Consider the following 71,568-nt stretch of genomic DNA (forward strand, 5'->3'; position numbering starts at 1 on the left):
GGAGGAGAGGTTGACCATAGAAGGTGCAAGGAAACTCTTTGGGGTGATGGAACTGTTCTGTGTCTTGCCTGTCTTGGTGGCCACATAACTGCGTGCATTTGTGAAAACCCTTGGAGCCATTCCCTTTTAGAAAGGGTGAGTTTTACTGTATGGAAATTCTACTTTAATTAAAAGAAATGAAAAAAAAAAATCTATGGACCTGAAACAGTGAAAAATCCAAAAGAGCCTCTCTGGCCGTTGGAAGGCTTCTGTGGTTGGCTGCGTCCTGATTTCTCTCATCATCTTTGGCTCAGAAGGCCACGGGCGGTATTGGTATTTCCTGCTGATGGGAAGATGGAGTCCAGGACACGGCTTGGCTCAGACGAATACTTCTCCGGGGAAACGACGCCAAAGTGGAAAATTCACACCTGGATACCTGAGAATTGGCTAACGAGGGCCCAATGGTTCATGTCCGGGAAATAACAAATGGTAGCGGGATCATTGGGTTACAAAAGCCTGCGTCCATTAGGGAGGGGGATGGCATGCAGCAGAGGACACTGAGCTAATGGGGAGTGTGTGTTGGGGAGGGCGGTGAGTTCCCGGCCTGATGGATGGCTTCAGTCAAGTGGCAAACCCAAGGGCATAAAATTGCCTCCTGCAGTAGGTCAGTTTCAGTTCCCGCAGGCAGCAAAGGTCCTGTTAGTGCCTCCGTCATTAAGCAATATAGACACAGGTAATTTGCTTCACTCTTCAGATGCAAAGTTAAATGACTCATCATTATCTTATTAATGAAATCAGAGGCTGAAAATGAAGCTCCACTAGCATTTCTCCACACCAGCACTTTCTGGAGGGGTCAGATGTTCACGGCCCCTGCGGTTCACTTCCTTGACACTTTCTCTGCCACTCGAAGAGCTCCTGTGTTTGCTCTTGGTCAACCTGGGCCTCTGGGCAGTGGTATTCGGAGCCTGGAGGCAGAAGCTCTGTGGCTGCTGAGCCAGTGAGGCTCCTTCTAAATCCCAACCACTGGGTGACTGCCTCAGCACCTGGGCTGCGCTCCAGAAAGAGCCCTTTTTGCCTCACAGGACTAGTTGGTTTTGGAGACATGAAGTCCAGGTTTGGACTTCATGTCTCCAAAGAGAAGAGGGGCCACGTGTTGTGGGCGTCCTTTGCATGCCGCACACTGCTGCGCAATTCACACGTGTCATGTGAACCGTCATGTGAACCTTCTCATGGCAACCTTCCAATGCTGGCACTATTCCTCTCTTGACTTGATAGCTGTGCCCATTAGGGCTTGGAAAGGGAGTGTGCTCAGTTGCAAGTAACAACATACAGCTAGAATGGACTTAAATCATTTCTTTCTTCACACAAGAATCTGGAGGCACGTGCTCTGGGGTGGCTACCGCAGTGTGGTGATGCCAGCGCTCTGGCCAGCGTCTTTGCAGTTTTCTCAGCCTTCCCTTTGCATTAAAAGATAACAGCAGGCCAGTCGTGGTGGCTCACGCCTGTAATCCCAGCACTTTGGGAGGCTGAAGCAGGTGGATCACGAGGTCAAGAGTTTGAGACCAGCCTGGCCAAGATGGTGAAACCCCGTCTCTACTAAAAATACAAAAACTAGCTGGGCGTGGTGGCGTGCGTCTGTAATCCCAGCTATTTGGGAGACTGAGGCAAAGAATTGCTTGAACCTGGGAGGCGGAGGTTGCAGTGAGCCGAGATTGTGCCACTCCAGCCTGGGCGACAGAGTGAGACTCTGTCTCAAAAAAGATGGTGGCAGCAGCCCCAAGCTTCTGTCTTCACCCATCCATGTACACAGATAGCTAAGGGCAGCAAGGGCTGCCCCTCTTACCTCCCTTCTCTCACTCTGTCCCTTGCTCTTTTAAATCAGGCAAGACAATTCATTTCTGTAGACTTCCAACAGATTCCTTGGGTCTCATGGACCAGACTGGCCACATACTCATTCCCAGCCAAAAAGGGGCAGAGATGTGAGTCTCAGTCAAGTGGCAAACCCAAGGGCATGAAATTGCCTCCTACAATAGGTCAGCTTCTTTTTCTTTTCTTTTCTTCTCTTTTTTTTATTTTTTATTTTTTTGAGACAGAGTCTCACTCTGTCACCCAGGCTGGAATGCAGTGGCGCGATCTCTGCTCACTGCAACCACCGCCTCCCAGGTTCAAGTGATTCTCCTGCCTCGACCTCCTGAGTAGCTGGATTACAGGTGTGTGCCACCATGCCCAGCTAATTTTTGTATTTTTAGTAGAGACCATGTTGGTCAGGCTGGTCTTGAACCCCTGACCTTGTGATCTGCCCATCTCAGCCTCCCAAAGTGCTGGGATTACAGGCGTAAGCCACCATGCTCAGCCTCTTTTCTTTTCTTTTTTTTTTTCTTTTTTTTTTTGTGACAGAATCTCACCTGTCACCCAGGCTGGAGTGCAGGGGTACAATCTCAGCTCACTGCAACTGCCGTCTCCCAGGTTTAAGTGATTCTCCTGCCTTAGCCCCCTGAGCAGCTGGGATTACAGATGCCCGCCACCATGCCCGGCTAAATTTTTTATTAGTAGAGAGAGTGTTTCGCCATGTTGGCCAGGCTGGTCTCGAACTTCTGACCTCAAGTCATCCTCCCACCTCGGCCTCCCAAAGTGCTGGGATTATAGGCATGAGCCACCATGCCCCGCCAATAGGTCAGTGTCAGCTCCAGCAGGAGGGTGGCCATAGGGAAGATCATGAAAAGTGCTACAAAGAGTTTCAGTACTTTGCCAGAGTCCACAAAGCTAAGGGGCTGCTGAATTAGGGGTCTATGTTTGCCCCCAGAACTCCTTCTCTGAACCCAGAGCCAAACTGCAGAGTCCCACTCTATGCAATGGGGAGCATGTGCAGAGCAAGAATCAGTTTCACTCCTCAAAGGCCAAAAGACATTGGGGGAGAAGTCCATGCTTATATTTAAAGAAAAAAAAAAAAAGTCAGCATTCTTATAAAGCAGTGTTCCCAATGAGCCCAACCTCATGGGAGCCCCCAGCAAGCATTAACATCTTCCTTATTTACTATGGTCAGGGAATAACGTGTTCTGAGTGAGAGACTGTTTTCTGTATCAGAGCCTTTCTCCTTTCAGTGGGAACATGCCTTGTGTTAACCACTTTTGAATGAGATATTTCTATAATGTGTTCTATGCCCTAATTCTCTCTGATCAGCTTCTGGCATCTGTCTATCTATCTATCTATCTATCTATCTATCTATCTATCTATCTATCTATCATCTCTCTATCTTATTATTTTTGAGACAGAATCTCACTCTCTGTTGCCCAGGCTGGAATGCAGTGGCACAATCACAGTTCATTGCAGCCTCCATCTCCCAGACTCAAGCAATCCTTCCATCTCAGCCTCTCGAGTAGCTGGGACTATAGGCATGTGCCACCATGCCTGGCTAATTTTTTGTAATTTTTGTAGAGACAGGGTTTCACTTTGGTGCCCAGGCTGGTCTCAAACTCCTGGGCTCAAGCAATCTCCTCTCCTCAGCCTCCCAAAGTGCTGGGATTACAGGCATGAGCCACCAGGCCCAAACTTCTGGCCTTTTAAATGGAGCCAATCTTCTTCCTCCTATTCTCTTCAGTTCATTGGTTTGGAAGATTAAAAACAAACAAAACAAAACAACACAACACAAAAACAAGTGGCTGGACATGGTGGCTCATGTCTGTAATCTCAGTGCTTTGGGAGGCCGAGGCAGGAGGATCACTTGAGCCCAGGAGTCCAAGTCTTCAGGGAGCTATGATTGCACCACTATACTCCAGGGTGGGCAACAGAGTGAGACCCTGTCTCTTAAAAAAAACAAAAAACAAAAGCCAAAACATGAAAGCTGAAACACTGCATTTTCATACTACACTACACCAGAAACTCTGGAATGAGGGCCTAAATAGCTTTTCTCTCCTCTCTTAATGTAATAACATTCCTAAGGATACAGTCCTGTGGGGCTTCCCTCCACATCCAGAGGGCATTTCCTCTTTTATTTTCAGGTTCTGTCCTCCCTAAGGGATGACATTGCTAAAGGCCAAGTGATGCCCCCCATTTCTGATGGAGGTGCATTAGGAACCCTAGAGCCAGCCTGCCAGCAGGCTCTGACCTCACGCACCACCCATTTGTCAATAGCTGGGGTGCTCTTTGACTTCTGATTCCTGTTGCAGGCTCTCCTTGCTTGGTCAGCCTGAAGGCTGGCCATCAGCTCTGGCATTGTGGGACCCACACCAGCCAGGCTAACCTCCCGTCCGCTGGACATCATGGGAGTACTGAGCATCAATTCCTCCTTAGTGCTGCAACAGGTATGTTCTCAGAAGCTCTTGAAGAATGCCCCTTCCCTAGAAGACCCTAGCTTCTACGCTTTTCTGGTTCATGTTTCCTTTCATTCCTCTTCGTTTCTTCTTGCTCTTGTTGGGATTGCTTTGGTTCCTGTAAGCCATGGCCGATATGTAAGGTAAAAAGCAAGAAACAAAGCTTGCAAAACCAGAAACATTAATTGTTCACGCTACACTACATCAGAAGGCTCAGGACTGGAGGCCTGAAGGCCTCTTCTCACGTCTTTCAGGGGATGAAGTCATCGGGCCTTCCTTAACACTCACAGACCATTTCCTTGCCTATATTTCCAGGCTCTGCCTCCGGGTCAGATGCAATTGCCGAGGTCCTCGCCATCAGACTCATGGGGGTATCACTGAGCACATGTGGTGCTAAAGGCTGAGCCATCTCAGAGGCAGGGGTGTTTCAGAGCTTTAAGCAGCTTTGAGGAAGGAGCGGGAAACAGATGGGACCAGTGGGAAACTCAGGAAAAAACAAACAAATAAACAAAAAAAAACAACACGGGGCCGGGCATGTTGAAGCCTGTAATCCCAGCACTTTGGGAGGCCGAGACGGGCGGATCATGAGGTCAGGAGATCGAGACCATCATGGCTAATACGGTGAAACCCCATCTCTACTAAAAATACAAGAGAATTAGCTGGGGGTGGTGGCACGTGCCTGTAATCCCAGTTACTTGGGAGGCTGAGGCAGGAGAACCACTTGAACCTGGGAGGCGGAGGTTGCAGTGAGCCAAGATCGTGCCACTGCACTCTAGCCTGGTGATAGAGTGAGACTCCATCTAAAAAAAAAAAAAAAGAAAGAAAGCAAACGTTTACTTAGTACCTGCTCTGCCAGGTCGGATTCTTGGCACACCTCTGAGGAAGGCACTTTAGCCCCATTTACAGGTGATGAAACAGAAGCAAAGAGAAACTAAGTAACTTTCCAAAGGCTGCACAGCTGGCAAGGGGTAGAGCTGGAGGACTTGAAGCCATCTACATTAACTCCAACACCCTGGCATCCAGGCAGGCAGCATGGCCCCATGGTCTGGGCCAGAACTAGACATGACAGTACTGTTGAATTCTCACTGTGCCTTAGCTCTCTGCTGAGCCAAGGCCAGCCTGTTTCCTCACCTGTGCAGAACTGGCCTGAGATTGTGCCTGATGTTTCCAGCTGTAAGTCTTGCTGGCAAGGAATTCTTCCCGGATACATGAGCAGACCACTGGGGGCTGTGGCTTCTCACTGGGAACCAGGTGGCTGGAATCTTTTGGTCACATGGTGCAGTGCTACTGGCCTTGGGAATCAGGGCTGGGTACGACTACAGGGCGGGCTGCCTGTATGTGTAGAGAGGTACTGGCCAGAGCCCCAGGGAGTGTGGTCACTCAGGGGCCTTGCAGCAGCCCATTGCTGAAGGCCAGGTGATGCCCCCCATATCTGATGGAGGTCATTGGGAACCCTAGAGCCTGCCAGCAGGCTGTGACCTCTGGGACCCTCCTGAAACCACGCATTTGTCCATGGCTGGGTGCTCTTTGACTTCTGATTCCCATCGCAGGGTCTCCTTGCTTGGTGAGCCTGGTGATTGGCCATCAGCTCTGGCATCGTGGGACCCACACCAGCCGGGCTAGCCTCCCATCCACTGGAAAACGTGGGAGTACTGAGCATCAATTCCTCTTAGTCTTGCAACAGGTGTGTCCTGCATGTGTGGTTATGAAACCTGCAGCTATTCCCTGCATGAAAGATTCTTCCTTTTCCTCCCCTGGACTTCCCCATCCTTCCTCCCTGCCTCCCCTCCCCAAGAAAAGTGCGGGCGGCATAGGGAGTGGAGGGAAGGGGTGGCTTTGCCAGACACATTCTACCCGGAGTAGGCCAGGCCTCTAAGAAGAACAGCCAGGGCTCAAACCAGTTTCTCATCCTTCTCTTTCCTCTCCCCATCTGAAAGGGAAAAGAGAGGGGACCCTAGAAGTCCCAGGGGATTCCAGTTCTGCTTAGGATGAGGAGCCAACAAGTCATATGACAGCTATGGTCATGTGACTCATCTCGGCCTGAGGTTTCTGTCCCGCTGTGCCTCCTGTGAGTCATCCCTGCGAAGCCTCCAGCTCTCCATGGAGAAGGCTTCGGGCTGCCAGCAGCTCCCTCACTGAGTCATCTCGCGCTGCAAGTGAGGCTTTTCATGACGTCCTGCTTTCCACAGACTCTTGGGGGGCCCAGAGAGGGAGCGAGTTGGGCTCATGCAGTTATTTTGGGTGGCTTGAAAGACAGGGCTGAAGAGAATAATAACGATAAATCACGTACAGTGGGCCCAGTATCATGTCAGATACTGGGATTTGGACGGATAACCTCATTTAATTGTTCTGTCTTATGAGGGAGAGTCTATTACTTAGACCATTGTACAGATGAGGACGCTGAGACTCGGGGAGGCTAAGTAACCTGCCCAAGATCCCACAATTAGCCGGGTGGAGATGGGTTTTGAGCCTTCTGCTTCTGGTAACCACTGCATGGCTTTTTCCACAATACTAGTTGCGTTTTTAAAATGTTTCCAACATTCAAAGCAAGTTCTCTGTTTTCAGGATGGAACAGTTCCCAGGGCGCTGGCACTTCCATTGGCAGCAGCAGCAGAAGAACCAAAATAGGACACACCAAATGGATCTAATTTTGCCTGAACCTCAGTCTGCAAGGTTTGGGGGTACACCCTGGGGGAGGATCAGAGCTGGTCCCAGAGGGGCCTTTGCTCTCCCTCCTTGCTCCTTCTACTTTCACCCCATTTGACGAGCTGTGCCATGTCAGGGCTTGGCTCCATCGTGCTGGTTTTAAAAAGGCGCCTCACTCATAGCTATTCAGATTTCAGAAATAAATGCTCTGCACCACTGATCAAAACGCCTGGAGTCAACAGAGCCGGTGACATCTTAAGAAATGCACCCGGTACTTAAGGCTTTCATCTTAATTATACATGTTCAAATCATAGACAGATTTTCTCCTTCTGGTCCTGAATATCAGAGCTGCCAAATCCAATTGAATCATCTTCTTTTAAATGCATTTTGCAGTATGCGTTTCGCCGTTTTCCCAATTTCCATTGTAAACGAGTACCAGAATTGTGCTGAGGGCCCTTTTCTTACAGGCTGCATTATTCAACCAGCAAATGAAGAAAGGAAAGTGCTGATTGCAAAAGAATTAAAAAGTGGTCCTGGGCGGCCTCTGGGTTTGGCTAGGGCTGGGTGCAGCCAGGCCCAGGATTATCTTTGTTAGGGGATTTGGATCCTTTTACCCCACGCAGGGACAGAGAGAAGAAGGTGTTTCTTCTACGAAGGCATGGCCACTCTGAATGAGCCGGCTCTGAGGCTGGCTTCCAGGGCTGGGCAGGAAGCAGGGCTGTGGATGTCTGCAGGCCCGCTGCCATCATATCACCACTGTCGTCAGTGTACAAGCCACACACTGTAATTTCTGCGGTGTCCTGGTTCAGGAACCTGGGGGATGTGGCTCTGGACCCCCCATGGAATGCCTTCTCATGGGCTGTACTCACCATCAGTGTCCTTGTCCACCAGCTGTGCCCACTGGTTCCGTCTTCCCTGGGGTGAGAATGGGAGGTGATGGACTCCTAGACTTAGGGTGGTGACAGTAGCTGGTGGTGGAGGGGCAAGCCGGGAACCCAATGCCTGGAATTCTGCTGAGGTTTGTCTTCCATTTCTCACTTTCCATCCTTTCTGCTCAGGTGGGATTCCATTAGCAGCACACACTATGGTTCTTTGCCTGTGTGGTGCGGTGGTGTGATCTGCATTCTCCTTTCCAATTGCTTTCCACTTACTGATTTCACTAAAGGCCAAAGTCCAGTGCAGTTATCAGAGCAGAGGTCTTTACAGAGGAGAAGAATGTGCCTTTGGGTCAGACAGGGCTGTGGATCCCAGCTGTCCCCTGAGGCAAACCAATTAATGTCTCTATTCCTCAGGCTGCTCATCTGTAAAGTAGGGGTAGAGATGATGCACAGATTAAATGGATTTGCCCTTGTAAAGCGCCCAGGGTGGTGCCCAGCAAAGAGTGAGTGCTCAATCAGTGTTAGCTCTTGTCTCAAGCTCTTGGGACATCACACAGTGTGGTGGAGGCAGAGCTGAGGGTGGAGCCCAGCTGTCCTGCACCCAGCCCAGGCTCCTCGGCCCCGCATCCATTCACCTGCTCACATGTGCGCACCATTTCTCCTTCTGTTTCACAGGATCATGATTTGCCATCTGGGCACGAGCTTAGGGAAGCTCTGGGAACAGCTCTACTCCCAGAAAGCTGCGTGAAAATCATCTAGACCCAGCAGGGAAGTCTGCGTCGGTCAGTGGGGCCTTGCTGGGCTGCCCTCCCGGTCCCCACAGCTGTTTCAAGGAGGGGCCTGAACACCAGGCCCTGGAAAACCCAATGATGATGTTGCTGGAGTTGGTCCCAGGGCTCACTCTGGGACAGGCATGGGCTCCTCTTCTCCACTGGTGAGTGCTGGCTCATGCCTGCACTGCTGCAAACTCTCGTCTGTTGCATGCAACCACTACAAGGAGGCCTGGGTCCCACCCTCTGGCCGGCTCCCTGCCACAGCTGGGCCTTGGAAGCAGACGGTTTGGTGTCCTGTGTCATATCCTCCAGCTGACTTAGAATTTCAGCTCTAGCTGTGGTGGGCAGTGTCCAGGCACACTCACAAGCTCCCACAGCAGGCACCATCCCATGCTTCCATTTATATTCTGGATTTTTCCTCCAGCTGCTGGGGTTGCCACCTGGAGTGTATGGCAGCCCAGAAATGCAGGGGAGCTGACATCCTTGGGGGTGGGAGGTGGCGGATGAATGTTTCAGCCTCCTGATCTTCTGAGGGACGATTCCGAGGCCCATGCTGCCTGGTTACCGAGCGGAACTGAGTTCAGTTGCCATAGCAGGGATGCTCGTTGATGCATTCTCTGTTGGCTTCTCCTCATCCCTCACTCTTCCTGTTTCTGCACACCCGCTAATGGGCATTCTATGTTTTTTGGGGTTTTTTGAGGCAGAATCTCCCTCTGTCGCCCAGGCTGAAGTGCAGTGGTGCGATCTCAGCTCAATGCAACCTCTACCTCCCACGTTCAAGTCATTCTCCTGCCACAGCCTCCTGAGTAGCTGGGATTACAGGCTCCCCCCACCATACCTGGCTAACTTTTGTATTTTTAGTAGAGAAGGGGTTTCACCATGTTGGCCAGGCTGGTCTTGAGCTCCTGACCTCAGGTGATCCACCCGCCTCAGCCTCCCAAAGTATTGGGATGACAGGCGTGAGCCACCATGCCCAGCCCATTCTATGTTGCTTAATCCACATTTTTTGTTTGGTAGATTCAAGAGCAGAGAAAAGTAAAAGCTGAGACTTTAATAAACTTGAAAAGTTACATAGTAAGTAGCAGAACCAGGAACTTAACCAGCTCTGATTTAGCTCTTTTATATTTAACCGCCTCAGGGCAGCACTGCTGAGATACTCTACAGTTAAGGAACAGGTTAATCCTACGGGGTCTGAACTGCTACCAAGTTGCCCCCACTGAGGTCACTCTCTCCTCACCTCCCCAGCTAAGTAAATTTCAGCCAGGGCTTAGGCTTGAAGCGTTGGCATCAGTATTTCTTTCTCTACATTTATTGTTTAAAAACACACGCACAGTTGCAGAGAATGAGCAATTGAACCCCGAGGTTGTGGTTTTTTCAGGGGTCTGTGACTCTCATCCCTCCATCCCCCATATCACCTCATCCAGAGCCTTGCACATAGCAGGGTTCAATGTGTCTATCAAAGGATTGAATGTAGTAGTCACAGCTGATCAGAGGGCTGGGGGAGCCCCGTGAATCACCCCCAAACATGCCCTGGAAGCAGCGGGCAGGCTCAGCTTCATAATTGGTAGAGCCCAGTTTAAAATGGGGCTGGAGGCAGTGGCTCACGGCTGTAATCCCAGTACTTTAGGAGGCTGAGGCGGGAGGATCACTTGAGGTCAGGAGTTTAAAACCAGCCTGGCCAACACGGTGAAACCCTGACTCTACTAAAAAAAAAAAAAAAAAAAAAAAATTAGCAGAGCATGATGGCACACACCTGTAGTCCCAGTTATCTGGGAGGCTAAGGCAGGAGAATTGCTTGAACGTGGGAATCGGAGGTTGCAGTAAGCTGAGATTGGGCCCCTGCATTCCAGCCTGGGCAACAGAGTGAGACTTGGTCTCAAAAAACCCCCCCAACAAAAACAAAACAAAACAAAACAAAACAAAACAATAAAAAATAAATAAAATGAAAATGTAGGGAATCCTTGCTCAAAAAGGAAAAAAAAAAGCTTGTTCGTTTCTCTTATCGCTTTCTTTTCTACCCATCATGATGTTTATATTTGCTGCAAGTTTCCCTCCTTCAGTATAGGGATATCTGTGGGGTGACTACAGATGCCCACAGATGCTTGGGGCCCCACTTCACAATTTGGTGCATGGGGTACACACCTCCGCAATGACCCTCTGGCACCCCAGTTTGCCACAGGGGAATGGCAGGGCAGCAGCAGTTGCTGGAGGAGGTAGAGTTAGCAGCTGAGAATCATTCCAGGGAGGTGTGGAAACAGAGGGAGGGGCCACCACCCAGGGGCCCAAGCCCCGAAGAATGCTCCACTGTCTCATCTGACTTCACTTACAAATCACAGGTTCAAAGATAGGTAGGTAGATAGATTTTTTTTTTTTTTTTTTTTTTTTTTTTTTAAGACAGAGTCTCACTCTGTTGCCCAGGCTGGAGTGCAGTGGCACGATCTTGGCTCACTGTAAGCTCTGCCTCCTGGGATCACGCCATTCTCCTGCCTCAGCCTCCTGAGTAGCTGGGACTACAGGCGCCCATCACAACACCTGGCTTTTTTGTGGTATTTTTTAGTAGAGAGGGGGTTTCACTGTGTTAGCCAGGATGGTCTCAATCTCCTGACCTCGTGATCCACTTGCCTTGCCTCCCAAAGTGCTAGGATTACAGGCATGAGCCATGGCGCTCGGTCTTTTTAAATTTTTTTTTTTTTTTTTTGAGACAGAGTTTCGCTCTTGTTGCTCAGGCTGGAGTGCAGTGGCACGATCTTAGCTCACTGCAACCCCTGCCTCCCACACTCAAGCAATTCTCCTGCCTCAGCCTCTTGAGCAGCTGGGATTACAGGCACGCGCCACTGTGCCTGGCTAATTTTTGTATTTTTAGTAGAGACAGGGTTTCGCCAAGTTGGCTCAGGCTGGTCTCAAACTCCTGACCCCAGGTGATCTGCCCACCTCAGCCTTTCAAAGTGCTGGGATTACAGGTGTGAGCCACCATGCCCGGCCTCAACGATAAAATTATCAAGTTTTAAGAAGGGGACTTCAGAGGATGAAACTCCAAGCCTGGGGCCCCTCCGACTGCAAGACCCCAGGTGACACTGCATCGGTCACATGATCAGGAAGCCGGCCTGGGCAGCAAGTCTTGGAGCGTGGATACTTTAGGAGGGGTGTGTGTGTGTCACTCTTTCTCCCTGGCTACTTGGCAGTTGGCATTTCTTTGCACACACAAGATTCCCTGGGTTACTCCCACTGGCTCAGTGCCCAGGAGATTCAGTCTTCTGGTCTGTGGAGGTGCAGCTATCTCTAGGCAACACACACACATCCTCCCTGCCCCTAGGGTGGGAACTCAGGAAGGCCCCTCCCTCCCGAGCTCTGCTCAGGCCCTGGGCTCACAGCTGCCTGATGCTTTCTGGCATTTACACTGTGTGGGGATGAGTAGATAAAGGTGCTAATAAGAGTGCTAATTAATTGCAGCAAGCTTTATAGCATTGCTGTTTTAATGCTGAAAGGAAAAGGCGTTTCTGGTTTTCTCCCTTCCACCCGCTTTTCTGTACAGTTATTTCATCTGCTGTAGAGAATATGCAGATCACTAATAATGATTGAATCTGATCATCATTCGCCTCTGAGCTCCAAGGAGCATGCACAGCACATTCTTGACTCCTGCCCTCGGTCACAGAATTCAGGGATGGTTGGGAGGCAGAGAAGGGACGATGACCTGTTTTCTCAGGGGATGAGAGAAGACTTGATGTTCCCACTCTGACCTCTTGCCTTTTACTAGAAAGAAGATCTTGCTCCTGCTTTCCTGTGCATAGCTGTATATTAAGACTTCCAGGGTCGGCCAGGTGCGGTAGCTCACGCCTATAATCCCAGCACTTTGGGAGGCTGAGGTGGGTGGATCACTTGAGGTCAGGAGTTTGAGACCAGCCTGGCCAACATGGTGAAACTCCGTCTCTATTAAAAATATACAAATTAGCTGGGTGTGGTGGCACACGCCTGTAATCCCAGCTACTGGGAAGGCTGAGGCAGGAGAATTGCTTGAACCCGGGAGGCTGAGGTTACAGTGAGCTGAGATGGTAACACTGCACTCCAGCCTGGGCGACAGAGCAAGAATCCATCTCAATCAAAAAAAAAAAAAAAAAAAAAAAAAAAAAAAAAAAAACACTTCCAGGGTCACTTTGTGTATGTATTGGAGGTGGGAAGTCGCCTATGAAAATGTTTATTAGATCTGCTTACATATCTAAAAGCTTATTCTAGAGAGACTTGAGTTCTGTTTCAGGTGTTGTTAATGACCCAGGGTCCAGGCGAAGAAAATCCAGGTACGCTCTTGGAGAGGAGAGAACAGGGTCAAAGATGAGCATAGGCTGCCTTTTGATTTAGTCAGGGCCCTGCAGAAAGCAGCTGGTACATTCAAAGGCTTAACGGAAAAGTTTATTAAGAGGATGATTTTAGAAGTCTAGGTAGGCGTATTAACCGTGTCCTAGCTTCTGTACACTTAGTGCTTTAATATCAGCCTTGCACCCATAGGCTGCACATGTTTGAGCAACTGGATGATGCTCCAGTTCTTTTTTTCTTTTTTTTTTCCTTTTGAGATGGAGTCTAGCTCTGTCTCCACGCTGGAGTGCAGTGGCATGATCTCGGCTCATTGCAACCTCTGCCTCCTGGGTTCAAGTGATTCTCTTGCCTCAGCCTCCTGAGTAGCTAGGACTACAGGCACACACCATCATGCCCAGCTAATATTTTTGTATTTTTAGTAGAGATGGGGTTTCACCATGTTGTCCAGAATGGTCTTGAACTCCTGACCTCACGATCCACCCACCTCAGCCTCCCAAAGTGCTGTGATTACAGGTGTGAGCCACCGTGCCCGGCTGTTGCCCAAATCCTCTTGCCTCAGACTCCTGCCTTCCTCTTTCCCTCCTGCACCCACTTCCTCGGGAGGAATCTTCTTGGGAGGTGGTGTAGGTGAACCCTTCAAATACAAACCAACCGATCCAGAGTCTACGCCCTCAATTCCCTCCCTTGCTGGGCTCTCACACTCTGACCACATCTGCCTGCACTAAACACCCCAGGGTTAGGTGCCAGACATCTAGGGATGGCTCCGATGCCTCAGAGTCCACTGAAATTACTCACACTCGCCAGTGCTACATCTGCCCACTGTGCCTTGCTCATTTCATCCCGATGAACCACAGGGAAGGCTCTTGCCCGTGGTTGCCGCCTTCTTGTCTCAAAACCAAGCACGTTGCCTTTCTGTGTGGCCCCTGTGGGTACCATAGACAGTCTTTTCAATGGCAGTTGTCTGCTGATCTGTTGACTTTGCAGCACCTAAATAGTAAAACCCATTAGACATCAGGGCTGAGGGAAACGAGGAGAATGAGACATCCAGGGGAGTAGCTGTTGTGCCAAATCCCTATTAACTCCAATGGGGACGGCACCAGGTTCAAGAGGCCAAAGAAGAGACCCAGATCCAGCAGATGAGACACGGGGCTTTACTGGGGGATTACCAACAGGGGAGGGTTCAGTGGCAGTGAGTCCAACAGGATGAAGCACACAGATCAGCAGCTGTGGGCTGGGCGGGAGAACCACCACTGCTTACAAAAGCATGCAGTTTACATAGTATTCTTACTTAGCACCCTCCCCTAACCATCTCCACCTGGGCGCCTTCATTTAACCCAAAACCATGGGCCTCGATCCCCTGTATAGCCTGTGTTCCACAGACTGGCTGGGGGTTCAGATGTTCCTCATAGAGAAGGAATGACTCTCGGGGTTGGCTCCTCCTGGATTCCTTAGCTCGGAATTCCGAGCGTGCATTCAGGTGCGCCTGCCATATGGGGTCATTCTTGAGATGTGCTTAAGTTATTGCCATCAGATGCATCTACTAAACAGTAGCTAGGAAGCTGCTGTAGCCCTTAGGCCTGCCCGGGCAAGAGGAGGGAGCCAGGTTAATAGAGCCTGGCATAGAGCTTAGCCTTGGAGGGCGGTGCCCAGCAGATGTGGCCTGAAGGAGAAGAGCAGAGCCATTAAAGGGGCTTCAGTTTGAAGCCCTTTAGGGAGGAGTCAGGAATACCTTCCCCAGCATTTCTCTCTTCTTCCTGCCTCCCATCTCCAGGTGGGGGCTCCCATTCGCTGGATCCAACCAGACAGAGCAGGACAGTTCCTGGAGCCCCAGAAGAGTGGCGAGTGGAGGAGTGATCTGCTGGGGAATGGAGTTGCATCAGAAGATATGGAACCATTGAGAGGACCTTTCTTGGTGAATGGCCAGGTGCTTTAGAAATGAGTGGGGTGACCCAGAAGACTCCATGGCCTAAGGAGCCTCCATGTTGGTGCCTGGGGAAGATCTACACAGGATGGGTGTGTCTCAGAGTGGGATAGACCAGCATCTCTCAAACCTGTACTGTAGATACAAATCCCCCCAGGAGTCTTGCTAAAATTCAGATTCTGACTGAGGGGCTTGGGGTGGTGAGTGAGGTGCTGCATTTCTTACAAGCTTCCAGGTGCAGCCTGTGCAGCCGGTCCACGGACCACACACTGAGTAGCCAGCCAGCCTAGGCTGCCCTTGGTCTCTCTTCCCCTCTGCTCATGGGGACTGGGCTTGTCACGCTGTCCCAGTCACTCATTTCTCTCTGACATATCCTCCCCAGCTCTTTTCCATCTGTTCATTGCTCCCGAGTGTCTCTGAAATTTATTTTTCTCCTTCCATATCAGGTGAGGGTAGATAAAAGCATTTCTTACCATCTGGCCAGAAATCCACTTCCCTAAGATAGCCTGACCTGGGGTAACTTAAAACTTAAAAACAAAACGAAAAAAACAACAAAAAGGAAGTTTAATTGGTGGCAATTAACACAAACAAATTGGTTTGACACAGCTGCAATTATCAGTTTTCCCTTCTCACCCTGAATCTACAGTTCATTTCTCCCTTTGCCAAAGACAGACCCAGGAAGGATTTTTGAGAAGCTGGTGGTCCCCACCTAGCTTGGGTGGGTTCTGTGGGCCCCTGACTGATAGCTGTCTTTGTGGTCGGGGACTGGGGTATGGAAGGACTGGGCAGAGGAGGGAACTGCCATTTTACTGAGCCTCTGCTCTATGCCAGGCAATGTGCCAAGGTCAGCATTTGTCACCAGTCTCACCATCAGCCTGCAGTGGCACTAGTAGCCCATTTTTATGGGGGGGAATTGAGGCTTGGCTAGGTGTCATGGCAAAGCTGGATTTGGTTTTGTTTCTGATTCTTAAATCAGTGTTCATTGTTCACTACCCCGTATGGCTTCCAAACATGACCAAGGGTTGGGTGAGTACGGCATTTCCCTTGGGCACTAGATTTGGGAGGGGGATTTTTTAAAAACTAGGTAATCAAGATATACAATATTAAAATCAAAATTCAAAGCTCCTCAATCCACAATGAAAAAAATTATGCAAATTTGAAATAAAGACAGGGTCCTATAGGGCTGGGACTAGCGTGAGAGGCAGGAGGCCAAGGGCAGGGCTGGGTCTGGTCTTTGTTTAACATTGGGATGTTTTGTTCATCGTGGATTTTTTTTTTTCCTCAGGCCCATTCTGCACAGGTGGGGGAATTTAATTTACCCTGTAAATGGGGGCAAAAATGTTTTCCTTGGAGGTATGCAAAGAACCTGGCCTGGCAGGGCAGGTACTAAGTGAGCATTAGCCCTCTTTGCTTCTTTTCCTTTCCCTGACTTCCTCTCTCTTCCCATCTGGCTTACTCTCTTTCCTCAAAGCTGCCTAAAACTTAGTTCCCAGCTGGGCCTCTGGGAAGGTGCTGCTTTAGCAGGGATTCCCTGGGAGTCTGACATTGAGGACCCTGGCAAGTGCATCTGCTGGGGAGACAAACCTGGCAAATATGTTGAGTTTGGGGGTCAGCCCCTTAAATTTGGAGGCAAGTACTTCACTGGCCTTACCCTAGTTTACCCAGCTCTTCTTCAAAAGTGTAGGAAAATCTTTCCCCTGTCATTTTCCCACCTGCCGGCCTCCCTGGTTGAACTGGAGGGAAGTAGGGGGTCCACACGGTCATTAAAGGCAGGGGGAGCGGAGGAGAGGAACCAGGACCCCTTGTAGATGCCTAATGGCGTTCACGTTTTGAGATCCAATATTGCCTCCTCTACAAATGGAGAAGCTGGAATGCTCGGTGCCTTTAACACCTTTGAATGATGTAATTTCTTCCAGATGTGGTGGGTGGGGGGATGCTCCCAAATGGCCCTGCTTTCAGGCTTTGTTCATGAGTTAGTGGTAGGCAGGGGGCAGGGTCTGGGTGAGAGGAATACCACACGGACCCTCGGCCCTCCTGGGGTCACCTGGCCTTGCTCCTTTTCCCATCCTCCCAGGTGTGCCTTTGGGAAGGGTCTCCCTCACCCACTGTGCAACCACCCGACCTGTGGCTTGGAGCAGGCCCTCCCTGGACAGTGGCTCTGTTCCTGCTGAGTGAAAAGGAAGAAGCACTTGGCTCTCCCTCCAGGAGGTGCATGAAGATTAATTAGGTAAGTCTGTAAAGAATTTGGAAGTGAGAAGTGTGGCTCGTGTCTTTCTCCAGGAACAAGATATTTCAATGGGGTGGGGAGAATTCTCTGACCTTGGTCAAGGTTCCTGGGGCTCAGCCCTGGGAGAGGACTGTCCTTCTGTCCCTGCCTTGCTCTCCTCGGTCTCCCAAACCCAGGGTGATCCTTTCCCTCTGTCTCCTTTGCCAGCAAATCAATTTGGGCAGGGAAAGGAACAAGGCTATTACAGTTAACACCACTCCACCCGTGAGTCGCTGGGTCCTCGCTATTCATCATTCCTAATTAATTAAAAAGTAATTACTTATGGATCTGACTTTCATTATTTACACCCCCCGGGCTGTGAGGATATTACTTTCCTCAGTCCCTCTGGTTCCCTAAGCTGCTCTGGTGCCAGCAATTGCAGCGGGAAGTGTGACGAGGTCCAATCACACACAGCATCCCAGTAAGGGGATTTAAGTCCCCATCAGAGGCGTGCATCTGTAGCCCCCGCTGACGGCCCAGGAGGGAACTCTGAGGAGGTAGAGATACCCTGGTCTGCTCCATGTGGCAGGTTAACCCTAGGACGATTGGAACCGCCTCTAAACCTTGCTGCTCATTGTATGGCCGTCAACCAGCATCCACATCGTCTGGCTGCTTATTAGAAATGCAGTTGCTCCATCTCCAGCCCAGATCTGCTGAATCAGAATCTGCATTTTAACAGCATCCCCCAGGCCCTGGCAGCACATTCGAGTGTGAGAAGCGCTGCCCCAGCAGACAGAAGTAAAGCCGATCACACCCGCACCGACTCTCGCAGGTTCTGCGCACAGCTGTGCAGGTTGTACACTGCACCGCACCTGGGTCCCCACTATGCGGGGGGCTTCCTAGCCTGCTCCCCGACCGTTTAGTCCTCTTCAGTGGCTTTCCTGCTCTGGAAAGTTATTTGTTCAGGGCTCTATCTATTGGTTCTTGTCTGAGCGTGTCTAATCTGGTAAATGAATCCACGTTAATTACCCACGGGTGTGGGGGCGACATGTTTCCCTCCTCCTGGCCTGTAACAAAGTTGCAATATAAAAGGGCATTGGATGCCTGAGATTTTGTTTAAGGCTCATGAACTGCGTGCGTTTGGAGAAGTGATTTCTCTGGGCTTCCTTTCTTCTATGGGAGATATGGATGCTCCCAGTCTTAGAGCAGCTGTGAAGAGTGACCGGGTACAGGGCAGCTGTAAAGAGTGGCCGGGCACAGGGCAGACGCAGTTAGTTCAGTGGTTATCATCATCGTTGCCCAGCCTGAGGCTCAGCTCCAAAGTCTCCACAAGCTGACTGGGGTACACCTGGACCTGGGACACGGTGTCCAGGGATGGTCTATTATTTTTCTGCGTTTGTGACTGGGGTCTTCTGGGCAGAGATGGGGGCCTTGGGGAACTCTCTAGACAGTTCTTGAGTGCCATGAATTTCTCGAACAGAGAAATAGGATTGAGGCTTGCTGAGTAATGGAGTTGGGGTTTAAGATGGAGCCAGACATTCCATCCCGTTCCCCTGTCTTTGCTACTTGGGGTGCTGGGAGGATGAAAGATGGAGTATGCTGTGGGTCTTGGCAGTCACCCTGCCTTGAGCAGGGACTATGAACGTTTTCAGAAGGGGGGTCCGAACGTTGTCAGACTCATGTGGTGACACTGGCCTCACCAGGGAGGTGGCAGCCACAGCCACCCAGTTGTCTTTGCCTTTACCAGTGGATTTATCTTAGTGTTTAACAGTACATTAGAGATGAGCATAACAGGAGCATGGGATGGGCCAGGAGAGGAAGGTGGGAGTGGACCAGCGGGATGATGGAGGCAGGAGGGGGAAAAGAAAGTCACATCTGCAGGCGAGTCTCACAGTTTGTTTGTTTATTGAGACAGAGTCTCACTCTGTCACCCAGGCTGGAGTGCAGTGGCGCCACCTCGGCTCACTGCAACCTCCACCTCCCAGGTTCAAGCAATTCTCCTGCTTCAGCCTCCCGAGTAGCTGGGATTACAGGTGTGTGCCACCACGCCCAGCTAATTTTTGTATTTTGTTGTTGTTGTTAATAGAGATGGGGTTTCACTGTGTTGGCCAGGCTGGTCTTCTGGTTTCGAACTGCTGACCTCAGGTGATCCACCCGCCTCTGCCTCCCAAAGTGCTGGGAGTACAGGCATGAGCCACTGTGCCTGGCCGAGTCTCACAGTTTAGACCACGGACCCTGGGATGGGGCTTGGTATGCTGAGGAGGGAATCAACCTCAAAAAAGCTTCCCAACCCCGATGATATTGCTCGGCCATCATTGGCATGGGCAGGCCGCACCTGTGGTCACCACACCAGCTGCTGTCCACCCCCACAGTTCTGAGGATGGGACCCCGTCTCTCTTCCCTACAACTTTCTCCCTTTCTTCTCCTGATCACACAGGACAGGCTAACACTGATGTTAACTGGTATGCTATTTTCACTGCAGTGGAAGGTTCACACTGTCTGGGTTTGGTTCTTTGTATTTTCCACTCCCCTATCCCAGGGAGTCATTCTGCTTGTTTGTCTTAGGGAACTTGCAGGGCTGAAGGTAGAAGCTGTAGAGCCCAACTCACTCCTCCTGACTCCTGTGAAAGGATCGGCTCAGGAGGACGTGGTGCTGGGTGGCTGAGATTGGGAAGAGAGAGGGCTGAGGCTTTTCAGGGACAGATATAAAAGTGGAGAAAGAAGAGATTCTTCCAGAATAGGATAGAGATGACCCCCACCCCTGAGTTCTGCAGCTGGCTCCCCTGAGATGCCCAGGGAGTAGGGGTTGTGGAGAGTGGGGTGGAGGGCAGGTACCAGGGTTCCCCCTCAACATAGTCTAAGCCTTAACCTAGCACAGATGCTGGAGAGCTGCTGGGCGTCCAGGACCAGTATAGACAGACCACAGACAGGCTCCTCAAGAGTTTTGCTTTGCAGGGATGTCTCTCTCCTTCAATATGACCCTGGGGAGGGAGCCCCAACATTGAAAAGGATTGTTTCTTGTCATCCCCATGGGATGGGGCTTGGAGTCAGATTGAATTTGACTTAAAGAAAATAAAGTCATGCACCATTTCTTGCACCCTTGAGATGCTGATTGCAAATGTATTCATGGCATAGCCATGGAGGGAGGGGAGGAAACGACTTCATTAAATGAATGGCTTTTCATTTCCAGGCCTCTTCACTTCTTGTTCATCATCTCCACCTTGCCCAGCTAGTGGATATGGTGAAAGGAAGTAACCAAAGTGGTGGCAGTTTCTGGCCTTGATTAAAAGCGTTTGCATTTAGCCGTCTGTGTTGACACGTACACAGATGTGGTGGAGCTCATCCCCCACCCTGAGGAACCCTCTCTAACAGTCACGCTGAGCTACCCAGAGGGTGCGTGTTCTGTGCGAGAAACCCGTACACTGCTCCACCTGCCCACAGACGCATATTCTTAGGTGCCTTCCACCAAACCTCCCGTGATTCAGGAGCCAGTGAACACAGACTGGGGAAACTCAAGGGTCAGGGTCTTGCAAGGCACTCTCTAACAGGCTGATGTCAGCCACACAGGATCTAGCACTCAGTGCCTGTGCTTCCCAAGTAACACTAGAGTCCCAGCCTCCACTTGAGCATAGGAAACTCAATCTGTTACAGACAGATTCCCTAGTGCAGAAATTGTTGGGAACCCCTGAGGAATACTTCCACATTCCCAGATCAGGCTGTCCTAGCCAGTTATCAGAGCCTGCCTGCTGCTCTGCTCCTTTTTTTTTTTTTTTTTTTTTGGAGACAGTTTGTCTCTGTTCCCTAGGCTGGAGTGCAGTGGTACGATCTTGGCTTCACTGCAATTTCTGCCTCCTGGATTCAAGCGGTTCTCAAGGCCTCAGCCTCCTGAGTAGCTGGGGCACGTGCTACCACGCCTGGCTAATTTTTTGTATTTTTAGTAGAGACAGGGTTTCACCATGTTAGCCAAGATGGTCTTGATCTCCTGACCTCGTGATCCGCCCACCTCAACCTCCCAAAGTGCTGGGATTACAGCCATGAGCCACCGCGCCCAGCCTGCTCTGCTCGTTTGACCACCTTGTAACCAGCTTCCCCAGGCTTCTGTCCACTGCCTCTCCATGTGGTTTTGCCTTAAGTGTAAGAGGCGCACTGGTGCGTTGCTGGGGCTGGCTGGTACCGGTATACCAGTGCTGATTGTTGAATTTCAGGAATTTCTCAAGCTTGGTAGCTTCGAATTGGCTATGGTGATTGTACTGACACCATGAAAATCGGCAAATGCTGCAAACCAGAAATCTTCCTCTCCCACTTTCCAGCTCCCAGAGAGCCAGTTGTTAAATATTTGGCAGCACACCACTGGGTGCCTCCCGTTAGCTCCCCACAGACTGGACTACCCATAGACTTCCCAAAGGCCTGGGCAGGCAGAGGGAATTACAATCCAGAAAAGAAAACACAGGTGTCCTGCCTACTCCCAGAATCCATGGGGTTCCCTCCTTCCTCCCTCATCTCAGCCCCAACTTTGACTTTGATTCAGCCTTATGCTCCCTGCTCCAGGAGTGTCTGAGGCAGGTCTCCCTCCTCGAGTCCAGGCCTCCAATCCTCTGAAGTGCCCTGGGGAGAGGAAACTTGTATACTTGAAAGCAGCTATAATTTCAGAGGAAGGTTTCATTGCTATGCAGAGCATCTGTTCTCCATATCAAACTTGCTGGCTTCTTCTTATCTTCATTTTAATGCTGGAAATGGGTGCCAACTTTGCAAAACCAAGAGGTCCATGAAGAGGGTAATCCCCTAAACAAGGGTTCAATCTGTCCTCATTGAGAGATTCAGATTTGTGTCTCTAGATTAAAAACACACACAAACAGCAACTACAGGAAGCTCTAAAAACAAGGCTTTCTTGTCTGTATTTGTGTGTGCATGTGTGTGTGTATATCCAGTGACAATGCTGAATTTCACCTGAGCCCCCCGTCCCTGGAAAAGAGCGGAGGTTACAGGAATCCCCTCACCCTTTGTTCGGAAAACAGCTTGCTGCAAAGACACATCCTTCTTCTCATGACTTAGAGAAAACTCAGGGATGCCTCCCATGTTTACCTGTGTATGGCAGGGACAGACACTGGCCTTCCAGATTCTCGATCTTGGCCTCATCAGTGATTTGCAGAATGCTGGTCCCTATTGGTCAATGGGAACAAAGTGGCTCTTAGCCAAACTTTGGTTCTGCTTCTCTCCTTTCTCCAGACCCCTGCACTTTGGCCCACTCTCAGCACACAGTCCCTCCTGAGAACAGGCTGGACTCAGGTGGAAACATGCTCCCTGTCTACTGTCCACCCAGGCCACATTTTCATCCACTTCCCCACAGTGGTTCTTTCTAGCTTCGTTTGTTGTTGTTTTTTATTTAAAAAAAAAAAAAGCCTCTTTTTTTTTTTTTTTTTTTTTTTTAGATGGTGTATAAATCCTTACCCCTGACTGGTCAGAGAGCCGCTCCTTGTAGAGCACTCCCACATGCATGCAACATAAACCTGCCCTTGAGACACTTAGAGATCTCTTGGTCACAGCGTTCTCCCTATTTTAGTGTCCCCTAGACCCTCACCCCCTTGCAATAATAATCCTTTTGGATAAAGTCTCTCCTTACAAAGTCTGGATTTATTTATTTTATTTTGTTTTGAGATGGAGTCTTGCTCTGTCACCCAGGCTGGAGTGTAATGGTGAGATCTCAGCTCACTGCAACCTCCGCCTCCCAGGTTCAAGTGATTCTCCTGCCTCAGCCTCCTGAGTAGCTGGGATTAGAGGTGCCCACCACCATGGTCAGTAATTTTTGTATTTTTAGTAGAGATAGGGTTTCACCATGTTGGCCAGGCTGGTCTCGAACTCCTGACCTCCGGTGATCAACCTGCCTCAGCCTCCAAAATTGCTGAGATGACAGGCGTGAGCCACTATGCCTGGCCAAAGTCTAGATTTATTTTCACTCAACCCCAGCCTCCACTAGAGTGTCAGATGCATGAAAAGAATGGGCCAGTCTGGCAATAAGTCTAGTGTGGCTGGGGGATAAGACTTAGGCAAAAAAAAAAAAAAAAAAAAAAAAAACCACACACACACACAAAAACACAGGTTCCATCAGAACCAGTGACGGGGAAGCAGGTCATGATCTTGCATGTTCAGAGGAAAGGGAGATCTGAGAATGAGGCTGCTCTCTGTGGGCACAGAGAGGGCTGAAGACACTCTCTGTCCTCTCTGGAACCTTACTAAGGAAATGAGAACTCCATGCTCACAGTCATATGGTGCCTGGCTCTGGTGGGAGAACGTTTCCTCTACCAGCTTAGGTTCATGTGGTGGGGGGCCTGCGAATAAACAGGTTAACAGGAGGAAAGACAGGTTTGTGTCACATGCACGTGGGAGCACTCTGTAAGGAGGAGCTCTCTGAATAGCCAGGGGTAAGGATTTATATACCAGCTTAATGGGTGGGAGGGATGGGGTGGTTGGAGGGCAGGGTTAGGACTTTAGTGGGAAAGCATAAAAGGCTTGGACAGGCTGGGCACAGTGGTTCACACCTGTAATCCCAGCACTTGGGGAGGCTGAGGCGGGTGGATCACAAGGTCAGTTCAAGACCATCCTGGCCAACAGGGTGAAATCCTGTCTCTACTAAAAATACAAAAAAAAAAAAAAAAAAAAAAAAAAGTTGGATGTGGTGGCACATGCCGGTAATCCCAGTTACTTGGGAGGCTGAGGCAGGAGAGTTGCTTGAACCTGGGAGGTGGAGGTTACAGTGAGCCGAGACTGCACCACTGCACTCCAGACTGGTGACAGCGAGACTCCGTCTCAAAAAAAAAAAAAAAAAAAATTGCTTGGACAAGGCTTATGTTGTGGACATAATGTTTGTATCCCCACCAGATTCATGCATTGGAACCCCAACCCCCAATGTGATGAGATTGGATGTAGGGCAATTAAGGGGTCATTAGGTCAAGATGAAGTCATGGAGGTGGGGCCCTCAGAGAGGATTAGAACCCTTGCAGGAGACACCAGAGAGCCTGTTGTCTCTCCCTCTCTGCCATGTGAGGACACAGTAAGAAGGCGGCTGCCTGTAAGTCAGGAAGGGAGCCCTCACCAGAACCCGACCCTGCTGATGCCCTGCTCACAGACTTCCGGCCTCCAGAACTGAGAGAAATAAACATCTTTCATTTAAGCCACCTGGTCTATGACATTTTGTTCGGCAGCCTGAGCTGATGAGGATAGCTCGTTTACACAGTATTTGTGGAATGTCACAGTGTTAAAGGTCAGTTGCCTTCGTGTCTGGAGACTCCCCCAGTGGGGGCGATGGCAGCTGACTTCTCGGGAATCTCTGTTTTTGTCAGATAAGGGAAGCTCAGAAAAGGTCCCTTTCTGCATCTGCCATATCTCAAATGTCTTAAGTTTAAAAGAGTCTTTCTGTGATCCTGGTGGGCTGTCAGCCCCTCCTGCTCAGTTGTGCTTTCAGTCTTGTTACAGTGTGGAGACCACCAGGCCCAGTCTTGTTACAGTGTGGAGACCACCAGAGGCACACAGGGCCAGGGACACTGAGGAATCAGAGAAACCTGCCAGGGGTGGGCATGACTTAGGCTCAGCCCTTCAGCATACATCGTCCTCCTCTCATTGGCGAGGCATCTCTCCGAAGCTTTCACATGCTTCGTCTCCATTCTCTCGACCTCTCCTTTTGACATAGGCAGGCAGCAGCCATCTCACCAACTGGCAAGGAACCCTCTGACCCATGAGGTTGGATGATTGCAGCATGGAAGTCTGCATGACTCCTGGGAGAGTCGGGAGGAGAACCAGCTCGTCCGTCATCTCTTCCAGGGTCATTTCCACCAGGATTTGGATAAGCGGAGGGAAGAAGAGTCTTCTAGGATTGGGGGCCGTGGAACAGAGGCACAGGGATGAGGGTGAGCCTGCGGGGTGGCAGGAAGAAAGGACGCTACCCCAAGGGAGCAGAAGGGTGCACGGGACGAGATCACGAAGAACTTTACTTGTCAGGTAGAGGAATTTGGTTGGATGGCATGGGGGGCCGAGTCAGGAGTGACACGTTAAAGGCCTGCGCTAGGCCAGGTGCGGAGGCTCATGCCTGTAATCCCAGCACCTTGGGAGGTTGAGGCGGATGGATTACGAGTTCAGGAATTCGAGACCAGCCTGGCCAGCATGGTGAAAGCCCGTTTCTACCAAAAATATAAAAATTAGCCAGGCGTGGTGGCGTGCACCCATAATCCCAGCTACTCAGGAAGCTGAGGCAGGAGAATCGCTTGAATCTGGGAGGCGGAGGTTGCAGTGAGCCGAGATCACGTCACTGCACTCCAGCCTGGGCAACAGACCTAGATGCCGTCCCCAAAAAAAAAAAAAAAAAAAAAAAAAAAAAAAAAATTGCTGCAGTGTTCTGGGATGTAATATACCCCTAGACTCTGAGATACAGAGACTCGTCGTACACCGACTGCCAGTGATTTCATACTGAGCACAGCCAGGGCGTCTCAGCCCAGGCACCTGAGACTCTGCAACCTGCAGAGCTTTGCCAACCTCTCCTCCCCCAGCCTTCCAAGGAGGAGAGACATCCCGCATAGTGGATTACACGTGTGTGTGGTTTTTAACTGTCCAAGGTCCATTCTCTTTTCTAACAGCATCCTGGTTTTCATACGCAGGGTCCTGGTTTTCACAGGCAGGCCTGTGGTTCTGCTGAGGCTGGTTCCACTCCAGGCTGCGGTGGAGCACATGGCCTAGGCTGAACCAATGAGTGGCTTCCACCCTCTGGCCTCTGGGATTGGCTCAGGGATGGACACATGACCTGAGATGGACCAATTGGAGCCAACAAGCCTTCGTTCTGGGCCTTTTGAATTGAGCTCCAGGGCCTGCACACTCACTCTCTCTGTGCTGGGAGCTGGGGTTTGTGAGCTGGGGATTCCTATAGAAAAAGAAAATGATGCCAGTTCAGAGAGGCAGAGCCAGGAGAGGCAGAGGAGCTGGGACCTTGAACCCAGCTCTGTTCAGCACCAGTCCCACTGATCCTTGGAGGTTCAAGTTATGTTGGCCTAAAAATTCCTTTTTTTGATGGTGTCAACTTGAGTCAGGTTTTTCCACATTCAAGCAGAGGAGAACCAACCTCCACACTGGGTCAGCTCCTGGGTCCTCCTGGTTGTACAGAGTCTGGGGAGGAGGCAGACACAAAATAAAACTAAGCACCCCTCCACACCCCGACAAAGCAAAACAAAAGCCAAACAAAAGAAGGGAGTCAGGGGAACTAAACGCATGCACCACGTAAATGTTAAACCAGAGGGAGGCGGTGGAAGAAATGAGGAGTGTGGAAATGAGAGACAAGTTTCAGGAGTTTGGCTGCAGGTTATGAACAGAATCACCTTTGATGTTCTTTGAGAGGTTCCAATAGAGATTTTAATTGAATTTCATTCATTCTGGGCTAACAAAATGGCATTTACTTGTAACATTCCTCAAAGCGTAGATGGCACAGACTTTTTGCCGGGCTGGGATAAGAACGGCGGCTACCATTTATTGAGTACGTACTGTGTGCCAGGCACCGTGCTAAGTCCTTTATGTGTTTTATCCTCTTATAACAACCCTAGCAGGTGGCAGGTGAGCACTATCATTACCCCACTTTTATATGTGAGGGACCTAAAGTTTAGGGGAGAAGTAATTTGCTAAGGTCACACAGCTGGGAAGGGGATGGGGAAGGAACAACCACCCCCAGAGTCTGAGTTATTTAATGTGGTGCTTGGATGAAGGAAGCCACATGTGTAAGTGTGCTTTCACTTTTTTATTTTTTTTTTGAAATGTTGAGACTGGGGTCTCTCTCTGACACCCAGGCTGGAGTGCAGTGGCACAATCATGGCTCACTGCAACCTCCATTTCTCAGGCTCCAGCAATCCTCCCACCTCAGCATCCCAAGTAGCTAGGTGTGGGACCATACCCAGCTAATTAAAAAAAAATTTTATTTTGTAGAGACAGGATCTCCCTATGTTGCCCAGGTTGGTTCCAAACTCCTGGCCTCAAGTGCTCCACCTGCCTTGGCCTCCCAGTGTTGGGGTTGCAGTTGGTGAGCCACCATGCCTGGCTGAGATGTGTGTTTTTTTTTTTTTTTTAAATCTTACTGTAGCTCCTGGCCACCTTGTCATGGCCTGGGTGTTTTTAAGAAATGCAGTCTTAGGCACCACCCCAAACCTATTGAACCAGAACCTGTATTATAACAACGCCCACCACATTCCTACACACCTAAGTGTGAGCGGTATCCCTGCAGCCAGCCCCCCATTGCCCATTGTACACTTTCCTGCAGACCTGATCCTCATATGCAATTTAACCCTGAGGCTGGACAAACTGCTCTTATGTCTGCAGGAGGGGTTTGTGGAATTCAGACCTGTGGTACATCTTATTATATCCAAACCCTTATTATACCCAGAAAATGTCCTTTTGCCAGTGAGAGAGAGGACGACCATCCCATCCATCAGTAGGAAGATTCAGGCTCAGCTCATTTTAAGGGACTCTCCCTGTTTTAACTGGGACAGCCAGTGGCAACATTCTCCAAGCCACACTCCTTTTCACATTCTACCAGTTGGCATGCTTTCTGTTACCATATATGGAAAACTTGACTCAAAGTGTCTTAAAAAAATTAAAGGGATTAATTGGTGTGTGTGCAAGTCCAGAGGTAAGGTATACTTCAGGTGAGAGTTGATTCAGCAGCTCAATGGTTTCTCCAAAGAACTGTATATTTCCCCTCCATTTCCATACGGTGCCCTCCATGGCATGGCCTTCTTCTGGGGCTGCCTGGCTCCTCACTATTTGTAGAGATCCACGCTTTCTTTTTCTTTTTATTTTTTTATGGAGTCTCACTCTGTTACCCAGGCTGGAGTGCAGTGGCATGATCTTGGCTCACTGCAACCTCTACCTCCCAGGTTTAAGCAATTCTCCTGCCTCAGCCTCCTGACTAGCTGAGACTGCAGGTATGTACCACCACACCTGGCTAATTTTTGTATTTTTAGTAGAGACAGGTTTCACTATGTTGACCAGGCTGGTCTCGAACTCCTGACCTCAGGTGCAGCCCACCTCGGCCTCTCAAAGTGCTGGGATTGCAGGCATGAGCCACTGCACCCAGCAGAGCCATGATCTTTCAATCCAAGTAATGTGGGCTCCTGCCATCTGATTCCATCCAACTCACCGCCACTGAAGCTTCCAGCCTCTGCGTTGCCCTGACATTTCCTCCACATTCCTCCATTCATTTCTACTTCTGTGCTTTGTTTATGCTATTCCTGTTTCCTTTAAAAAAAAAATCTCCTTTTATGATTGTAAATGTGATGCTTTTTCATTGTAGAAACTTACAAATCCACAGAAAGTTTGAAGAAGAAAGTGAAAAAACTTCCTAACCCCATTCAACTAAAGATATTCACTGTGGGTGTGTTGGTGGACTCCTGGCTGACATCCCAGCTTCTCAATGCCTGGGAGCGCAGGCACAGACCTGTAAGGCATTGTCGTTTGATTTGCTGAGGAGGGAGGGAGCCTGGGGCAGGTGTGCGAGGAGCCCCTTGGCTGAGGCAGGAGCTGCTTGCTATTTGGCGTGGGTGCCTTGATGCGGCTCTGCTGGGCTTCACGCCCCTTCCTCTGCGCACTCTCTGGAGGGGAAAGGCTTTTCTTTCCTGTGCGAAGTGGCCTCCGAGTGGGAGATCAAACTTTAGAGAGGCCTGAAAAAGCAATTAACTTCACTCAAAGTGAAGGATATTGTTTTGTGCCACTAGATGATTTTCTTTTCCCCAGAAAAATTACACCCTCAAAATCAACATTTGATTTAGTCTTTGTTCATTTTAAGAATGATGTGAGGATATGCCCAGACAACATGGGACTTTATAAAAAAATATGATGCAGTTGAAATGATTTTAAGACTGGATATAATTTTGCATTGCCTTTCTGGAAAGCCGGTACCAATTTACACCCTACCAGCGGTGTACAAAGGCCTAGTTCCTCATAACCTTAGCAGCATTGAGAATTATAGTTTAGAAATCATTCATTTGATGCAAAAATATTGCTTTCTTATATGTTTCTTTGCTTACAGTGAAGCTATTAATAATTATTCTTCCCGTCTTTCATTTTCTACCTTGTTTTTCAGAAAAGGTTTCTGTTTCTGCCCATTTTTTCCTCATTGCTTTCTATGAGCTCTTTACATATTGTGGATAGCATCCCTTGATTTTATACAGAGGTCCTTGGTTCTCACATTACTACAGTCTGAGTTCCTGAAGTTATAATAATATTGCAACACAAAAATACGGTGCAGTGGCTTACACCTATCATCTCAGCACTTTGGGGGGCTGAGGTGGGAGGGTCACTTGAGGTCAGGAGTTTGAGACCAGCCTGGCCAACATGGGGAAACCCCATCTCTAGTAAAAATACAAAAATTAGCTGGGCATGGTGGCATGCCTGTAATTCCAGCTACCTGGGAGGCTGAGGCAGGAGAATCGCTTGAACCCGGGAGGCAGAGCTTGCAGTGAGCTGACATCGTGCCATTGCACTCCAGCCTGGGTGACAGAGCGAGACTCCGTCTCAAAAAAAAAAAAAAAAAAAATTCATTGTTGGGCTGATCTCTTATAAACCTTCCCCTCTTCCTGCATCCCTTAAACTTAATGCCAGCTTATTTCCGCACCCTGTATTATCATATTTGTAGGTCTGCCTGTTCCTGTTAGCCATATGTTGCCAACACTCTGAAGGATAATGCAAGACAATTTCAAATTTTGCAAAAGATGCAGAATTTCCTGAGGTTGATCACAGTGATTATGGAGAATCATGTTCATCGCATGCAAAGCTCCTGGCCAATGAGGGTACGGCAGAGTGCTTAGCCGGTTAACAATTACAGAAGAGAAAATCTACAAGGCTGATGAAATGACAGGCACTTCAAAAGAGAGATATTTGAATTTTAGAGAACTAAGACAGGCCGTTGGGAAAATTGATGATGCCTTCCAATATTTTTTTTTGCAAAAAATGTCCTTTTTGTAAAAATGTCCTTTTTGGGATTGTGCTACGAAAGTCAAACGTAAAATCAAGGCTATTGGATGGTATGTGCTATCAGACAATCTCGTCAGGAAAAGTATGTCCCCACAAATCAGCATCTTGTTCTTTTTTCATCTGAAGAATTAAAAAGTTGCATTAATAGCTTACTTTGTCAAATGTAAGCTAAAAGAAACTGTTTCATAATTTGTCTTTTTTTCTAAATATAAAATTACAATCAAACATTTATTTCTTTCCATTTTTTTTTTTTTTTTTAGATGGAGTCTCACTCTGTTGCCAGGCTGGAGTGCAGTGACACGATCTTGGCTCACTGCAACCTCCACCCTCCCAGGTTCAAATGATTCTCCTGCCACAGCCTCCTGAGTGGCTGGGACTATAGGCGTGTGCCACCATGCCCAGCTAATTTTTGTATTTTTACTAGAGAGGAGGTTTCACCATGTTGGCCAGGATGGTCTTTATCTCTTGACCTCATGATCCACCCACCTCGGCCTACCAAAGTGCTGGGATTACAGGTGTGAGCCACCGCACCTGGCCTCTTTCTATCTTTTAAAGTGGATTCACTTTGTGGTCTTTCTTTACCCTCAGTCCTAATTTTTCTTGACTGATGAGGACCTTCAATATTTTAATTTGGATCTTTGTAACAAGGATGTGCACTTCCGTCAGTTGCCAGTTTGAGGCACTACAGGATCTCCCGGCCCATGCCTAAAGTTCTGGTGCAAGTGTCTTCCCTCGGTTGATCCTCCTAGTGCCTGGGGATCCCCTTAGAGTACACAGGGAACCCAGGACATGAAGCATTTCTCCTGGAAGCCAATTTGTGGTGCACAGGCTCAGAGGCCTGGCTGTGCAAGCTCCCATTGATACTATGACTGGGCCCTGCTGGACTGGGCTCTGCAACAAAAGCCAGTCACGGTTCCTACTCAAACACAGGACAGCCGTTGCCAGGCTTGTCGCCCCTGGAAATGCTTCTGTGTCAAACAGCTCCTGGATGGACAAAGGGCATCCTTGCTGTAGTTCTGGGCTGACCATATGCAAGGGTGGCTTCACGTGTCCTAAACTTGGATGAGGACTTCTTTTCCTGGTTCTCTCCTTAGGACTGTATTCCTCTCTCTCCTTGACCCTAGACCTCTAGAAAGAAGCTATTTCTTTTTCCCTGACGTCATTTAAGCATTGTGTATTTAAAAACCTCTTCCCACCCCTCTGCCAAGGGAGGCCACCCTAGATCCTTATACACCTCTCCTCCACGGGTGCTAGCTTTAGTGTCTTAAGGAAATGGGACTAAAACTTTTTAAGCTTAATCTTTAGCACGTATTACGTTACATTTTCAATTGGCTTATAATGCTTTGTGATGCAGAGTCGTTTAATAGTTCTGCAGTTAAATCCATCCGTCTTGTTTCCTCATAATATTTCATTGCTTTTTAGCTTTGAGAGTCTTTTTAAAACTTATTTACTCTTTGATTTTTTTCCTCTAGTTTTACATGCATCTGGAATGTGTATGCAGGGTGAGGTGCACTGTGCGAGCGAGTTGTGGCCACGTAGAGTCCTGTAGAACAGCCGTATAATCTTGCTGGCGCACACCAGTGAGCCTCTGTTCCGGTGCTCATTAATTCTCGGCAGGTCGGCTAGGGCTCAGCTCATCCAGCCCAACCCCTGCTGAGCCTGACTCTAGGTTGGGGCTGAAATCAGATCTTGCTCCGTGAGTCTCTCATCTTCTTTGGACCAGCAGGCTACCAGAGTACATTCTTTTTGTGGGGGTGGCTCCAATCTGAGGGGGCAAGGCCAGTCCTGGAGCTCACATTGAGCTTTTGTTTCCTTAGCATCCGCTCCTAGCCCACTAGCAGAAGCATTGTGTGCAGCCTGAAGTCAGGGGTGGGGAGGTTCTCTCTGCCCGCCTTGGAGGCCCAGCCAAGGGCCACAGGGAGTGAGGGACCGAGACCCAAATTCTGTCTCCCACACTAGCCAATTTCACCAGCATCCGCTTGAATAAGCCACCCTTTTCCCTTAAATGATGGACCTACAAAAGTGAGAGGAAGGAATAACTCTCCAGTGATCCTCAAACCCTCATATAACATGAAGAGAGGACATATATGTAAAAGACAGGACAGACAGGGGCCACTAAGACCTGAGATGGCTCAGTTGCTGGAGCTCTGACCCTGCGGGCAGTTCTCCATCTAAACAAGACCACAGACAGCAGATCTGAGGCCCCACCCCTGGTCCTTTGGGCGGGTAACTGGCCAATCCAGGTCACTAGTTAGTCAGGTGTGGATGTATATGGATGTATGCATGTGTACACACATGTGTGTGCATGCACACATGATTACGTGTATATGTGAGTGAGATTGTACCTTCCGGGTAATGACAAGAATAGTAATAAAGGCAACTGATCTTTTTGCACACTCCCTGAGTTCTAGGCACTGTTTGAGCCTGAACATCAGGAGGCGTGGTGGGAGAGGCTGAGCATTGATTACTTTCCACAAAGAGGCCGTTGTCCTAACCTTTTCCTTCTCGGTGATCAGCTGCTCCTCTCCTCTCCTCTCATTTAATAAAGATGGGGCAGGCAAGAGAGGATGATGTAAAATCCAATTAACTCAGGCTTCAAAAGGCATGATCTCCATGTGGTGCCAGTTCCCACCTCCATAACAGTCAGGCCCGGCTGCCTTGCTGGCTTCCTAGAGGCTGGTGCTGGGGAGCAGGGCTGCTGTGAGCATCCATTCCCCAGACAGAGCAGCAGAGGGGAAGGTCGCTCCCTCCCCCTCAAGGCAGGGGTGGGGGTGGAAAGGATGGGGAGTGCATTGCAGTGCGTGGACCCTCAGCTGCCTGCTGCTGCCCAGTGCCCCCACTTCTCGGCCCCTCTGTTTTGACCAAACTCTCTGCTCCCCGAAAGTCACCACGTGTTTCTCCTGGCCTGAGCGTGAGCCTCTTCTGAGGTTTGCAGAGACAGTCCCAGGCCCTGTGCAGGCAGCCAAAGCCCATCTTGGGCAGAGGTGGGAGAGGGGGCTTTGCTGCAGGCAGATGCTCTTGTTCTCCAGTGGAGACGGGGGAATGCAGAGACTCGGTGTGTGCAGATGGGTGGGAGTGGAGAGGGAGCCTGGGGGACTGTGAGCAGGATCCATGCAGATGGTGTCAGTCGAATGCAATCTTGGTGACAGACGCCGATTTTAACAAAGCGCAGTGTGAGCTGTGCATGGCACATGAGCGCTTCTGATGTTTCCTGATGGCTACCACACCCTCGGTGCTGTCTCTCGTCCCTCTTCCACAGTGGTTTCCTCTGCAACCTACCATCTCCAGTGACTTCAGCACTAGCCCCTCCTGGTCCTCCTCACACCCAGGGCTCATGATTCCCAAATCTCCCCCCACCTCCCCGAGCTTCAGCTCCACTCCTGCCAACCTCTCCAACCTCCTTCATTGTCATCAGAAATTTTCTACCTCCACAGTCTCACCGTGAGCCCTTCCCTCACCGCAAGTTCCTTCCACTTCCTCCACCTCCACTGGTAGTAAAACAAGCCCACAGGTTCTTTGGCACTCTTGCCGTGAAGAAAGTGCGTCTGTTCACCCCTCTTGAATCTGGTGGACTTGTGGCTGCTTCTCCTACCAATAGATCACGGCGGAAGTAACACGATGGGGCTTCTGAGGCTAGGTCGGAAAAGCCAGATGACATCTGCTTGGGTCTGTTGGGACACTCACCTTTGCAGCCCTGAGCTACCAAGAAGTTTAACTACCCAGAGGCTGCCATGATGTAAGGAAGCTCAGGTCACACGAAGAGGCCACATGCACATGCTCCTGTAGGGAGCCCAGCCGAGGTCCCAGCCCACAGTCAGCACCAACCGCCAGACAGGTGATGACCATGCCTCCAGGTGATTCCAGCCTCCAAGAGTTATCTCCAGCAATTGAGTCTTCCCAGCTGAAGCTCCAGACATTGTGGAGCAGAGATAAGTCATTCCTGCAGTGCCCTGTAGGGTAGTTTGTTATGCAGCAATAGTTACTGGGGCCACATCCTTCTTTATATCTCTCCAAGGCTGGCACAGAAATGCAGTTCAGGATCTCGAACAATTATCTGTCCTACCCCATCCCCTGTAGTTGTAAGGAACAGGAGAGGGTAGAAAGGATGTGTTGTAGAGGGAAATCATCAGAGGATTGCCGGATAAAATGCAGGACACCAAGTTTAACTGAAAGTTCAGATAAATAATGACTCATTTTTAGTATAAGTGTGTCCCATAGGATAGTTGGGATATATTTATATTAAATAAGCTATTTGCTATTTATCTGAAATGTAAATATTTTCTGGGTGTTCTCAGTTTTATTGGCAAAATCCAGAAACATTAAAAAGTAGAGGCCTAAGGTCCTAAACACCCTTCCCAATGTCATGATGTCCAGGGAGGTCATGTTGCTTTGGAGGTCCAGTCTCTGAGTGACCACAACCAGTGCCCCTGCAGTGAGGATGACCATAGACACTTTCTGTAGATAAGATGCATCTGTTCTCCCCGCTTCAATCTGGTGGACTTGTGGCTACTTCTACCAAAGATCATGGCAGAAGTAACATGATGGGGCTTCCAAGGCTAGGTCAGAAAAGCCAGACAATGTCTGCCTGGGTCTCTTGGGACACTCACCTTTGTAGCCCTGAGCTACCAAGTAAGAAGTACTACAGGTCAGGCTGGGTGGTGTTATGATGGGATTGATCCTGGGGTCCTCCTTCCCCAGGTAGGCCATGCCCCCTTGGACTGAGGGAATCTTCATCTGAGGAAACAGGGCTTCTCCTTTTGCATTGGTTTCCACAGAGGGCAGTAGAGGCTCTGCCTGTCCCCAAGATCTGGTTGCTCCTGGTGCAGGTTCCAGAAACTGTCGCTCTCTGTGGTTGGCAAGCATTCTGATACTTCAAGAAGTCATCTGCAGGGGCCAGACGATGGCTGCAACCAGAGGCAGAAGCTGGTTCTGCCCACAGGTTGATTTCCCCGTTCCTAGGGTGAGGATGTCTTCATTCTCTCCAGAGCAAAACAGAGAGATGCCCATTCATCTCTCTGTTAACTTCCTCGGCTCTTGCCTGACTAAGGAGAATGGGAAAAGGCTCTCATCCCCTTTTTCCAGCCAGCTTGCCCCTTTCTTAGATCATTTGAGTTTATTAGCCAGGAATGAAAACCAGCTTACTCTCAACTTGCCGCTGTGTCTTCCAAATAATAGCGGGCAGAAAACAGTCTAGTCTGCCTTTCAATCCCATAGTTCTCTCATTTAACTTCTCAGTCCCAGCTCATTAGGCCAAGTGATAATAATGAATCGTTCTGTCTCTTCCTTCTTCCTCCCACCCTTCGCTGAACCCTGATTGCAAGGGAGAGGGCTAGTGAGGAGAGCTTGGCTATGTACCCCCTGAGCAGCATCAGTGGAGGCCTGGGTTGTTGATTCATTCATTCAACAAATATTTATGAAGTTCCTAGTACAAGCCAGGTGCAGTTCCAGAAGCTAGGGCCAAGCAGTACCTTGGAAAGTCAAATGACAAAGAAAGACAAAAGAAAAGTCACCAAAGAAGTGAAGGCTCCTCTCCTCAAACAAAGGGGAGGCACCAGAGGGGAGTTGGGATTGGGTGCAAAGAGCAGCTACTATAAATTAAGGGGTACAGTATCCTTATTACAATACAGGTATTACCAGACACACCACCCATTTTTTTTTCCCAACAAATGTTTGAAACACAGAATCAGTGTTTGGGGTAAAATGCAGCCTTGTGGATGAGTGCAAAGATACGTAATCTAGCACATGCATTTTTTCCTTATCTTCTCACTGTATTAGTTATCTCACACCGCATAACAACTTATCCCAAAATGTAGTGGCTTAAAACAATAGATGTTTATTGTCTCCCAGTTTATTCTGTGAGTCAGGAATCTGGATCAACTCAGCTGGATAGTTGTGGTTCAGGGTCTTTCCAGAGGTTGCAGCCAAAATGCTGGCTGGGGCTGCAGTCATCCGAAGGCTCAACTGGGGCTGGAGCAACCACATCCAAAATGGTGGTTAGTGCACTTAAATGGTGGTTGGTAGGAGGCTTTGGTTTCTTGCTTCTCTCCATGTGGTCCTCTCCATAGGGCTGCTCATGACCTAGCAGCTGGCTTCCCCACATCTGCTATATCTTGTATAACCTAATCTAAGAAGTAATATGCTATTGCTTTTGCTATATTCTCTTGGTCACAGAGACCAACCCTGGCATAGCATGGGAGGGCACTACACAGAGAGGTGAATACCAGGAGGTAGGGTCACTGGGATCATTCTAGAGGCTGGCCACCACACTCACCTATTCCTACTTCAAATCTCCTCTGATACTGTGTCTTTGGTCTATTCATTTAATAAATATTCATGGAGCACTTGCTATGTTCTGAGCACTGTTCCTCCCTCTGAGGATTCATAAGTGACTGAAAAAGAGCCAAACTGCTGCCTTCACACAGATGATATCCTCCTTGGGCTTGGGCCCATGCTAATCTACAAGGCTGAATAAATGACTGGTTTCATGGAGGCAGATGACTGGGGCCAATCTCTAAAGCTGTGCCCTAACTTTACGTGTGTGTGTGTGCTCTTTCAAGAGAATATGATCTCTTTCCTCTTTTGTAGTGACCACTCTATAATGCCACTGTCAAGCTCAGATGTCCTGCTATAGCTGAAATCATTTCTGCAGCAACCTCTTGGAATTACCTTGAAGAAGAAGCCCAGTCAGATCCTCTGAACATTCTCAAAGGTAAGAAAGCTGTCTTATTTGGGGTCAGATTAGTTTTGGGAGTGGTGGTGGTCAGTCAATTACCGTTTGGAAACTGCTCCAGCCCAAACAATTTCAGAGTTCTAGCACCAGAACCACCCTCACCCCCACCTTCGCCTTCACCACCTCCCCCTACATACATAGCCAAGGTTACGGCTTTGTGCTATAAAATATTTCTCACGAAGTCACTCTAAAGGGAGTTTCAAAAGGAAAATTTCAAAATAAGGTGTTTTGAGTAATGGCTACACTCCAGAAATAAAGCTACAGCCTTCCAGAGGGACAATTTGGATTTGAACTCCTCCTCTGATGGAGGAGTTCTTGAATGTTCTTTCCAAAAAGTTTGTTACTTTCTACTTAGACCATATGATTCCCACAATTGGAGATGACAAGAGCCTATCTCTGGTCTCCTTTTCTTTTCTTTTCTTTTTTCTCTTTCTCTCTCTTTCTCTCTCACTTTCTTTCTTTCTTCCTTCTCTTCCTTTCTTTCTTCTCTTCCTCCTCCCCTTCTTCCTTCCTCCTGCTCCTCCTGCTGCTGCCCCTGCTTCTTCTTCGTCCTCTCTCTTTCTCTCTCTCTCTCTCTCTCTCTGTCTCTCTCTCTGTGTGTGTGTGTGTCTCCCCCGCTCTCTCTTTCTTTTTTGTGTTATATCTGGTTATCCTAGATTTGGTTGGGAGGGCACCTTTTCCTCGTGAAGTTGCAGTGGGTAAGGACTGGCCATTCCTCTTGTCATCACTACCTTTTAGCCCCCTCCTCCTCTTTCTTCCTGGCCTGCCAGCCGGACGCTCAGGCCTGGGGCTCCTTGGGGGCCGGCAGTCCCATCCTTCTGGCTCTGCAGTGCAGCTGTCCTCAAGGGCTCCCTTGCCACTTTCTTTTGGGGAGGAAGCAGATGGAAACACACAGACTTGCTCAACTCTGTCTCTGGCACTTTGCCAACATCCTCCCCCACCCCTTTTCTCTGTCATGTCACCTAAGGATGTCCTCATCGCTTGGTAAATAATCATTGCATTTGATCTGTGTTCAGTCTGCCCTCTTTTCCTGCCAGTACGAATAATTTGGCGACATAAACACGGTCATCGGTGACCGTTTGAAAGCTCCTTTCCATCAAGTATGCCTTATTTATTTACTTATTTTTAATTTTTTTTTAAAATGGAAAGAAACTGGAAAATATCAGAGGAGGTTGAGTTTCTTCTGTCTGTAGAATTTCAGGATATTTGATAAAAAAAAAAAAGTTCTGACAGCTGGTAAGCTGAGGCTACTTTTAAGTGAGGGCTAATAAATATCCCCTGGGATTTGGGGTTGGTGTCTAAGGAAGGGGATTGCCCCTTCCCTGGGTTGTGGTTCTTGTGTCACATGCAAAGCCCGGCTCAGCTGAAAAGGCTGGAGTGGTGTTGAATCGAATCCAATACTTCACCATCTGGCCCTGATTGTAAACATGTGTATACAAAGTGAGTGTCACTTCAGCTAATTCACCGGAGCCAGGCTGCTTTTGTGGTGGCTGCAGCTGTCCCTGGGTGGAGGGCAGAACGGTGGCCCCAGAAGACAGCAGGTACAGGTGGCCAGCCTGTCTTCCAGCAGGGCCCGTGGCCGGCAGAGGGAGGCGGCAAAGCTTCGGTCCGCTGGGCCTGGGCATCACGCATCCACATTTCCTTAGAGCTGATGGCGGCCTCATTCCCAGCTGCCTGATGATCATCGCTTTGAGAGCTAATAATTTTCCTTCCGCACTGTAAATATCTCAAAGGCAGGTGGTATTACTCACCTGTTTCACCACGTCCGGAGACTTGCACTTGAGTAGTTATCACTGAGCTAGCAGCTACTTCTTCAAGTCAACCTAACAGCTTTTCTGCTCTCTCTTTATTATTATTTTTTATGTTATTTTCTTTTTTCTTGAGACAGAGTCTTGCTCTGTCACCCATGCTGGAGTGCAATGGGATGATCTCAGCTCACTGCAACTGCTGCCTCCCAGGTTCAAGTGATTCTCCTGCCTCCTCAGCAGAAGCTGGGACTACAGTTGTGCGCCACCGCGCCTGGCTAATTTTTGTATTTTTAGTAGAGACAGGATTTTGCCATGTTCGTCAGGCAGGTCTCAAACTCCCTGACCTCAGGTGATCCACCTGCCTTGGCCTCCCAAAGTGCTGAGATTACAGGCGTGAGCCACTGTGCCCGGTCTTTGTTTTCTTTTGCATTGATTTCTTCTACTTCTACCTCTGCTGGGCAGAGAGAGGAGTGGAGCCGTCATCCTTCTCGGGGTAGAGAGATCTATTAATTAACAAGTTCTCTTTGTCTCTTGAGCAGGAAGCAGTCAGCTCTTAGTTCTCACTCTCCCTAGGCCTCGGTGTTATCATCTTTCCAATGGGTCACCGGCCCCACACCTTCACATGCATCCTCACAGTCCTCCAAACCCTGGTCCTTGTGGGAGGAGAAGGAGGCTGCAGAGTGACCTCGAATGGACAAGTGCTACAGGGGGCTGGGTCCACTTCACAGTGACAAGTCACCAACTTCCATTCGCTGCAGCCCAGCCTCGTTCTTCCTGCACCCCCTGCAGCCTGTCTTGGAAAGTTTGGATGTCACCGGGTAGGCGGGTAGGCATAGCTGTTGCTTTGTTCTAGGAAACAAAGAGTTGCTCCATAGGTTTGTTGTCTGCATAAATGTCTTCTTTTGAGAAGTGTCTGTTCATATCCTTTGCCCAGTTTTTGATGGGATTGTTTGGGTTTTTTTCTCGTAAATTTTTTCTTGTAAATTACAAGTTTCTTGTAGATTCTGGATATCAGACCTTTGTCAAATGGGTAGATTACAAAATTTTTCTCTCAGTCTGTAGGTTGCCTGTTCATTCTGATGATAGTTTCTTTTGCTGGGCAGAGCTCTTTAGTTTAATTCGATCCTATTGGTCAATTTTGGCTTTTGTTGCAATTGCTTTTGGTGTTTGGTGAAATCTTTGCCCATGTCTATGTCCTGAATGGTATTGCCTAGGTTTTCTTCCAGAGTTTTTATGGTTTTGGGTTTTACATTTAAGTCTTTAGTCCCTCTTAAATTAATTTTTGTATAAGGTGTAAGGAAGGGGTCCGGTTTTAGTTTTCTGTATGTGGCTAGCCAGTTTTCCCAGCACCATTTATTAAATAGGGAATCCTTTCCCCATTGCTTGCTTTTGTCGGGGTTGTTGAAGATCAGATGGTTGTAGATGTGTGGTATTATTTCTGAGGTCTCTGTACCGTTCCATTGGTCTATATATCTGTTTTGGTAACAGTACCGTGCTGTTTTGGTTACTGTAGCATACGTATCCCAGAGCTTAAAGTAAAAAAAAAAAAAAAAAAAAAAAAAAAAAAAAAAAAAAAAGAGTTGCTTCAAGGAGGAAGCTGCTTCCAGGCAGGACCAAGAGGCCAAGTCTGCAGCCTGGCTCAGCTGGCACCTCCCAGCCTGACCCCCACAAGGTATTCAGAAGACTGGAGCTTCCCCTCTCCTACTCTCCACCCCCGACACCTAGCCTGCTCAAAAGAGTGAGTGACATTTCCCCCAACTCGCCCCTCCCATGCTCCTCAAAAACATAACAGATTTAATTTTCTACACACGTGAAGAAAATGTACTTTTCCAAACAGCCCCAGGGATCTGCAAAGAGGGAGAAAGTGAATCATCTTTCATATTTTCTTCTATGGGGGAGCACAGCAGTAGGGATGGGAGAGAAGACATTGGCAGGACTGAGAGCAGCTCCCAAGACAGCCTCCTGGGCACCAGGGCTGGGGGGCTGCACTGCTGGCACTCAGGAATGGGGGGTGAGGGGGCCACAGGGAGCCTGTGCTTTCTGTCCCCAGAGCCTGGCATCTGGAGGGTGTGGGCAGGATGCCACTGCCACCAGGCAGTCCCACAGTGGGGCTCTGCCAGGGTCAAGTCCCCTGGTGAGCCGGTACTGTAGGGAGGCCACCAAAATGGGACTGCTTGGGGACAAGCCCCTCCTCCTTCCTCCGGGCCCCAAACAGCAGGCAGGAGGTGAGTGTGGTGGGGAGAGGAGCCCAGGGGAGACGGAGCTGTGATTCTCAGGAAAAAGGGGTAGGTGTGGGGATCTGGTAACCCAACATCCCAAGCCTAAAGAATCAAAATGAGACAATTCCACTGCGTGACGCCCTCCTCGTGACAGACGCCTAATTAAAACTGGACGGAAACAGGCAAGAAAACCACTTCATCTAGACTCTATTTGCCTTGCTAATTTAGGTGCCTGTGAATGTGTGTGCGTGTGTGTTTTCCTGTTGGGTGAGTGTTTATAAAATCTTAATTAGGTTGTGCGTATTGGAACAGAGATGGAAATGCGTCTTTTTTTTTTTTTTTTTCCCCTGTAATGGTTTCTTCCCCAGGGGACATTAAAGCTCCGTACACAACATTCTCTGAGTAGGGAAAGTAGTAATGGCCTTTGACGATGGGTTTCAGGGAGGAGGGAGACGAGGCTCTCTGATTCAAACACAGATGGATGGCTGATAGCTTACATTTAAAAAAAATCAAAACCTCAAATTGGACTCAAACAAGCTATTTATAACCTGTCAGGAGAAGCTCATATTTGAATATCAAACTCATTGAATACATTTTTTAACAACCTCTAATGTGGGAGTTCGGCAGGGGCAGAAGGGACTCACTATGCTGAGTGATTAGTAGGCGTTCAAGTGTTCCTTGAAGTGAACGGAAGGGAGCCTGTGAGGAAGGAGTCAGGGAAATCCCACAATATCCTCTTCTCTCCCTTCTCTGTCTCTGTCGCCTGGCCTGAGTCCCACTCCCGGAACTGAGGTCCGACGCCGCTCTTCTCGGTGCATTTGAGGGGAGCGCGCTCAGGGAAGGCTGAAAGGGGCAAGATTGCAGGAGAGAGGACGAGGGAGCAGGAGGCTTGGCTTAGATGACAACCTTGGGGCAATTCACACTGTCACTCCTCAGGGTGGCCCTTATAGAAGAAGCCGAGCTCCCTGGGCAGTTGCAATGGGTGCTGTTCAGCACTGGCCCATGTTCACGGATGGTGCTAGAATGTGGTCAGCTGGGATGCAATCCCCTCAGAGACACATCTTCGACTTGATCTTAGGCAGCGATAAGGGGCTATGCTGTTTGTTTCTCGGATGACCTTTCTGGAATCTCTCTGTAGGCTCCCAGCACCTGCAGCTTGTGATCAAGGCTGAGATCTCCTAGAACGGAGTGGGGGATGGGGACATGGCTCTCGCGATGGGGGGTGATGATGCCTGCCAGCCCTTCCCTTTTCAGGGAGTCCATCGTGGCATTCCCTGAAGAGGGCAGCGCTTCTCACACCTTCCCCAGCAGGCACACCCCCGTACATGCTGTTAAAATGCAGATTCTGGCTGTTGCGGTGACTCGTACCTGTAATCCCAGCACTTTGGGAGGCTGAGGCGGGCACATCACTTGAGGCCAGGAGTTCAAGACCAGCCTGGCCAACATGGCAAAACCCTGTTTCTACTAAAAATACAAACATTATCAGGCGTGGTAGTACATGCCTGTAGTCCTAGCTCTTCGGGAGGCTGAGGCAGGAGAATCGCTTGAACCCAGGAGGTGGGGGTTGCAGTAAGCCGACATTGTGCCACTGCACTCCAACCTGGGTGACAGAGCAAGACTTTGTCTCAAAAAAAAAAAAAAAAAAAAAAAAAAGAATGAATAAATAAAGATTCTGATTTGATAGGTCTGGGATGGGGCGTGAGATTCTGCACATCTAACCAGTTCCCAGGTGAGGCCGAAGCCACTGGTCCAGGGACCACTCTTTGAGAAGCCCCGTCTAGAGACCAGCACAGTGACTCTGGAACAGGAACTCTCAGCAGCCTCACCCAGGGGGCTAGTGAAGACCCAGAGGGCTGGGCCCCACCCCCAGGGTTTCCAACTTAGTAGGTGTGGGGTAGAGACTGAGAATTTGTCTCTCTAACATTTTTGAGAGTGATTGGTCTCTAGGAGTGCAGGGCCTGTCTGGGGAATGAGACAGCAAGAGGAAACAGGAGACAATGAACAGGGCACACCCCATCCTGGGATCAGAGGAAGATGAACTGAAAACGGGCTTTGAAGAGTCAGTCAAATGCAGGCAAGCGAAGAGGAAGGGTACATTCCAGATGGGGGACCATTTTGTGTAAAGCTGCAGAAATAATAATTTAAAAAAACACAATTTTCAGCATTGAACTACCTTCTGCCTCCCAGCCCTTCTTTCCTTTTCAGGATCACAAAGGGGAAGGGCCATCCTCCCTCTGCTGGGACCAGAAGCAGATCCACCGTGACCACACGTTCCAATATTCCCAGAGAACCTGGAGAGATTTTTTTTTTTTTTTTTTTTTTGGCTCTTGTTGTCTAGGGTGGAGTACAATGGCACGATCTCGGCTCACTGCAACCTCTGCCTCCCAGGTTTAAGTGATTCTCTTGCCTAAGCCTTCCTGGTAGCTGGGATTACAGGTATGTGCCACCACACCTGGCTCATTTTTTATGTTTTTGGTAAAGATGTTTTTCTCCATCTTGGTCAGGCTGGTCTTGAACTGCCAACCTCAGGTAACCCGCCTGCCTTGGCCTCCCAAAGTGCTGGGATTACAGGCATAAGCCACTGCGCCTGACCCCTGGAGAGCTTTTAAATATCGTTAATGCTTCAGTCTCTTCCTTCCAGGAGATTTTGAATTAACTGGTTTTTGGTGGGGCTCAGACATTTGTGTTTTAGGACTTTTTTTTTTTTTTCCTCAAATGAAGCTTCTTCCAAAATCAGGGCTGAGAACCGCTGGCCTAGACCCAAGTATACTGACTGCCATGCGCCAGCTGCTGGTTAGTTGGGGAATCAGGCAGAGTATTGCCCCTTCCCTTATTCTCTGCATCCTTACCACGCCCCCTGCCCCCAAAACAGTTAGCTGAGTATCTGGTAAACACCTGCCCTGTTCCACCCGGCATGGGGTGACCTAGTTTTTTGCCTATGGCTTCTCTTGCACATGGGGACTCTGGGGACCGAGGGGCAGATGGAAATGTCAGCATGTCTGTTGATGCTGCATTTGGGTGTCACCCAAGCGCTTGTTTCCCTGTCAGATTCCAGATGCGGTGTTTAGAAAGTAAACCACTGCTGCCAGGCACTTGCCAGGGAGATCAGAGCACCCGGCAGCATCCTGAGATATCCTGGGTTCTGGCTGTCAAGCGCTGGCAGCTGGGGGTTCAGGGCAGAAGGAGGCCCATGCGTGGACTGCTGCTTGAATGTGGACTCTGGGTGGACAGCAGCACACCTGGGGCAATCTTCGCTCCCTGCAGGGCCTCCGTCACCTCCACACTGGCTTTCCCAGCTACCAGAGAGCACATGGGGGCACACCTGTCCACATCCAAGTTTGTCTGGACACTGACTGGGGTGCTGTGATGCTGAGGGCTGCTTGCAGGTGTCCCCACTCAGTGGCCTTCATTGTGAGGGGATGCAGGGGCCATGCGGGGCAAGACAGCCAGCCCTGAGGGTTCATCTCAAATGGCTCCAGCATGGGACCAGACCCCTGGAAGTTGGCCCAGAGGCTCAGGACATGACACTCTTCTCCTTCTGCCTCTTCCTTTTAAGGAAAGATAAAGAGAGGCTGGATTCCATCCTTTTTGTGGACCCAGTGAGGGGGTATGGGCAGGACATTGCACAGCCTTCTGCTTTAGAAAGTCTTGCATGTCCGTCTCTGCCCTTGGGTGCCTCAGAGGTGTCTTCTGGGGCTAGCAGACCAAAGGCAGGAGTAGGAGGAGCTGAGCTTGTGAGACGCACCAGGCCTGGGCATAAACTCAGGCACGAGCTTCCTTCTGGGAAGTGTTTCTGCTCGCCGCGAGTCCCCAGCCACTGCCCTGTGTCACACGTGTTTATTAACCTTTCTACATGCAGCAAAGAATATTGTGCCTCTCCACACAGCTCTCAAGAATTTCAATTATTTAGTGTTTGCCTCCCCATCCCCACTTTTCAGTGGGATCTGCTGTGAACATCTCCTGGGCTGGGTTTCCGGAAGAATTGTTTGTCTCATTTTGACGAGAGAGTTTGAGAGAAGTGTGTGGACGTGGATGTACCTGGCTCAGGGCGGCTTTGGCCTCTCCTCCCCAGCCTTCCATTTCTCCCACTGATGAGGAGAAAGTGAGGTTCCCCCCATCCTGCTCCCCTAAATGCTGCTGCCAGTTCCAGAGCCGCCAGCTCTGGCCTCCCATTGGAATCACCGCTCCCCAGAAGTTTGATCCTGGAAGGTTTGGGACATTTTTCTAGCCCACAGCCACTTCTCTCCCTGCTTAGAGAGGCAGGATGGGAGAGGAGGTGAACAGGAAAGGGGCTGTTCTGGGCTCACTGGAGGATACACTGACAGGAAAGGGGGCAGGGAGGGTTCCCCTCCCAGCAAAAGGTGCTGCTCGGGTTCAGCATCTTCTCCCTCCCTCCAGTTGGTCCCCAGAGAGAGTGCAGGGGTGTGTGTGTGAACAGGAAGTCATCTCTTGCGCTGGGCTTGAGAGGGTGGGTGGGTTTGTGGCCATGGAAGGGATGCCCCACCTGCCCCTGTGGGACTGTGCTGCTGGGCTGCAGGGGAGGAAACCACAGGTGCTGGAGCAGGAGGGGCTCCAGCCTTAGGTGGAGGCAACTGTCTTGAACATCCCTTCGAAAGCTAGGGCTTCTAAGGCTCTCAGAATAAGAAACAATGGAGAGGACCTCCCAGTCCTCACCTTTGAACACTTAAACATCTATTGTTTTCCCTTCAGTGCAGAATGAGGGAACAGCAGTGGTGGTGTAAACCTATGGAACCGGATCAGGCTCCAGCCTAACTCAGTTCCCACACCTGCCTTCATCTCGGCCACACCCAGCACCCTCCTCCTCCCCAGGCTGCTCACACAGGTGTGCCACCAGGATGCCTCCAGCCTTGATCTCTTTCAAGGTTCAGCTCAAACACCTTCATTCAGTGTTGCCTTGATGTCTTCGGCCTCCTCTCCTGCCCCTCCCACCCTCCCAAGCAGGAAGCACTCCTCCTTGAAATTCTCGGAACGCTTTCTCTACACTTTGTCAGGGTGCACATCAATTTCTCCTTTTTATCCTAGTTTCCTACCTGCATATCTTATATCATCTCCGAGTTGGCAAGCTTCTTAACGACAGGAGTCATAGCTCATCCACCTTTATGGCCGCACTGCACCCAGCCCTGCAAATGTTGATTGAATGAACAGAAACTCAACCTCATGACATTCTGGTATGTGTGTCATCGTGAGGTCATTCATCTCTGCTTTGCTGTTGAAGTCGGGGCATCTCCTGGTCTAGGGAAGGTGGAGGAGAGAGACTCATTCTTCTGAGTTGTCAATTTACAGCTGTTTCCTGGGCGCTTACAGTGTGGTGGTGTTAGGTGCTCAGGGGCTACAGGCATGGACAGGACTCAGCTGGATGTCACTCTCTACCTCCCAGCCTCCCCCTCATGGATTAACAACTCCCCAGTCTAAGCTGATCCCCCATCTAGTCCAGCAACAGCCAGTGATGGGGATCCTACTGTGAAGGCTTCTTGGTTCTCCTGGTACCTCCGCTAACCTTACCTCTTGATCCTCTTAGACCTGCCCTTCTTTGTTTTGCATGTCTTTAATAAGAATCATTTATTTTCCCTCTTAGTCACTCCGTTTGTCCGTCCTCTGCACATTGTTTCACACATGAGTGTCTGTTGTACTTGTGAACTTTAGAGGTTAAGGCCATACATCCCTCGCAAGCAACCTTTTGAGATTTACCTGGTAAAACATGCTGCTGCTTCCCCCAAGGTGTCCCACATCCATTGGTTTATTTGCCTTGTAGTATAGTTATTGTATTAGATATTGTGTTAGTATTGATAAAAGACTAAGCTACTATAATATAATTGTTTAAGCAATAACGTAGTGGTTTAAATAACAAAGTGCCTTTCTCTCTTACCCAATACTTGAGGGGTGAGTGGTTTGGATTGCTGGAGCCTCTCTACTCTTCATGGACATGGGAGAACAGTTTGCTCTGCTCTATTGCACTGTCTTCCCCTAGGTACTGTTGTCATAGACATGGCTCAAGCTGGGTTGAAGTAGGATTGATCCAGTAGGAAGGAAAAAGAAAGCTTGGAGAAGCCTCTTGCTGAGGCATTACTTCTCAGTGAGGCCTATCTTGGCCATTGTGAGAGCCAGGTTTCTGTAGTGATAGCACCATGTAAAAAACAGTTCCAGGAACCCCACATTGTAGATTGTGGTAGACAGAATCCTAAAAACATCTCCAAGATTCCCATCCTTTTGTTATTCAGTCAAACACTAATGTCTGAGTAAGAGCCTTCTCCAAGCTTCCTTTTTTCTTCCTACTGGTTTGAACCTACTTCAACCCCACTTGAGCCATGTCTATGACCACAGTGCCTGGGGAAGGCAAAGCAATAGAGCAGAGGAAGCTGTTCTCCCATAGCCAAGAAGAGCAGAGAGGCCCCACCAATCCAAACCACTCATCCGTCAAGTATTGGGTAAGAGAGAAAGACTGTTATTTAAACCACTGCACTATTACTTAAACGATTGCTTAAAGTCCCTACTGTGAAGGGACTTTGCAGATGTAATTAAGATCACTAATCAGCTGACCTTAAGATAGATTATCTTGGTGATATGGTTTGGCTGTGTCCCCACCCAAATCTTATCTTGAATTGTAGCTCCCCTAGTCCCCATGTGTTGTGGGAGGGACCTGGTGGGAGGTAATTGAATCCTTGGGGTGGGTTTTTCACATGCTGTTCTCATGATAGTGAATAAGCCTCATGAGATATGATGGTTTTATAAAGGGCAGTTCCTCTACACATGCTCTGTTGCCTGCTGCCATGTAAGACATCCCTTTACTCCTCCTTCACCTTCTCCCATGATTATGAGACCTCCCTAGCCATGAGGAACTGTGTGTCCATTAAACCTTTTCCCTTCATAAATTACCCAGTCTCGAGTGTGTCCTTATAGCAGCAGGATAATGGACTTATACAGTAAATTGGCACCAGTAGAGTGGGGTGCTGCTGTAAAGATACCTGAAAATGTGAAAGTAACTTTAGAACTGGGTAATGGGTAGAAGTTGGAACAGTTTGGAGGGCTCAGAAGATAGGAAAATGAGACTTGGAAGACTCAGAAGACAGGAAGATGTGGGGAAGTTCGGAACTTCCTAAAGACTTATTGAATGGCTTTGCCAAAATGCTAATAGTGATATGAACAGTAAAGTCCAGGCTGAGTTGGCCTCAGATGGACATGAGGAGCCTCTTGGAAACTGGAGCAAAGGTGAATCTTGTTGTGCTTTAGCAAAAAGACTGGTGGCATTTTGCCCCTGCCCTAGAGATCTGTGGAACTTTGAACTTGAGAGAGATGGTTTAGGGAATCTGGTGGAAGAAATTTCTAAGCAGCAAAGCATTTGAGAAGTGACACAGCATAAAAGTTTGGAAAATTTGCAACCTGACAACGTGATGGAAAAGAAATATCCATTTTCTAAGGAGAAATTCAAGCCAGCTGCAGAAATTTGCATAACTAATGAGAAACCACATGTTAATTGACAAGACAATGGGGAAAATGTCTCCAGGGCATGTCAGAGACCTTTGAGGCAGCCCCCTCCCATCACAGGCCTGGGGGCCTAGAAGGGAAAAATGCTTTGTGGACTGGGTCCAGGGACCCCTGCTCTGTGCAGCCTTGGGACATGGTGCCCTGCATTCCAGCTGCCTTCAGCTCCAGTCATGACTAAAAGGGGCCAAGGTACAACTCAGGCCATTGCTTCAGAGGGTACCAGCCCCAAGCCTTGGCAACTTCCACATGGTGTTGGCACTGCAGGTGCACAGAAGTCAAGAATTGAGGTTTGGGAATCTCCACCTAGATTTCAGAGGATGTATGGAAACACCTGGATGTCGAGGCAGAGGTGTGCTCCAGGGATGGAGCCCTCATGGAGACCCTCTGCTAGGACAGTGGGGAAGGGAAATGTGGGGCTAGAGCCCCCACACAGAGTCCCCACTGGGGTACTGCCTAGTGGAGCTGTGAGAAGAGGCCACCATCCTTCAGACCCCATAATGGTAGATCCACTAACGGTTTGTACTGTGCACCTGGAAAAGCCGCAGACACTCAATGCCAGCCTGTGAAAGCAGCCAGGAGGGGTCTGTACCCTGCACAGTCACAGGGATGGAGCTGCCCAAGGCCATGGGAGCCTACCTCTTGCATCAGTATAATCTGGATGTGAGACATGGAGTCAAAGGAGATCATTTTTGAACTTTAAGGTTAATGACTCCCCTACTGGATTTTGGACTTGATCAGGCCTCTAACCCCTTTGTTTTGGCCAATTTCTCCCATTTGGAATGAGTGTATTTACCCAATGCCTGTACTCCCATTGTATCTAAGGAGTAACTAACTTGCTTTTGATTTTACAGGCTCATAGGTGGAAGGGATTTGCCTTGTCTGAGATGAGACTTTGGACTGTGGACTTCTGAGTTAATCCTGAAATTAGTTAAGACTTTGAGGGACCATTGGGAATGCATGATTGGTTGAAATGTAAGGACATGAAATTTGGGAGGGGGCAGGGGCAGAATTATATGGTTTGGCTGTGTCCCCACCCAAATCTCATGTCTAATTGTAGCTTCCATAACCCCCACATGTTGTGGGAGGGACCTGGTGGCGGGTAATTGAACCATCAGGATGGGTTTTTCCCATGCTGTTCTTGTGATGCTGAATGAGTCTCATCAGATCTGATGGTTTTATAAAGGACAGTTCCCCTGCACATGCTCTCTTGCCTGCCACCAGGTAAGACAAATCTTTGCTCCTCCTTCACCTTCTCCCATGATTGTGAGGCCTCCCTAGCCATGTGGAACTGTGAGTCCATTAAACCTCTTTCCTTTATAAATTACTCAGTCTCAGATATGTTCTAATAGCAGATGAGAATGGACTAATACACTTGGGTTATCTAGGTAGACCCTGTGTAATCAAACAAGCCCTTGATAGCAGATGTAAAAGCAGAAGAAACAAGAGATTCCAAGTATGAGAAGGCTTCAGTGTGCCATTGCTGCCTCTGAGATATCAGAACTAGAGAGAGAGGCCTCTGGATGCTGAGAACAGCTCCCAACCAACAGCAAGTAAAAAAAAAAATAAAAAAAAAAATGGGAATCTTAGCTTTGCATCCACAAGGAACTGAATTTAACCAATGACCTGAATGAGCTTGGAAGAAAATTCTTCCCACAGCCTCCCAATAAAAGCCCAACCAGCAGACACCTTGATTTTGTCCTTCTGAAGCCTGGAGCCAAACTGGACTTCTGATTCACAGAGCTGTTGGAATCACAGATTTGTGTTGTTTTAAGTGGCTAGGTTTGTGGTAATTTATTATGGTATCAATAGAAAGCCAGTACAGAAGTCTTAAGTCATATTTTATTTCATGTGAGTGGTTGACAAGTTGGCTACGATTGGGCTGAGCGGGCTGGGTGTGGCTGAGCCAGGCTGACTGCAGGCTTCATGCACCTGGGTGTGCTCTTCACATAGCAATGACAGAGGCACAGGAGGCCAAACCAAGGCTCACAAGCACACGTGAGGCCTCTGATGCATCACAGCAGCTGACATCCCATTGACCCAAGCAAGTCACATGGCAAAGCCCAGCATCATGGGGTGGGAAAGGTATTACACCTGCTCTGGGTGGGAAGGGCACTGCTAAGTCACCCACCAAGAGCCAGGATATCAGATTCTGTTACCAGGAGGGTGTGGAAAACTGGGGACAACAATCCACTCTATCCACACTCCCTCCTGAAAATTCAAGCCAGGTTTGTTTCCTCATGCCTGTGCCTGTGGTCCCAGCTACCCAGGAGGCTGAGGTGGGAGGGCTGCTTGAGCCCAGGAGAACAAGGCTGCAGTGAGCTGTGATCATGCCACTGTATGCCAGCCTGGGCAACAGAGAAAGATCCCATTTCCTAAAAATAACAAAAAAGAAAAAGAATATTCAGTGTTCTCCCTCTTTCTGCTCTATTTTATCCTAGTACTCCCACCTTCCAACATGCAATTCACCTACTTCTTGTGCTTGTGCGTGTGTATGTGTGTGTGTGTGTCTCCACACTAGAACATAGTAAGCCCCATGAAGGTGGGAAGTATTGTCTGTTTTGTTTTCTGATGTATCCTAAGCGCTTAGATCAGGCTTGGAACATAAACTGAAATCAATACATATTTGTTGAACGAATGAACGATCCTAGTTGTGGTACCACGACCAAGGTCCTCATCATGGTCTGTGGTTCATTTTGTGTAGAAAAAGCAGCTCCTACCCCCTATACCCTAGTGAGGTGGACAGAAGCCTCATCACACTGCAGAAACACACTCAATTCCCGGCTCTGGTTTGGAACTTCCGATGGTCTCAAGGGGTTGTAGGAAATTCTAAAAACAACCCTCTAAAAAATCCACTGTGATAGCAAACCTTTTCCTCCCTCTGACTGGCGACTGGAGGGGCCCCTGTCTATAAATTCAAACAATAGGGCATGCCAAGTCCCCAAAGGCTTCACTCCTGGAGCTAAAATAATAATCTCTTGTTTTTGGCAGGATTTTCTGGATACCACTTAGCTTCTCTTGGGCATGAAAGGATGGGCAGTCCCTGCCAAACGTAACCACCACACCGAGAAGTTGGCCAAGGTTGTTAGCGCCTTTCTTTCCGAGTCAGCTAATTGGTGGATTTAACTGGTGGTGTGTGCCAGGCGTGGGCTTCTGTTAACCCTTTCAGTCCTCAGAAGCACAGATGTTGTTACTCCTTGTATAGATAGGAAATGGACTCGTTTTCCAAAGATGAGCAGACAGAAGTGATGGCGCAGAGCTTCAAGGTCAAGCCTGTGACTCCAAGGCCAGTGCTCTTTCTACCACTTCCTTTGGCTGGAAGATTCTATAATTTCTAAAACTGGACTTGCACAGGGGATGAGCAGAACAGTTCTGGGCCCTGCCGGCTGGTGGTGATGTGTACACATCTGTGTGATCTTCCATAACCCATGACTTGACTTTTTGTGTACCCTTAACCTTGTGTGCTCTGAACTTTCCAGGACTCCCAGGCTCTGAATATAAAGGCAGTGCTAAGGCCCTGAAGGTGGTGGTGGGGGTGTGTGTGCAAGAGCACAGGTGAGGGAGAGGCTGGCTTGATAACACGGCCTTGACTGGGAACCACTGCCCTGTGGACCTGGATCCATCATCGTCATCACCACCTGTGATATTACAGCAGCATCTATGCTGTGTTGGCTTTTGTCCATGGTTCCGGCTCATGACTCCTATAGCCCTTATTATACTGTTGGGGGGCTTTAGGCCTCAAAAGCAGGCCTCAAAAAACAGAATCTCTCTCTCTGAACTTTTCCTGCCCTCCTTTTACCTGGCCAAGGCAGGACTCCAATCTTCCCCAGTTTTCTGTCTTGGAGCTGGCCATAAAGAAATTCTCTGACCTTCCTTGTCTGATTATAAGTCAGTAGAGGCCCCTATTTCAGAAGAGGTCCTGCCCTATACCCTGGAGGAAGGAAGGCTACAGAGAGAGGCCAAGAAGAATCTGAACAGACAGGCCTGGCTGGGTTTCCCTGCTCAGCCTATTAGTATTGAGATCAATACTAATTGTTTAGTCACTTTTTGTTGAGTCACATTTCTACATGGTTGTCAATCATGTCTATCCAATGAAGTCTCCATAGAGAGCCCAAGAGGACAGAGTTTGGGGAGCTTCTGGATAGCTGAGCATGTGGAGCTCTCAGGATGGTATCTACCCACAGAGGGCATGGAAGCTCCACGCTCCTTCCCCCATACCTCGACCTGTGCATCTCTTCATCTCTATCCTTCGTCTATCCTTTAGAATATAGCAGTGAATGTAAGAAGTGTTTTCCTGAGTTCTGTGAGCTGCTCTAGCAGATAATTGAACCCTAGAAGAGAGGTATGGGAACCCAAGTTTACATCCAGCAGGTCAGAAGCCCAGGTGAAGCAAACTGGGGCTTGTGATGGGCATTGGAAATGTGGGGGTCACTCTTGTAGGACCGAGCCCCCCAACCTGTGATCTGACACTATTTCCAGGTAGATGGTGTTGGGATTGAATTGGGATGGGAGGCTACCCAGCTGATGTTCCCTGCAGAATTGATGACTTGCTTGGCATGTGGGGAAAAAACCCACATGTTTGGGCACAGAAGTCTTCTGTGTTGATTGTGATAGGAGGAGAGAGGAAAAGCAGCTTGAATTTTTTCCACACAGACCATCACGACACGATAACTAATAATATTTATTGAGCATTTGCTGCACACCAGGCATCCAAAGAAAAACCCATAGTGTAGAGAGTAGAATGATCCTCGTTTTGCAGAAAAGGAAACTGAGGCACAGTTCAGGATCCTAACAATAGCCACTCAGTCAGTGTCAGAGCTGGGGTAGGGCTCAGCTGGCAGATTCCAGGGCCCTGAATCCTAATCTCTATGCTACATAATATCTGGAGAAAACAGATATTATGCTTTCATTGAAAATGCTACTTTTATTGAGTGCTCCAGACTCACTCACTCAGAGTTAGAGAAGGGAACAGGAGGGCAGGGTGCCAGATGACCCAGGATCAGAGAGGCCCTGATCTCCCTGGGATGGGGGGTGGGGGGAGTGATACCAGCAGTTGTATTAAAATGCAAATTTCTGCCTTGCTTGCTGGTTTATCATCTGACTCGTTATACAATTTGCCAGTTATAGAAGAAAAATTACCATAATACGGCCCTAGGGAATGGTTGTAAAAAGGAGACCAAACGTTACTTATCGGCCGTTCCACTACCATTATCTTCCGCGTTTGTTCTTTTTCTCCCTAGAAAAATGAAACCATCAATGCCAGCGACGGGGTGCTGACCAGGCGGAGGGAGCACGTGGGAGCACAGAGGCTGCGTGTGTACTTAGCTTCCTCCCTCTGTACTCTCTCCACTCGGCCCCCAGGCCCACCACTGTTCTCTTCCTGGGGCAGCTCCCTCTGCTGAGCAGGCTGGATGGAGATTTTCCAGCCAGAAAGAGGAGTGGAGCCTCGGTAGATTAAGTTCAGCTGTCTCCTTCATTGTACTGGCTCAGGGCTGCCCGGGATCCTCTCTGCTGGGAGCTTGAGGTGGAGGTAGGACGACTCAGGAGGACCTGGGGAGGATCATTCCGCAGTCTCTGCAGGTGCTGGTCAGGCTGTCAGCGCTCAGGCTGCAGGTAGCTGGGCTTCCACAAGAGGGCAGGTGCTCTGTGGGGTGCACCCCTGGATCACCCCTGCCCTGGCAATAATTCATGCTCCTGAGATACCTTTCCGGTCGGTATCTTCCAGCGTTCCCCTGCTCCCAGGCTCCGTATGGGTAGGGGCTGAATCTTCTTCAACTTGATTCTCTCTGCATCTAGTCCAGTGCTGGGAACAACATAAGCAGGAAATAAATATTGGATGAATGAATGGAAGTGTCTGTAAGCACGTGTCTGTGTATTTTCACGTTATTCTAAAGTTGTCCTCCCCATGGGCTGCCTTCTTTTAGCTCCAGCCAAATCTTCTCTAAGCCCTACAGCCTCCGGTGGTTTCTCAGGCTTCTCTACCCAGCATATTAAAACAGGGGATCAGATAATGATGCTCTCCAGGCTGCCCTTGCATACCATTGAGATATTTACGGTTTTCACAAACCTTGGGCTTCCCTATCATTCTTGTGCACACCACCACGGACTGAGAACTTCCTCTGTCTTCATTCCTGGGGTACCTGCTCCCCAATTATTTATGCCACAATATGAAAGGCAAACTTTCTGTGCCCCTCCGAGTTAAATTTACAAAGGACAAATTCTAAGCAGTGCACTAGGCACTCTGTGACTAGGTCTAACAGTGAGGCCTCCAACATCCAGTGTCCTGGACTCTCTGCAAAGAGAGTCGAGGCATGGATTATTTGTTTTCACACTTTTTTTTTTTCTTTCTTTTGAGACCAAGTCTTGCTCTATCACCCAGGCTGGAGTTCAGTGGCTTGATCTCAGCTCACTGCAACCTTTGCTTCCCAGGTTCAAGTGATTCCTCTGTCTCAGTCTCCTGAGTAACTGGGATTACAGGTGACCGTCACCACACCTGGCTAATTTTTGTATTTTTGGTAGAGATGGGGTTTTGCCATGTTGACCAGGTTGGTCTCGAACTTCTGAGCTCAGGTGATCCACCCGCCTCAGCCTCTTAAAGTGCTGGGATTACAGGTGTGAGCCACCATGCCTGGCTGCTTTCATGCAACTTCTTAGCTCAAGCTGGAGGAGCCAAGTGCTGGCATCTGGGGGTTAGATGGCTTAGAACACACATTTCTAGTTTGATTTCTGGCTGTCCACCCCCATTAGGAGCTAAAAATGTTGGTATTCACATTCTTGGGTGGCAAGCTGATCTAGAAGCCTCGTAGAGAAAGCAGTGCCTTGTTTGTACATCTAAGTCTTTTGTCTGAGGGAACAGGCACCTCCCCATGGCCAGAAGTTTCTTTTTCCAAGAGGAAGATGAGAATATGGAGTAAGAGGATGCATGCCATCTGGTGATCATCTCACAAGTGCTTGGAGCCAGGGTCAGCAAACACAGCCCACCAGCCAAAGCCAGCCTGCCATCTTGTTTTTATAGCCTGCGTGATAAGAATAATTTTTTTTTTTTTTTTTACTTTTTCAAATGGTTGAGAAGCCATCAAAAGAATATTATTCTATGACATGCGAAAATGATATCAAATTCATATTTCAGTGTCCATAAATAAAGTTTTATTGGAACACTGCCACTCTCATTCATGTACATATTGTTGAGGGCTGCTTTGGCACTACCACAGCACAGCTGAGAAGCTGTGACAAAGATGGTGGGCCTGCAGAGCCTGTACAATTTACCATCTGGTCCTTTACAGAAAACATTTGCTGACCCCTGCTTTGGAGACCAAAGCGTCCCTCTGCCCTCACCCTGTCTCCCGATGTGTCACCTGAACAAGCTGAGCATCATGGGAAATTTTCTTGCTGCTTGGGTGGATTTTTCAAAATAAAGAGAAAGAGCGATATTGAAGGATGAAGCTGGGAACTAGTAATCCTTGGAATATCATATTTCTTGTGACCTGGCTCAAGTCATCTTAATTTCTCTCTGGGCCTCATCCTTCTCCCCCTGAAAAATAGGGCTGCCGGGAGTGACGGGGGAGCCAGACGCACAGCCTTGTCAGTGTTCATCTTGGAGCCAGACCTCTGAGGACTGGCCTTACTTAAAGTGCTTCATCTGTGCCTGCCTTGGGTGTCCTTGTCCTAGTCAGACGTGTCTCGATTTTTGTTTCTGAAGATATATATCATAACAACATGCATGTGCTTTTAAATATACCATTAAAAGACATTTATGGCTGGGCGTGGTGGCTCATGCCTGAAATCTCAGCACTTTGGGAGGCGGAGGTGGGTGGATCACGAGGTCAGGAGTTCAAGACCAGCCTGGCCAACATGGTGAAACCTCATCTCTACTAAAAATACAAAAATTAGCCGGGTGGGGTGGTGGGTGCCTGTAGTCCCAGCTACTTGGGAGGCTGATGCAGGAGAATTGCTTCAACCCGAGAAGCAGAGGTTGCAGTAAACCGAGATCGCGCCACTGCACTCCAGCCTGGGCGACAGAGCGAGACTATCTCAAGAACAACAACAACAAAAACCTACCATGGGCAAACACTATACTATACACTCAGGCGATGCAGGGAAATCAGTAATACGAGGGCCCTGTGCTCGGAAAGCTTTAACACGCATGATGCTATTATGCGCACACTCGTCACAGGACGAAGACTCAGACGGCTGAACACCCATTGCGGTGTGCCCACCACTTTGCGTTCACGATTCTCACACCCACCCCCTGCAGGAAGACAAAATTAGCTCCCTTTACAGAAGAGGTAACCAAGGCTCAGTACCCAAGCTTCCCTCATCTAGTGGGTGGCCTCCAGATCTGTTGGGTTCAAAGCCCAAGCCTGTCCCACTGCCGATAGAGCGCGCAGCTTCTGCCTCAGAGAAAGAAAGATGGCGCTGCTGTTGTTCCCTAGACTCAGCTCCGCGGAAGGGAAAAAGGAAGGGAGAGCTGGTTTATTTTGGGGAAATCTCCCCATTAATTCTTAGGGTTCACTGAAGAAAGAAATTTTCTATACTCAGGTCCCCAGGGAGCTCTGCTTCACTTTCAGATGAGCAGCTGAGACCAAAGAAACACCAGGAAATGTACTTATTTCATTCCGCATTGAATTACTCCCTGGCACGTCTGACTTCCTTGCTGGATTACAAAATCCTTGGCTGCAGGGATAGTCTCTCAGTCACCCTTAGATCTCCCAAACATGCCAGGTGTGGTGGCTCACGCCTATTATCCTAGCACTTTGGGAGGCTGAGGCAGGTGGATCACCTGAGGTCAGGAGTTTGAGACCAGCCTAGGCAACATGATGAAACCCTGTCTCTACTAAAAATATAAAAATTAGCCGGGCGTGGTGGCACATGCCTATAATCCCAGGTACTAGGGAGGCTGAGGCAGGAGAATCGCTTGAACCTAGGAGGCAGAGGTTTCAGTGAGCTGAGATTGCGCCACTGCACTCCAGTCTGGGCTACAGAGCAAGACTCCACCTCAAAAACAAATCTCCTAAACAGACAAATACTAAATACTTACTGTATGCCAGGACTTATGCTAGCTGTGGGACACGTGTTTTGTATATGGTAAGTGTTCACAGAATGCTTATTATGTAAATGAGTCTCTGCTGATTAAGTTCACACCAATGCCAGACTTTTTCTAGGAGCTTCCAGGAGATACTGGAGTCCTTGAAAAAAGGGAGGACACGGATATTCAGGGAATCTGTATTTCTCCCTTCACTGATTCCATCCTGCATCTCTGCTCTGAAAGAGATGTTCTCTCCATCGCTGGGTGGAGCCAGTAGGTTCGTTCTCAGAGTTGCTGCTTCTTCCAAAGGCCAGTTCTGAAAAGCCACAAAGGAGGTGAGGTTTCTCCTTCAGTCTCTTTCTCTTGATCTTTTAGCCTGTCCTGGAATCTCGCTTTCACTGTAACCTCATTACCATTTTCAGTCCTCATGGACTCTTCTATTATTATTATTATTATTATTATTATTATTAGTCGGAGTCTCGCTCTGTCACCCAGGCTGGAGTGCAGTGGCGCCATCTCGGCTCACTGCAAGCTCCGCCTCCTGGGTTCATGCCATTCTCCTGCCTCAGCCTCCCGCCTCCTGCCTCAGCCTCAGACTACAGGCGCCTGCCGCCACGTCTGGCTAATTTGCTGTATTTTTAGTAGAGATGGGGTTTCACCATGTTAGCCAGGATGGTTTCTATCTCCTGACCTCGTGATACACCCACCTCGGCCTCCCAAAGTGCTGAGATTACAGATATGAGCCACCGCGCCTGGCCCATGGATTCTTATTTTTAAGAGTCAAAAATCAAATGATCCCAATAACAAAGACTTCAAGTATTACTAGGAGAGGACCCACCATTTCCCTTCATGCATTGGCAATAGAGGCATAGTGTGTCCAGAGAGAAGTCAGGTTTCCTTCCCCTCCAGCCTCGGAGAGCCTCCTTCCATGCTGGGTCTATTGTTAAAGTCTCCAGGCTGGCTGTCCCTCCTGAACCCTCTAGGTCATGCACGGACACTTGGACGCTGAACATTTTGTCAAAACAGTATTCAGTGTCAGGGGAACCCAAAAGACAGAAAAATGGCTGCCAGAGTCAGGTGACCCAGCTTCCAAGTGACAACTTGCTCTCTGAAGCTCTTGGGCCCTCTTCCATCTTCCTCCCAGCATGATCCAGGTAGTGATATCACCTTGGCATCTGCCATCAGGAGTCCAAACCTGCCATCAGGTGTTCAAACCAGGGAATGTCCAAGAGGTGAAGGCCAGAGGCTCATCTCCGTGTTCCAACGTCCAGTCTGAGGTCACACTGCCGCTTTGGACAATTGACAATGGGTGGCCTTGGCACTCCATGCAGAGAGGTGGGCTTCATACTTGTAGGTCCACCAGGACAGCATCTCAGAATACCCTCAAGTCAACCCAACATCCATCCAACAGGTGACCACAAATGCAAAGTAGCCATTTGGAACTATGACTTGTCTCAAGAGTCTGGGGTGGTGGACAGAGCCCCAAAGAGAAAACATCTCCTTAACATTCAAAGACGGTACCCTGCCACCTCTGTCCCTGGGATGTCTCTGTCTCCTCCTCTTTTCAGCTCACACAATTGTCAAAGTGCAACTTGCTCCCCAGACCCTCTCCTACTACTTTGCAGGCAGACCCTGCCTTGCTGAACCTGAGAAGGGGGCAAAGTGTTTGCGGTTCCCAAGGTTACTCCCCAAGGCTCTTAAGAACTTTAAGAGAGTGTGTGGAATCACGAGCACGAAATTTTCACAGCTGCACCCACACCCTGTGTTCCCATCCCTCCCGGTTTCCATCCACTTATTTTTCTTGACCCCAGTGGGGTAGACTGAGTCACCCCACACTAGTCTTTTGGATTCATGACAGTCTGCATCTGTGGATCTGACTGTGGATCTGCATCCCAGAGCAGCATCCCTGGCCTCTACCCACCAGATGCCAGTAGCATCCACCCCCCAGTTGTGATAACCAACAATGTCTCCAGACGTTGCCAAATGTCGTCTGGGGGACAAGATCACCCCTGGTTGAGAACTGATGAAAAGAAGAACAAAAACGCTTAGAGGGCTTCCTTTATTTAGAATTAATGACTGTGCCACAGAAGCTTCCTGCTGGCCCCCAGCCCTCGACTTTGGACTGTTCCATTTTACATCAGTCTCTTAGCCCTGCTCACCTACACCCTACACACATACACACCCCTCCCCAGGCAGGCTTCATGTCCCCGTTTCACGAAACTCCCAAAGGAAAGCTCTCTTGGCATAAGCTCCAGAAAGTGCGGTGGGGAATGCTGATGAGGGAATCAACAGGGTGAAGGGTGAAGGGGCCTGTAGTGGAGGGGCGAGCAGGCTGGCTGGGGCAGCCAAAACTGTAGGATGTCCTAGTTCTGAGAGAGGTGGGATGACTGAATAGGACACAGGAGGTGGCGGCACTTGTTAGAACTTAAAATTGAAGCCACGGCTTTATCTTCTTCGACCCTCTGACAAATCGACTATTTGATTAACTGTGAATCTCTTTGCCTTTTAAATGTTTGACTTTATAAATTGTTGACTCCGGGTTAATGCATGCCGTTGTCTTTCTTTCCTTCCTGGGTTGGCTCTCTCCCGGCCAGGGGTGTGGAGAGCCAGAAGCTTGCCCTCTGAAGGGACAAAACGCAAGTGGAAAAGGTAAGGCGGCCCTTACAGGCTGTTCTGTTGGGTGAGAAAAGGCTCACGATATCATGTTAATTAAAAAGAGAAGGACTCAAAAGTGTATATAGTATAACCCTAACTGTGCTTTATAATGCAGACACATAGATGTTCGCGCACGTGCACACACACATGCGCACGCGCACGCACACACACACGCGCACGCACACACACACACGCGCACACACACACGTGCGCGCACTCGAAAAGTCTCAAGGAGAACGCACCAAAATGTTACCAGTATTTACCTCTAGCAGTGGATAAGACAATTTTAGTATGGTTCCTTATACTATTCTGCATGCTTCAGGTATTCTACAATCACTATGTATTAATTTTATAGCTTGAAAATAAAAACCAAATTAAATGTTCTTTGTGTGTCTGTGTGTGAGAGATAGGGTCTTGCTTTGTGGACCAGGCTGGACTGGAGTCTAGTAGTTCAGTCATCGCCCATTGCAGCCTTAACCTCCTGGGCTCAAGCAGTACCCCCACCTCAGCCTTCCAAAGTGCTGGGATAATAGGCATGAGCCACCACGCCCAGCCTAAATGCTCTTTATTTTGTGTTATCATTATTATTATTACTATTATTATTATTTAGTGCCTGCAGAGGCACTTTTCTCTCTTTTCTGGAAGGGAATGATGACACTAAGACAGCTGACCCTGGGATGGGGTGAGGCAAAGCACATTGTTTGGGGTACCTGTTCCTGCGACCCCCCAGAAATGAGAGGTTACATGTCTTGGGTGATGTCTGATGTGTGTCCATAGCCTCTGCTCATCTTTGGGGGCATCTGGAAGCCCAGAGCTCAGTGCCCAGGGGCTGGAGTAAAGTTAGCCCCCTGCAAAGCTGCGGTCACTCCACCAGGGTCTCTGCCGCTCCTGTGACCAGCTGCAGCGGAGAGACCCAGCTGCTGGGAGGAGGAGCCCCACACCCATTACAGACAAATAGCGCAAGATCAAGGGAGGGTAATAGCCCAATTTCACTGTGGAAAATGCAGTCCTGACGGCAGGGCGTGGCCTGGTAAACACTCCACAGTTGATTTGCAAGTCAGATTTCTAGGGCACCTCTGAATCCTTTGGGTTCTAAAGTGAGTTCCTTACTTCCTGCCAGGAGTGTTGGAAGAAGGTCACTGCCAGGTGGTCTCAGAGGGGTCAGCGAAGAGACTTGGGCACTTGTCCACCCAAGTCCCTTGTGGTTGGCACTCGGCCCACATGTGGGGGGAATAAGGTCAGAACGTTGTTCCCTGATCACTATGCGACATCTCAATGAGTCAGATGTGGGATGGGGTGGGCTCCCACCTCCCACCCATTTCCCCCCTGGTCCCAGGGCCCCCACTGGAAACTATTACTATTAAGAGATGCCAGAATAGAGTCCGTATCTCCATACCCTGCTTAGGCCACTAACTTTAGATCTGTGTAATTTGGGGTCCTTCCCAGGCCTTGGGCAGCCTCTTCTAGGGTCTCTGAGAACCTTCCAGAGCAGCAGGTTGACCTCCCTCAAGGGATGGTTCCTGGGGCCTTGCCATCCTGCTGGTGGCTAATTCTGAAGCACGTGTGGTGGTGACCAGGCTATAGGAGGTGCCCAGGGGGCAGGTGGGGAGGTCAGGAGGAGGCCCAGGCAGGGGCTCTGTGCTCTCCATGCTGTATCCCCTAACAAGCATTCTTGCTGCTCACGTATTTTCTAATTCTACTTAGATTGTGTGTGTGTGTGTGTATATATATATATATATATATATATATATTTTTTTTTTTTTTTCTCTTAAAATAACAGAAAAAATACCTATCCAGGATATGTCGCAGTTCAAATCAACAAACATTTCTGGAGAAGCCACCACATACTATAAACATGCTGAGCACTGGGTGGGAATATGGGGAAGGTCTGAGATAGCAGAAGACAAAGGTCTCTGGCCTCTAGGAGCTTCCAGTTTTCAGGCTTAAGGAGCTACACAAGTGTCCAGATGAAGAGGGAGCAATTCAACTGGGAAAATCCAGGAGGGCTTCCTGATGGAAGTGTCATCTCAAAGCACAAGTAAGGTTTTCATAGTCCTGGAAGCAAGTGAAGGGAGGGGTGGTTGCATTCCAAGCACAATCCCGGCAGCACGGAAGCTCAGCCTGTTCACCCACGGCGCTGGAAGGGGAGCACTCAGAGGATTCTCTTGGGTTGGTCCCAACTCCTCCCAGCGGGCTTGGGGCCCCAGAGCCAGTGTCCCTCCCACCCAGATATCCCAGCCCTATCCGCAGCATTCCCGTTTCGCTCCCTCCTGGGAAACGGTTCCTGACCCTGAGCTTACCAGCCTTCCCCAGTCAGGTGTTCCATGTACAGTCAACTCCATTCATTTGGAAATTGTGATGATTTCATCTGAGCGAGGACGATGTTTGGCTTTGCATTAAAAATCTGGCTTATAAGCAAATTATTTCAGTAAATAAAATTTCAAGGCTAGCTGCTTGTCCTGCTCCAGCAAGCCCTTGATTCAGGCAAGGGCATTCCAGAGGGAGGACAGTGACTGACAAGAAGGAAGGTGCTGGGCTGGGCATCTTCTTGCAGCTGGCCTGCCCTGGGGAAGCCGGGACCTTATGGAGCAAACCTTGCCTCATCTGGAAAGTGTCAGCGGGTCCCAGAAGCATGATCCTTGCCTGGGCTTTCTGGGAGTGTGTGTGGGTTGCTGGGGTAGGTTAAGCCACACCTCACTGACCCCCTCCCACGCTTACACGTGGACATGAGAGAGGCCCTGTCTGCGTGTCTGTGTGCCTGTCCATCCCCACTTACAGTCAAGAACTTTAGCGTCGACACCTGCTTTGGAATCCCGACTCCACTACTTACTAGCTGGTTGACCTCGGGCAGGAAATTTTCCTTTTCACCCCTTTCTAATTCTGAGCATTTATTAACTTTCAGCCACTGGACTTCTCCAATGTAAGGTATTAGTATTTCCACTTTGCAGATGAGGAAAACTGAGGTAGGGAGAAAAAGCGAGCAAGTGAGAGACAGACACAGAGAGAGAGAGAGAGAGACAGAGAGACACAGAGAGACAGAGAGAGAGAGAGTAAGCGCTAAGTGGTTTGCCTAAGATCACACAGCTGGTAAGGTGCCCGAAGGCCCTTTATCTTACAAGGGTGCTGCGTGAGTCAAGTGAATAGCAGAGGTAAATCTCCCACATCTGGCACACAGTGAGTGCTAGATAAATGGTTGTTATCATTGATATTCTATCGTCTCTACTCCCTGCCCGACACCAGCAGAGCCTCCGTGGAGGGTGGGAGCGCAGGGCCACCTGTCTGTCCTGGGAGGCTGCGCAGGTGAGGCTGGAGCCCAAGGACCAGGGCGGCGGAGAGGAAGGTGTTCTCCCTCCCAACAATGCTCTGATTGGAGCCCATTTACATCTTAAAACCCAACTTAGAAAACCACAATCCATCAGCCAGTGATGGTGTAAATTGCTTTGCTAAATATATTTCTGGGTACATGGTAAGTAAAAATATCATGAATTTAATAAGCCTTGGAATTCACATTTTTCCAATCCTAATTAAGTTTCTCCTCTGCTTTGGACGTACTCCCCTCTTTGGTAAGATTGGGAAGGGAAGGCGTCTGTGCACTGGGCTGGGTCCAGCTAGGTGCTTTATATCCGCTGACGCATTGCATCCTTTCAGTGGCTCCGTGCAGCTGCAGTCACTATACTCATTTCATGGAGGCAGGACTGAGTCTCAGGGAGGTTCGCTGCTCTCTCCACGGTCATGGCCAAGAGCCAGGATTTAAACCCAGTTCTGTCTACCTCCTTCTACAGTCCCCACCCCCAACACTGGGTCAGTGAAGTAGCCCTTCTGACCCTAGGATCTGGGCACAGCTTGGCTCACCCACTGGGGGTATCCAGTTTCATTGGTCCCCTTTAGAGCTGTGTGCATGCCACATTTTCACTCATGAGTTCCCATATCCTCAGGGATGAACCAGGAACACATAAACACGAGCTGTGGGTGCTGTTGGCAGTGGCAGCATCTCTGCCCAGAACGGCCGCCTCGGGGGTATGTTCACCGTTGTGATGGCTAATTTGCCGTCAACTTGGCCGGGCCACAGTGCCCAAATAGTTGGTCAAACATTACCCCGGATGTTACTGTGCAGGTGTTTTTTGTATGAGATGACCTTGACAGTAGTGGACTCTGAGTAAAGCAGATGGGCCTCCATGGTGTGGTGGGCCTCGCCCAATCAGTGGAAGGTCTGCATAGAACAAAGCCTGACCTCCCCCCGCGAAGAGGGAGTTCTGCCAGCAACGGCCTTTGGACTCAACTGCATCTCTTCCTCCCGCTTCCTTCCTGCCAGCCCACCCTGCAGAGATTGGACTTGCTGCCCTTGTCAATCAAGTGAGCCAATCCCTTGAACTAAATCTCTCTCTAGACCTAGAAATGCACATCCCGTTGGCTCCGTTTCCCTGGAGAACCCCAATCGAATGCAGCCACTTTGCAGCCCTGTGCCAGGCCTTCTGCCAGCACGGACTCCTCGCAAGCTCTGGAAAGTGGGAGCTGTCGTCGGTCTTTTACGAATGAGTAACGGGAGCTCAGAGAGCATGAGTGGTTTGCTTTCTGTCCTGGCCGAGGAGCTGAGAGCTTTGAATTCATCAGAGCAGTTTGAATTCCCAGTCCTGATGTGTGACCACTGTGGTGGGCCTCTGTTTCCTCAATCACAGAGTGGGGAAAACACCTTCCCCACGGGGCTGTTCCAAAGGTTTAACTGGGCGAAGTTGGCAAAGCGCTCGGCAAGTGGAAGCTGTTAGGAGCCGGGGAAGAGTAAGGTTTTAACACAGGTGCACCAGCTACTATAGTCATCTAACTGGGTTTGTGGCCTCCGAGGGTCCCCATCTGAGCGCCATAGGGTTTTCTGGCCTCTGTCCTTGTGTTCAGGCCAGGACAGGCTCCTCCAGGCTGCCCCAGGGCTGGTGCCCGGGTTCCTTTCTCATTTCCTGGGAGGCCCCAACACAGAGCAGCTGGGTGGCAGGGCAGGCCCCGTCTGCAGGAGGGGTGGCCTTCCATCCTCTGGTGCTGAGTCTGCCGTGGCGCTGCTGTGTAACTGTCCACAGAACATTAGTTGCACATTACAGGGTTATCTTCCATAGCTCGATATATTCCCCAGATGGGTGGGATTCCGGAGAGCTGCGTGCAGGCCCCCGAGGGAAGGAGCAGGGCAGGAAGCCTCAGCAGTCCCTTCCTTTGCTGGGCCTTAGGCTGCTGCACAGATATTCTGAGTCACCTTAGGGAGGGTCCCCAAAGCACTGGGTAAGAACCACCCTCCTCAGTCCTCCCCTAAGTCTCCCCCCTTCTATTAGGTCGGATGGTGTGCAGGAAACCAGGCCAGCGCTCAAAGACAGCCCCGTTTGCTTTCCAGCAGCCGAGGGCCCTGTGCTAACTACTTTTCCTCTTGGGTCCAGTCTTTGGGATCTGACCTAGCTCTGCTTAAATCCCTCCAGCTTTCTATTGCTTCTAGGACAAACCTCATGTCTTCAGCATAGCCTCCAAGCTATGCACAAGCTGTCACCTGCCCAGAACTCCACCCCTCTCTCCTCCCACTCCAGGTTCCATCCCTTCCTCCCTTCCTCCAGCAACCCAAGTGCCTCCTGTGACAGGCCCTGCCTGGTCTTTTCCACGAGGTGCCATCAGCCCCATTTCTGGAAGAGGTGAGTGTCCCTGTCACACGCTCCTGCTGCCCCGCTCTGCATTCCGGCCCTGACAGCAAGGCTGCAGACACCTGTCCAAGACAGACACGTCGTGCAGGTGCCCCACCCAGGAAGGTCCCTGGCTGGGTGAGGGGCAAGGGGCTGGAAGTGGTGGGGGTGGGGATGAAGTTGGCAGGAGCTGGACCTCCCAGATCAAGGAATGGCGCTGTGGGGGCCCCTGCAGGGTCCATGTGACCCCCATCCTCACAGTGGGGCCAGGGATGGTCATTCAGACTTAGAAGGGCCACCAGCCAGAGCCTCCTGAGGTCTCCCCAGCCCCTCATGGCTGGGGGAGCCAGACAGGCAGGGAGGCAGTGGCTGGAGAGCACAAAGAGCAAGACCCCCACCCCACTCCCAAACCCTGAACAGCCATGGCCAGGACTGGCCTGCTGAGGATGGTGATGGGAAGGGAGGAGTGGAGTTTTGAATTCTGGAAAGACAGAAGTTTTAAAACGAACTGGACCAAATACAGGGGTGAGATGGCGCTAATAGCTGGGCACAGTTGAAATGTATATAATTTGACCAAATGTCTTTAAGGGAGTAGGCAGGGGAGGTTTGATGGAATGTAGTTAGGGGGAGTTACAGGGACACGTAAAACCACTTCCTATTTGCTCTAACAAGCCAGAACTACTCAGTGCATGGGTTCAATGGATTTATTTGTCTAATACCTGTCTTCTTATGTGAGTCAATCTGGGCTTTCCGTGGTGGAGGTGCTCACATCCCATTGGGCACATAGTAGGCCTTTAAAAAATGTGAGGTGGATGGATTGGGAGTGGGTAGGCTTTGCTTTTCTAACTGTGGAGCCCAGGGAAGTGGAATTCTTTGCAATTGCCAGTCACCCTGAGAGCGGTTCTCTCTGCCTCCTACCTGCCTGTGGCTAAACCTGGCCCTGTGTTTCATTCCTGGTTCCAGGTTGGTGGGGAGGGTGAGAGGTGGAAGAGAATCCTGGTGTGTGTTTCTGACACTCAAATATCTGCTCCGGGTGCTCTTTATTACTTATTTATTTATTTTGAGACAGGGTTTTGCTCTGTTGCCCAGGCTGGGGTGCAGTAGTGCGATCTTAGCTGACCGCAACCTCCACCTCCTGGGTTCAAGTGATTCTCTTGCATTAGCCTTCTGAGTAGCTAGGATTATAGGTGCCCGCCACCATGCCTGACTAATTTTTGTATTTTTAGTAGACACAAGGTTTCACCATATTGGCCAGTCTGGTCTTGAACTCCTGACCTCAAGTGATCCACCTGCCTCAGCCTCCCTAAGTGCTGGGATTACAGGTGTGAGCCACAACTCCCGGCCTCCTGGTGTTCTTTAAACAGGAGAAATAAGCATGCCATTAACAATGACAAGACAGAGTGAGATGCATCCACCTCTTTCTGCCGGATGGGAGCTGCACTGCAGGGGACATGGAGGGGGATCGCTGGCTGCACTGGAGGAAGGGCGCTGACCCCAGCCCCATGCAGATCCAGGGCCCTGCGAGGAGCCAGCTCTGGATAGAACGTGCCATATATGTCTCTGGGTGGGGGACAGAGCACATGACACTTTCCCCCCACTTCTACTTTCTTCATTTTCCTGCAAAGCCTGGACTGTAAAGAAGGGAATCTCTGCATCTCATAAGCCCAGAGGCCAACCGACAGCTTGTTTGGGAGTCCAGGGTCTGAGGCCACAGCCAGGAGAGAGCCCTGTCCGTGGCAGCTTCAAACCCACGTCCTGGTTCCTGGCAACTGGAGATCCTGGAGGAGACGGCTCCCGGTGGCTTTGTCGCTGACCTCCTCAGATCATTTTTTCAGACACGTAGAACCTTCCTCTCTCCTCCTTAATAGCTCCCACAGCTGCCAGCCCTGAGGGCTTTTCTTCTTTTGAATCAAATTCGTCTCTGGGTTTAATACACACGTGCGTGCACGTGCTCAGGAGCCCACGAGGCTGAAGCGGACCACGCCTTCTCAATTTCCCCAATTCATCCCTTTCTTGCCGTGACGGCTTCTGGTCACTTGGTGAGCTGCTGCAATCACCTGGGGCGGGGCGGGGCCGGGGGTAGTTACTGTCCAATTTGCTTCCCCTGGAGGACAACTGTCTCCTCCACCACACTGAGCACCCCGCTCGCTGACTGTCCCACGGCTGTCCTTGTGGGCAGGGCTGGGCGAGGGAGCATGTGTGGCTCAGGGAAAACCCATCCCCATGCCTGGTTGCACTTGAGATTTTACTCAAAGTAAAATCTTTATGTTCCCATAATGGAGGGATGTAAAGAGCAGTGGACTTGCCTCACTTTCTCTGCCTCCTGTTTTCTTCTCTCTGTTAATCTGGCATCCTCAGGACAGGTGCGCCCCGTAACCACCTGGGGATGTAGGCGCCGGTCCTCTGAGTCCAGAGCCGTTTCTCCCTCCCGAAGCCGGCTTCCAGAGAGGCTGGAGCCACCGAAGCTGGGACTCAGGCATGTGATCGTACTAGAGGTATTTTTAGCTTTCTCATTAACCGAGTGCTTTCAAATTAGCCTTGTATTAACCTCAAAGGAAAATGAAAGTGTTTTTTTCTCTTCCCAGAGTAAGTCTCTCTCCTGCAGAATATCAAGGTTTCCATGATTAACGTTTCATGCGCCTTGAAGCTCTAATAAAGTTGGATTCGCTAATATCTAACTTGATGGAATAATTGGCTCATGATCTTTGCAATGGTGAGAGGGAAGTTGCCATGCATGGGAAGTGGTCTTTCCCTTCTCATCTCACACATCTTTTGTTTCTGCCTCCCCGTCCCCTCCACACCCTCATTTCAGAAGAGTCTAAGGGACCAACACTTGGTGCCTGGTCTTCTCTGGAAAGCATCGTCTGTTCTGAGTGGGTGATTCCAGACTGACACTCAGCCACCTCCCCTCTTGGAAGCCAGGAGACCAGGGTCACAGAAGAGGCCTCTTGACTTTGGCGATGTCCCTTAAAGTGGGCTGATTTCTCTGCATCCAGGGTTCAGGCTGGAGAGGGGAGTAAATAGCCTTGCAATTTCCGAGCAGTCCCAGGTATGAAGTCTGACGAGGCGAATCCAATTTCCACTCACCACTGGAGAGGCAGGCGTGATCTGCCCAGCCAGGATTACCTGTGAGCAGTGTCTTTGTCTCAGGAATAGCAAAGATGGGCTTTTTTGAGAGGTAGTGGTAGACCAGACCCTCAGAGGAGATTGTATCTGGGAGTAGGTACCTGTCCCAGACAGAGTGAGCTGCTGACACCATCTGTTCCCCAGGTTACTGGAGGAAATCGGAGGGTTGCTTCCGAAGGACTCAAGTCACGGGTTTGATCCTTTGCTGACTGGTCTCACCTGTCTCTGGGCCCCAGGGTGACTCCTCTAGGGTGACTCCTCTCTGCCCTTCCCTTTCTCCCTCTCTTCTCCTTGATCCTCACCGTTGCTTGCCTCTCTCTGTCCCTACTTTGTCTCCTCCATCTCACCCTTCATTTGTGGGTCCGTGCTTCTAGAGTTATAGCAAAGAAGGGCTCTAGGCTTCTCAACTGGAGGCCTCCTAGGGAGACAATTTGCTTCTGATCAGCATTTTGCTCCCTATGTGAGCAGCTCTGATGAAGTTTTTGTCTTGTGCTTGGGTGTGCTGCTTGGTCCCAGAGCTCCATCTCACAAGTAGGACAGTGGGGGCTGCCGGGAGGGAGGTTTCCTCCCCGGGAATTCCCGCTCAACATCCCTTGCCATCCCAGCAGCCTGTGCCCTCCCCAAGTGGCTCACTTACTCTGCTCTAGATGTGACCAGGTTCCTGGAGGCCTAAGAAAAGACAGCAGGCCTGCAATTTAAATGACTAAAGCGAAGATCCCAGAGCCAAACATGCATGGATGACCTACAAAAGCCTACACTCCTATACCATATATCCAATGCCTCCTACCTGTTTCCACCTGAAGGCCCCTGCCTCTCCAAAATCGACATGCTGAAAAACAAATGGGTTGGGCTCAGTGGCTCACACCTGTAATTCCAGCACTTTGGGAGGCTGAGGCAGGTGGATCACCTGAGGTTAGGAGTTCAAGACCAGCCTGGCCAAGATGGCAAAACCCTGTCTCTATAAAAGTACAAAAAATTAGCAGGTCGTGGTGGTTCATGCCCATAGTCTCAGCTACTTGGGAGGCTGAGACAGGAGAATCTCGAACCCAAAAGGCAGAGGTTGCAGGGAGCCAAGATTGTGCCACTGCACTCCAACCTGGGTGACAGAGTGAGACTCCATCTCAAAAAAAAAAAAAAAAAAAAGGCAAACCCATCACTCCCTGTTAAATTCCTTCTCCCTTCTGTGTTTCTTACCCAGCTCAGCTCATAGTGTCACCCTCGACCCTGTCCGCAAGTCAAATCTGGGAGTCATCCTAGGTCCCTCCACATGCCTCCAAGTCATGTCAGCACCCCTGGGATAGGCCCTGTTGTCCTCTCTCCCCACTATTCCTGCAGTAACTCCAGACCTTGCTACCTCTTCCCAGTGCATTGCAACAGTCCCTCAGTTTATCTTTCTGCTGAAAATCCCTTTTCTGCAGTAGAGTGCTTGTTCTAAAATGTGCTTCCCCCTTGCTAATACCTCTCAGAGGCTCCCAGTTAACTTTGGCCAAAGCCCACACCCCCTAGGCCACTTGGGAGAGGGACCCACTGGTTTCTCCTACCTTCTCCCCAGTTGCTTCCCCTCCCTACAAACCTGTATTCATCCAGACCCAATCAGCTGCGCATCCCTTGACGTTTCACACTCTTGTGCTTTGTACACAATGCTGCCTCTGACTGGAAGGCTCTTTCCTCCTGGTCCATTCAGTGAACTCCTATTCATCCTGCAAAACTTCCTCAAATGTATCCCTCTCTGAGACGCTATTGCAGCTGAGAGGTTCTCTTTGATGCCTAATGGAATCCTTGCATGTCACCATCTCATTTCCCCTAGATCTCACAGATATCTACACTACAGCTGTATAGAAATGTGAGCTCAGGAGAAATGTTCCCTGGGTCTTTTGCATTCTGAGGGGCAGTTACGAGGGTACATCATTCTTCCAGGCTTTGCAGACATAGCTAGAGTTGTAGCTGCCCAAAGTCAGATCAGTGTCTTCATTCTCCTCCTTTCTCCTCATTGTCCTTCCCTCCTGTCTTTTGAGATGGAGTCTTGCTCTTTTGCCCAGAGCTGGAGTGCAGTGGTGCGATCTTGGCTCACTGCAGCCTCTGCTTGTTGGGTTCCAGTGATTCTCCTGCCTCAGTCTCCTGGGAAGCTGGGATTACAGGTGCATGCCACCACACCTGGCTAATTTTTGTACTTTTAGTAGAGACGTGGTTTCGCCATGTGTGCCAGGCTGATTCCCCCCTGTCTTCTATTCTGTTTATTCCAACTTTCCTTTGAGGAGAATGAAGCCCTCACTAGGGTGCTGCTCTTGGAGGCTGGGTTTGCTTTTCTAAACCAGAGCCTCCTACGGTCCTTTCCCCTCTGCTGCCTCATATTCCTTGACCTCATCCTCTTCCTCCTCCTCCCCAGGGGCAGAGGCATTGCCTTCTCATCTCCATGGCCTGCAGACTCTAGTGTCTGGGAGAAGAAGCATCAACCTGTAACTACAGAACTGCCGTCACGGTCCACATCGGTACTGCGTGGCTGCTCCCAGCCCTGGGTCCCTCCAGCACTCATTAGTAGCTGCACCAGAGCTGGATGGGGAAGGAAGAGGGATGGGATTCACTGGAGTCCTCGTTAGGAGGAATTCAGGCCAAAGATTTGGAGAAGAGGAAGCTGGTCCTACTGGGCACGGCAAGGTGGGTGGATTTTCTGTTTCTCATCTGCCCGTTGTCCCCTGTCTCCGCCCCGCTTCCTGCCAGCTGTTCTCTATCATTAGCCTGCTTGGGAAAGGCAGCAGCACAGGTGAGCCTCATTTTGAAAAAGCCTCATCCATTAAATAAACTAGTCTTAACGTCAGGTGGGGGGTAATTAGTCATATTTCAAAAGAATTCTTATGTATCAAAGGGCTTCGTGGCAGGGAGCCTGTAATCGCCCACACCCC

The sequence above is a fragment of the Chlorocebus sabaeus genome, chromosome 16 (assembly GCF_047675955.1).
Source record: "Chlorocebus sabaeus isolate Y175 chromosome 16, mChlSab1.0.hap1, whole genome shotgun sequence".
Lineage (NCBI taxonomy): Eukaryota > Metazoa > Chordata > Mammalia > Primates > Cercopithecidae > Chlorocebus > Chlorocebus sabaeus.